The sequence below is a fragment of the Nicotiana tabacum genome, chromosome 8, assembly GCF_000715075.1.
Source record: "Nicotiana tabacum cultivar K326 chromosome 8, ASM71507v2, whole genome shotgun sequence".
NCBI classification, from domain to species: domain Eukaryota; kingdom Viridiplantae; phylum Streptophyta; class Magnoliopsida; order Solanales; family Solanaceae; genus Nicotiana; species Nicotiana tabacum.
This window is the reverse complement of record NC_134087.1, coordinates 208157578-208229666: the sequence shown is the minus strand read 5'-3', so window position 1 is coordinate 208229666 and position 72089 is coordinate 208157578. Positions and strand designations below refer to the sequence as shown.

The 72089-nt window shown below is 38.0% G+C and overlaps 2 protein-coding genes and 2 pseudogenes across 7 annotated transcripts; 2 read left to right on the top strand and 2 right to left on the bottom strand.

Moving 5' to 3' along the window:
- Nucleotides 1–1791, top strand: part of LOC107813332 (putative late blight resistance protein homolog R1A-3) — a 3731-nt pseudogene extending 1940 nt beyond the window's left edge.
- Nucleotides 1792–39171: 37380 nt separating this feature from the next.
- LOC107775535 (nuclear pore complex protein NUP205) lies at nt 39172–54768 on the top strand. 6 transcript variants are annotated; one of them, XM_075220117.1, is made up of 7 exons: nt 39172–39659; nt 41418–41487; nt 42583–42644; nt 47105–47182; nt 53910–54017; nt 54096–54195; nt 54490–54768. In XM_075220117.1, the coding sequence occupies exons 5-7, from the start codon at nt 53923–53925 to the stop codon at nt 54571–54573; spliced, it is 279 nt and encodes a 92-aa protein (XP_075076218.1). In that variant the 5' UTR covers nt 39172–39659; nt 41418–41487; nt 42583–42644; nt 47105–47182; nt 53910–53922; the 3' UTR covers nt 54574–54768. The 6 variants fall into 6 exon arrangements, with proteins under 6 accessions (XP_075076218.1, XP_075076219.1, XP_075076216.1 ...); XM_075220118.1 differs by lacking the exon at nt 41418–41487; XM_075220115.1 differs by lacking the exon at nt 47105–47182 and having other exon boundaries at nt 39173–39659.
- A 1489-nt stretch (nt 54769–56257) lies between these two features.
- Nucleotides 56258–59964, bottom strand: LOC107775536 (putative late blight resistance protein homolog R1A-3; annotated as a pseudogene).
- Nucleotides 59965–69050: 9086 nt separating this feature from the next.
- LOC107775537 (putative late blight resistance protein homolog R1A-10) lies at nt 69051–70734 on the bottom strand. The gene is made up of 2 exons (XM_075220815.1): nt 69756–70734; nt 69051–69577 (listed from the first exon to the last, which is right to left on the bottom strand). The coding sequence occupies exons 1-2, from the start codon at nt 70732–70734 to the stop codon at nt 69051–69053; spliced, it is 1506 nt and encodes a 501-aa protein (XP_075076916.1).
- Nucleotides 70735–72089: the final 1355 nt, after the last annotated feature.

Below are 72089 nucleotides of genomic sequence, written 5' to 3'. Positions count from 1 at the left end.
ATAGATATTCCTTCTTCCATATCTAGACTATGTTATTTGGAAACTTTTTTTCTTGGTCAGCCACATGACGAGGCCCCACGACATCCTCTAATAGTACCATCCGAAATTTTGACTATGCCACAACTGAGGCACCTCCGTTTGGGCTGGAATTACTTACATTATCATGAGCTTACAGAGAACAGCTTGGTTCTGAAAAATTTGAAACGTCTCTCACATTGGAATCCTTGGTATTGTACTGGATCTTTCTTCAGACTATTTCCCAATTTAAAGAAGTTGCAAATATGGGGTGTTGAAGAAGACTTTCGTAGTCGCAAGGACCTCTATGATTTTCGCTGCTTAGATCAACTCGAGGAATTGGAATTTTATATGTCTCATCTAAATTATCATTCCTGCTTTCTAGAAAGCATTACACCTTCAGGTGCTACTCCACAAGATCCTCTGAGGTTTCTGAAAATACCAGGTCCAACTCCTACACATGCTGTTCCACCTGCTCCAGATGCTGTTCCACCTTTGCTCCTACCTCCTCCGGATGCTTTTCCACAAAATCTGAAGACATTAACTCTTTATAAGACTTGTTTGTGGTGGAAGGACTTGAGCATTGTTGGTAAATTACCCAAACTCGAGGTACTTAAATTAATAGGTGATGCCTGTAAAGACAAAGAGTGGGAAGTAGCGGACCACGGTTTTCCTCGGTTGAAGTTCTTGTACCTTGAAGAAGTGGATTTTCAGTACTGGAGAGCTAGTTGTCATCACTTTCCCTGCCTTGAACGATTAGTTATTGGAGGTTGTTATTCATTGGATTCAATCCCTCGAGATTTTGCAGATATAACCACACTCGCTCATATTGTTGTATGGAGTTGTGCAGAATCTGTTGGGAATTCTGCCAAGCAAATTCAACAGGACATGCTAGACAACTATGGTAGTTCCTCCCTTGTGGTCCATATAGTAAGACATCTTCTTCCTTAAATTTAATTCTTATATCATTCATTTACTTTTAACCATTACTCCATTTAAATTACCATATATATATAGAAATCGTTGTAGAGATCAATTTTGTTTTCTGTCCAAATTAGGGTAGGAACCTCATTAACCAATCACTAGTTAGTTGGATCTCCTTAATAAGTGCATACTAGGGGAAACGTTTATATGTGACCTGACGTGCTTGATAAATTTCCCCAATCTTGAAATGCTCAAATTGAATATCAATTCATTATGATCACTCATTTTGATAGAGAAAAGTTTGGTTATGAAAAGGATCGAAATAATCAAGTGTCATCCGGAAGCTAGTTAAGCAAAATCTGAACGACGATAAATCAGACAACAAAAGAGAAATATACCAAAATAGACACAAATATTCAACATTTATGATAAATGTTTGATTCCTTCTAAAAGAATGAAAATTCAATTATGGTAAATATGTTGCTCTTTCCTTCAAGAGATAGAAAAATCAAATATGATAAGAAAATTAAGACAAAGATGTAATTCTTATAAGCAATCTAAAGAAGTTGCAAGTATGTGGTACTGAAGTAAGGGAAACATTCTTCATTATTTTCTTACTTAAATCAGCTCGAGATATTGAAATTTTTGATTAAAAAGTTCCTTATTTAACAGGGGTCCGTGTTCAAGCCTAACGAGCAAGAGGAAGAGGAAGACGATGAAGAAGAAGAAACATATTGATCAGATTGAGGAATTGAAATATCAAATGAAAATGTCATTGGTACAGTTGCTTTGATCTTTCCCTATTATGCAATCATTTTTTGTTTAAATGAAAAATACTTTTTGTAATCCAAACTACACATTTCATAAGTAAGTGTTAAGTTTTTTTAAAAAAAATTGTTTCCTCTAAATTATTACAACAGTAAAAATCTGCTACAACATGTAACTCTTTATAGCAAGCTGAATACAGTAACCTTGATAATAGAACAATAACCTTCTTTAATAAGTTAAATTGCATTAATATTGTAAAAATTCTTTATGCCGTCATTGTATCTATTCAAATCCGTCCAATAATGTGTAGGTTCATTTACCTACATGCTCTTTCTTGCAATAATTTTCTTTCGTTCCTTAATTTAGGGAATTCTATTTTTTTTTAAATTTTCTGCAAAAATAGGTGATGACCTTAAGGTGCTCCACTGATTAGCCAATTCTATGAAAGAAATGTCAATTCATAACTTAATTGTATATGATTTTGAGTATAGCCTTCTGTTAATGTTTTTTTAAATGCTCCAAATTTTATGTACATATTTATAAGATAAATAGCGTTTTTTGCCTCAGCGCAGACAAAGTTAGATCATCTAGTCGTCCAATAGAACTATACATGGCACTCCAGAACATCCATACTTTGCATCAACATATCATTATAAAAATAAAATAATAAATAAAAAACTAATTTCCCAAAAATTAAAACATATTTTTAAAACGTCTAGTCTAGAATACGATAACTATTTCAAATTATACAAAAAAGAATGAGTATAATATAATCGATTGTACATTTGTACTACATAGCTATAAAAAGTCGATATTCTGTATATCACTTCTCTAATCAAACTGAAAATACATTAACTAAGAGCAAGTGTGATTATATCTACAAAATCTTGGGGAATTGAATTCAAATACCAGCAACCTTTGAGAAATAGTTGACTCTTTCAATTACTCACTCTCTTAACTATTTTCTCCCTAACAAATTTTAGCCATTTTATTGTGACGGTGGTGTCTGGATCAACAAGTGCCACCTTGAGTATTTTATTGGATCCTCCAAACACTCTTGTATTTTATTCTTTGATCTCTTATATGTAAAAAAATAAAAATCTCTTAAAAGATTTGACATAAATAAAACTAAAAATAATGTGATAGAGTACAAAATCAATTGACTCACGCCAGTAACACAGGATTACCCATTTTTCCTCTAAGCTTCGTCAAATATTCACCAGACAACTACAAGCAGTAGCAGAGCTATGTATGGTTAATGGATTCAAGTGAGTTGGAAAATTATATTGCTTTAGTGTATTCTTAACAATGCCCTTTATATTAAGAAAACTTTTAGTGTATTGTTTCTCTAATCCCCTTATTCGAATTTCTGATTTCGCCACTACCTGCAACCTAGGAATCATTCACCATAATCATCATATCATATCATATTTTATACTAAAAGTGGGAAGCCCCCAAGTTAAAAGTTAAATTACTAAAATATCCACAAAAAATTATTGGACTTTAATACCCTTAGTAAATAAATAATAATTTCTTTTTATACTCTTTAGTAGTATAACTATTCTTCCAATATAAACATAAATGTATAAAAAGGTAAACAGACTCATAATAAATAGCCTAAATCATGATAAGGGCGTTTTGTCTCTTCAATTTCTTGTCCTTATTCTGCTCTTGAGAATCATCACCTATTTGAAACTACTACAATAAACAGATCGAGCACTCCCATAATGAATATTAATTGCTTGATAATATTGCTATGTCTTTTCCACTGCTCTTAATGCTCCTTTGGAATTCCAAACTAGATTCATTGAAATGTTTGCTTTATGGGAATGTTCCAGATGGAATAGTAACAATTATGTTTGATGCACATTGTTATATAAAAAGACAAAACCCACTAAACCATTAAAGGCAGATCGAGCTACAACACAAAAAGGGAGGTTGACATATGCCAGAGTTCTGGTTGAGGTTAAGCCTTATCACAAATATCCAGATACAATAATGTTTGAGGATGAGAAGGGCAGAATAGTGGAGCGGGAGGTTTTCTATGAATGGAAACCTACTCTATGTGGAAAGTGCAAGAACTTTGGGCATGAAATGAATGAATGCAGGAGGTTTATCAAAGAAGAGAAAGAGAAGAAAACAAACAAGTAGGAACTACAAGAGCCAAATACAGTACAGGAGAAGACTCAAGTGGAAAAGAAGGCTGTCAATGTGAAGAAGAAAGGGGAACAAGAACAAATATAGCAAGAGAGTGGGCCAATAAGCAAAGGTAATAAGGGGACTGAGGTAGTACCCATTGCAAATGAAGTGGCAACTACATCCAGAAAGTAGAAGACTGTAGTAAGAGGGAAAGCAGGGGAAAGAAAGCAACATGAAGGTATAAGAACTGGGAATTCTTTTGCAACATTAGGGGACCATCAACAGGAGAAAATAGAAGAGGAAAATGGGAAGGTGATGGAGAACAAGACAAAAAAGGGGAAAGGGAGTGAGATGGCCCTTGGAAATGGGCAGGATTGGGGCAACCCCTCATCCAATGGATAGAATAGGTTTCTGAAACACCAAGGGATTGAATAAGCTACATAAACAGAATGAAATGAATTTGTTTATGAACAATCAAAAAGTTAGTCTATTTGGTCTTCTGAAAACTAAGATTAAGAGAGTTAAAGCACAACAAGCTGCTCTTAATCTATGTAGGGGGTGGTCTTTTACTATAAACTTAGTAAAACATCCAGCAGGAAGGATTTGGATTGTATGGAAACCAGGAGTATATGATGTCAATATAACAAATATAACTGAACAACTTATTCACTATATGGTCGATCATAGAGGGACAGGGAACAAATTCAATGTTACAGTAGTGTATGGGTTTAACAACCAAAGTATGAGAAGGCAACTGTGGGAGGATATTAAAAGTATACACCTACAGAACAGAGGGCCTTGGGCAATAATGGGGGACTTCAACTGCATTTTGAGCACTGAAGAAAGAATGGGAATCAGGGTTACTATAGCAGAAATCAAAGATTTTAAAAAATGCATGGAGGAATGCTCTATGCAAGATATGAGATCTTCAAGAGCCTTTTATACTTGGAGCAACCAACAACCAGGTGGAGCAGAGTAATGAGCAGAATAGGTAGAGTCCTCATCAATTTTGAATGGATGACAAAGTTGCCAGCATCAGAAGTCCATTACATGCAACCAGGGCTCTTTGATCGCTCCCCAAGCATAATAAACTGGGAGAGAGGGGGGCAGTAGATAAAAAGGAGTTTCAAATACTTCAATATATGGAGCATGGCATGTGATTTTAAAGAAAGAATAAAAGAGAACTGGAAAACAGATAGAAGGGGCACACAGATATACCAACTGGTGGGAAAACTACACAGAATCAAGGGAACTTTGAAGAAGATTAACAAGGAGAGATTCAGTAACATTGAAAAAAGAGCAGAGGAAGCAATAAATAGTCTGTAGCTATGTCAAAGTAAGGTATAGCAGGGCCCCCGGAATGAAGCTTTGATCAATGAGGAAGTAAGATTAAATGAGGTATGTAGTAGGTGGGAAAAGGCAAGGAACATGTTCTTACAATAAAAGGCTAAGACACAATGGCTCAATCAGGGTGACCAGAATACTAAATACTTCCATGGCCTACTGAAAGCTAGGAGGAACTGCAACAAAATTTTCCACATCAAAAACATGAAAGGGGATGACATTGATGATCCAGCAAAGATTCCAGATGCATTCATAAAAATCTACACAGAAATGATGGGAAAGAGAATGGTGGAAAGAGATCATGTAAATAGCTAGATCATAAGACAAGGACCAATAGTGCAAAGGAGCAAAGGAATGAACTAGAAGCAGACTTCATAGACACAGAGGTGAATGAGGCTCTATGGGCAATTGCTGGGGATAAAGCACCAGGTCCGGATGGATTTGGAAGCCAATTCTATAAGGACTGCTGAGATGTTGTGGGTACAGATGTAAAGAAGGGAGTACTGGAGTTCTTTAGAGAAGGCAAGATGCTCAAAATTGTCAATAACACTGTGATAACCCTTATCCCCAAGGGCTTTCATGCTGAGGCAGTTGGTGATTATAGACCTATTGCCTGCTACAACACAATTTATAAAGTGATTTCGAAGATGCTTTGTAATAGGCTCAAAAAGGTATTACCAGGGGTAATATCTCCTAATCAAAGTGCTTTTGTGGAAGGCAGGAACATAGTGCATAATATTCTGATTTGCCAAGATGAGGCTGTACAAGAGGAAGAATACAACTAAAAGTTGTCTAATCAAAGAAGACCTAAGGAAGACATATGATACTGTGGAGTGGGGGTTTGTGGAAGAAATATTGCATTCTCTTAACTTTCCTCAAAAGTTCATAAAATGGGTGATGGCTTGCATCACATCTACCCAGTATACAATAGCAGTGAATGATGGAGTATATGGGAACATTATGGGCAAACGAGGACTAAGGCAAGGGGACCCAATATCACCTCTACTTTTTGTCATCTGCATGGAATATCTCTCAAGAATAATGAAATGGAATTCTGAACAAAAAAGGTTCCAATTTCATACTAAATGTAGAGGGCTCAAACTAAACCACTTATAATTTGCAGATGATGTATTATTCTTCTGCAAAGGGGGATGACAATCAGTGGAAATGATCCTAAGAGGGCTGGAAACATTCTCAAGAGCATCAGGCTTACATACCAATGCAGCTAAGTCAAACATTTACAGTGCAAACATGGAGGAACAATGCATCCAGGACATATGTGAGCTCACAGGATACCAAAGAGGAGCTTTACCATTTAGGTACTTGGGAGTACCAATATCTGCTAAGAAGCTCTCAACAACAGATTGTGAAATGCTAGTAGAGAAGATGGCTACCAAGTTCGAACTTGGAGTTCAAGGAATATTTCATATACTGGAAGGGTGATGTTAGTGAACTCAGTATTGATGCACATATACTCATATTGGGCCTCAATCTTTATAATCCCCAAAAAGGTCTTAAAAAGTATAATAGGTATTTGCAGAAGCTTCCTATGGGATGGAAAAGGAAACTCAACCAAAATGACGCTGGTAGCATGTGACACAGTGTATAAGCCTAAACAATAAGGTGGATTGGGGATAAAGGATTGTACAACATGGAATGAAGCAGCAATGGTGAAATATGTTTGGAATATAGCAAACAAAGAGGATAACCCTGGGGTGAAATGGGTTAATCATGTATATATAAAAGATCAGGATTGATGGCAGTATGAACGACCAATTGACAGTTGCTGGTATTGGAAGAAAATCTGTGCAAGCAGAGATAAATTTGCAGCTGATTTTGTGAATAATGGATGGCTAAAACAGGGAGGAAAGTACACTGTAAAGAGTGGATACCATTGGTAGAAAGGAGAGGAAGAGGAAAAATCATGGTATCAAGGGGTATGGGGTCGGATGAATGTACCAAAACATAGCTTTACTAGCTGGCTTGCCATGCATAGGAAGCTATTGACTAAGGATCGATTGCTAAAGTTGAAGATAAGTCAAGATAGTGATTGTATGATATGTGGAAGCCAAAGGGAAACAGTGGAGCACCTATTATTTGAGTGCAAACTTTCAGAGGAGTGCCTAAAAAGACTGTTGATATGGATGCAGAAAGGAATAATAAAATATGACCTAAAGGGTATATGGAGAAGAATACCTCGGGGAATACAGGGGAAGAAATGTAGAGAGTTTGCCACATCAGTGATTGCAGCACTAATATACAAGATATGGTGGGCTAGAAATGAAGTGTTATGGAATCAATGGGTACCTACACCAAGAAGTATATGTGCACAAATACAGCAAGAATGTAAGGCTAGAATAGTACCTATGTTAAACAAAAAATGTAGTAGAAAGGAGAGAGATTGGATAGATCAATTGTATAGGAAATGTTGAAAATACAGGGAAGGGAAGTATAGGAAAGATATAGAAAGATAGAGGAGGATACGGGAGAATGAGGGGAATATTGTAAAGAGTTGTTTATTTGTGAATAAAATCTTTCTGTTTCACAAAAAAAAACCCACTAAACCTGAAATATCTCAACAATGGCAGCGGATATGGGCATGGATGGAGACTTTTGATGCGTTTCTATAGTCCCATATAAATCTTGCTATATATATATATATATATATATATATATATATCAATTAATATTAATATATTTCTATGAAAGATGGATATGGAGTAGTAAAAAGTTACTTGAGCCCATAAAAAGAAGTGGCTTCTGTGCTAAGCTGATATGCCACTCAATGATTCAAACAATGATCAGATGGCAAGTCATGCAGTTGAAGAAATACATGTAATAGCAGAAGTAGTGAACCAACTCTATCACTATTGTGCTGGACTTGGTCTATGTTGAATGAGCATCATCAGATATAATAATTTGCAACATTTCAGATCAATAATCTGATTTTGCATTAATATATCGAATGAATTTGGTCTATATTGAGATATGCATTGCAATTCCTCAAATTCTCACATGACAGAAGTTTGGATTCGAGAATTACCACTTTCTCTCTTCTCTCTCCATTGCTCATAGGTAAAAAATTAGAGATGAAATTCCCATATATAGATGAAAAAAACAATAGTGTTGATGATTTTTTATGCCTTTTATCCAAACAAGTTAATTTCTATAAGGTATTAGCATGAAGAGTTGTAGAGGAATTAGGACAAATCTAATTAGGAAATTTTAATGGTGTGCAATATAATTTGAGCTTTTTTTTCATTTGTGTTGTCCAATGTGTATTTAGCTTTTGTCATACTACTACTATTATATTTTTTTTGGATGTCAATAAAGAGCATAAATGTAACCATAAATTTGTTACTATTGACAAAGAATGCATAAAACTATCAATTTGATGATTTTACTTTTGCAACATTATAGAGTAGACAAATCGAGTGGTTATATGCAAGAAGATAAAATCGGTTTTTATTTTTTAAACTTATTCTTTTATTTCCTATCCCTGTGAAATTTAATTTACACTTATGATTAGCGATACTATATTCTCTGGTTTTGATAAGGTAGTAGATTTTGAAATAAAAAATGAATTGAAATTGCTAAAAGTGTAGTTGTTCATGGTCTCATGTACAAAGGTTAACAGCGGAATTTTTTTTAATTGATAGGATAACGATTGAAAAATTTATCAGAGGTCGTATTAAGGATATGTAAAAAAAAGGCATCCCGACGCACTAAGCTTCCGCTATGCGCAAGGTTCGGGGAAAGGCAGAACCACAAAGGTCTATTGTATGTAGTGTTAGCCTGCATTTCTACAAGAGGTTGTTTCCACGGCTTGAACGCTTGTCACATGGCAGCAACTTTACCAGTATTAAGGATATGTATTAATGCTAATATTTGTTTAATTTAATTTCAAATTTATAGCTCAATCGAATTTTTAGAATATTTATACATAAATTTATTACTATAAATATACATTATGCGAATATTGATATGGGATACACGTGCATAGCCTTCTGTTAATGTTTTTTTAAATGCTCCAAATTTTATGTACATATTTATAAGATAAATAGCGTTTTTTGCCTCAGCGCAGACAAAGTTAGATCATCTAGTCGTCCAATAGAACTATACATGGCAGTCCAAAACATCCATACTTTGCATCAACATAGCATTATAAAAAATAAATAATAAATAAAAAACTAATTTTTCAAAAATTAAAACATATTTTTAAAACGTCTAGTCTGGAATACGACAACTATTTCAAATTACACAAAAAAGGAATGAGTATAATGTAATTGATTGCACATTTGTACTTGTAACGACCCGACCGGTCGTTTTGAGCTTTTGCACTTTGCTCGCCAGTTCTCGGGTATAACTTGCCCCGTGTGATGTATTATGACTTATGTAAATCATTGGTTTTTGTTTTCAGGGTAATCAGAATGAATGTGGAAGAACAGTTATCAGTTTGAAGCTTGAAATTTGAAAGGTTTGACCAATAGTTGACTTGTTTGTATATGATCTCGGATCGGATTTTTTATGATTTGGTTAGCTCCGTTGAGTGATTTGGGACTTAGGAGTGTGATCGGAATGCATTTTAGAAGTCCGTGGAAGGTTTAGGCTTGAATTGGCGAAATTGAGATTTCGGCATTTTCCGGTTGATAGGTGAGAATTTGATATAGAGGTCGGAATGGAATTCCAAAAGTTGCAGTAGTTCCGTTTTGTCATTTGGGAAATGTGTGAAAAATTTCAGGTCATTCAGACGTGGTTTGGTTGGGTGTTTTATCAAAAGAGGAAATTGGAAGATTTTGAAAAGTTTGGCTTGAATCCGATGTGCTTTCGGTGATTTGATGTTGTTTGAGGTGTTTTGATGATTGGAACAAGTTTGAATAAGGTATTAGGATATGTTTGTGCTTTTGGTTGAGGTCCAGGGGGCCTCGGGGTGATTTCGGATGGTTAACGGAGAAGTTGGATTTTTGTTGCAGCTATTGAAATTGATGCTTCTGATATTTTCGCACCTGCGGATATGGGACCGCAGGTGCGGCGCCGCATGTGCGGTTGACTAGTTGCAGAAGCGAAAAGGAGCCTGTTGGGCAGAGACTGCAGAAGTGGTTAGAGTGGTCGCATCTGCGATGTCGCAGATGCGAGGATGTGGTCGCAGGTGCGATTGTTGGCCAGTTAAGTGATTTCCGCAGAAGCGGAGGAAGGACTGCATCTGTGGTGCCACAGAAGCGGGTATGGCACCGCAGATGCGAAAAGGTCTGGACAGAAGGTATAAATTGTCTCCTTCACAAATTTAGCTTATTTTACCATTTTTGACTTTGGCTTGGGAGCTTTTTGGACGATTTGAGAGTGGGATTTAAAGAGAACGTCATTGAGGTGAGGAATTTGGACCTAAAACTCATTCCTATGCTATTATTTCATGGATTAGAGCTAGAAATTATGGAAATTAAGGGTGAAAATTGAGAAACTAGGGCTTGAAATTGGAGACCAAACATTTGGGATTTGAAGCGTCATTTGTGGATGGATTTTGATGTTTTTGATATGTATGAACTTGTGATGAGATAAGGAACCCATTGATGTGAAAATTTTCGAATTCCGAGACGTGGGACCGGGGGTCGGGTTTTGGCAATTTCGGGATTTGTGTCACATTTTGATTGTTTTCGCTTGGGCTTCATTTCCTTAGCATATTTTGACGTCCACATTCTGATTTTGGAGAGATTCGACGCGAGTGGAGGGTGATTCGAGGGGCAAAGGCTTCGCGAGCTAGAGATTTGATCGGTTCGAGGTGAGTAATAATTGTAAATGATGTTCTGAGGGTTGAAACCCTGGATTGCACATCGTAGTGCTATATTGAGGTGAGGCACACGCTTGATGACGAGCATGGGGTCGCACACTATTGGGGATTATGACTTGGTCCGTCCCGATTGATAATTTTACCGCGTATTTGACTGAAATCTATTTGCTATCATCATTATTTGGGTTGAATGCCATATTTGGGGCTTCATGCCAATTATTTGAACCCTTCGGGGATTTTTGTGGATATTTCCTTACTGTTTTGACTTTTTACTCGAACTCAGCCATGTTATTTTCCATTGTTTTCAAAACTCAGCCATGTTTACTTTGTTTTAACACTTGAAATGATATTTCAAATAATATTTTGGGCTGAGCATCATATTTTACTGTTGCCCGAGTGGCTTATGTGATTTTTGACTGAGTAAGACCGAGGGCCTGTGTTGTGAGGATACTTATGGGTTGGGTTTCACGCCGCAATGGTGATACACTCATTTTGATTATGAGGCCGAGGGCCTAAGATATGTACGCCACGAGGTGGCTTGTTGATATGAGGCCGAGAGCCACGAGATGATACCACGAGATGGCTTGATATTGCACTTGGGCCGTAAGGGGCCCCTCTAGGAGTCTGTACACCCCCAGTGAGCGCGGGTACCCATTGTGATGTGAGATATAGCCCGAAGGGCTGGTATTGTTGACTTTGTGCCCGAGGGGCAATCCTTTATGTGCTTATCTATCTGTATTTGCCTATCATTTACCTGTTTAATTGTGTGTTTGTGCCCGAGGGGCGAATTTTCTGTGCTTATCTGCACTAATTGCTTTGCATTCATTTGCATAACCGTTGAAAAGTCATTTTAAAGAAGTTTAAACTATGCTAAGATGTTTTAAGAGATTTCACTACTTCATTGCTTTCTTACTGGTTTTGTACTACTTCTATACAGAATGTTGATGCACTTTTCGTGATTTCTTATCCCTCAGTCTTTAGTTATGATTATTACTCACTGAGTCAGAGTACTCACTTTACTCCCTGCACCTTATGTGCAGATTCAGGTATTTTTGAATCCGGTAACGGGTATTGGTTGATCAGAGGTAGAGTCATCAGAGTTTAGCAAGGTAACTGTCGGCGTTCGCAGCACTGATTTTCTCCCTCTTTAGTTCATTGTCTGTATTCAGTACATTTTAGACTTTTCAGTTGTAGTTAAACCCTAGTAGATGCTTGTGACTTGTGACACCCCGATGTCGGGCTGTATTCTTTTTTGCACTTGATTTACTCCGCTAAATCTATACTTGTTGGGGATTTATCCTTATAAATTACTTAAATTGACTTATTTAACTGTTAAAAACTAAATTGGAAATTGTGTCGACTGGCCTTGGCTTCACGAGGGGCGCCATCATGACCGGGTCCGGTTTGGGGTCGTGACAAGTTGGTATCAGAGCCTAGGTTACATAGGTCTCACGAGTCATAAGCAGGTTTAATAGAGTCTCGCGGATCAGTACAGAGACGTCTGTATTTATCCTCGAGAGGCTGCAGAACCTTTAAGAAAAAATTACATTCTTGAAATCTTATCGTGCGTCCTTGATTCAACTTGAAATGTAACTCTTTGAATTCCTTCCACGCGTTCGTATGCGTGCATGAGCGCTCAGTATTAGATGTGTATCGAGGGCTTGTGATTCCTTGATCGAGGGGCGAGATGTGATCTCTGTGAGTTGATGTTGGGCCAGACTGGAGGACTTGAGGGCGAATTTTTTCCTATAGCTTAAGCACTGAGGTGCTGATTGTGTGAGCAAGTGTTTTTGAACTTATATGTTCGGTAGTGTCCCTATTAGTAGAAGTGACTGCTAGATGACTATGTGATGAGTATGTTAGTACTGCGAGGTGTATCTATATGATTTGGAAGCGACGAGAAGGGTCTGCTGGAGGATAGAAGAACTATTAGGTGCTTGAATTCCATCTTGATTCGAGGTATAGCCCCGAGTTATGGGCGTGTGAAGAATCTTTTCATGTTTCCTAGTTGGGAGTGAAGTAAATCTCATGTTGTGGTATGAGTTCAGACTCAGGGAGACTAAGTGACTGCGTAATGTTTATGACGGTGGAAGGTATACAGAAATGTTAGTTGGAGGAAAAGCAGGTGGGTTATCTCCTGCGAAGTGTTCTGAGGTTGTGTGACCCTTATGTGTCTTCTAGAAGATCTCATTTACAAGTGAAATATAAGTATTGAAATTTGAATTTGGGTCGCTTAAGAGAGTGGGCTTGACTGTTGTGAGGATGAATGGGAGATTTGCAGAAGATTCAAAGTACCAGATCCTCTATGTTACACGAGCTTATGAAAGATCCAGTTTAATCTCACTATGGTATTATGGCAGCAATAGAGTATATGCATAATAAGTTATTGAGTGTGTTTTGATCTATGGCTTCGAGCTAAGTGGGGGAGTCTACTATTGATTAGTTGGTTGCACGATTATGTGCTATATTGGTCCCAGTTCGAGGCGTTCCGGTGAATCAGTTATGGCCTACGGAGATTGAGACCGAGGATGGCTCGAGTAAAGGAAAATTCTTAACAAAGGATATAGTATGATTCATAGGTATGTGAGAATCACGGAATGTCTTGAGTTGTTGTTGGTAAAGGATGTTCGGTGCTTAGAACAGGAAATTGCTTGGTTGTACTGGAATGAGGTTACATTCTGCAGTGTTAGAGTGCTAATGAGGCACGAGTTGTTCGGTTTGTTTGATCAGGCTAATTGCGGTTTGAGTAAAGTGGATGACTCTCGAGAATGGTTCTAATGGGTTCAAGATTTTCTAGTACTAATTGGAGATTTTCAAGTGTATAATTTGGCTAGAAACTAAGGTTTGCATTAAAGGGTGCCAAGACTTGTGTCATTTCTATATCAATTATGGGATTCTATATATTAGTATTAGGAAGTTAATGGTTCCAGATTCGCAGGAAGTCCCTTCGGGGTAGGTATTTTGAACGTGGTGCTTTTGGAAACATTTAAGAGAGTACTCAGCAGCTTATGAGCCTTAGACAGTGTGGTTTTATGCTTGGGTCTCGTGTGATAAGTCTGGGTTGAGGAATTGTGGTGCTATATCAAGATGGCATATCAAGTTGAAGGTAAATCAGAAGGAAACTCAAATAGATGGGGTAGCTTGGTAGTGGGTCGGATCGGTATGGTAAGGATATGATTAGCTCTTTGGATGCTTATGAGGTAATGAGTTATACAGGCGTTTTGCGGCAATGCTCTTGGGTTTTAGTGGCCTGCGTAGCGTGGTTGAGTTAGAAGGATTCAGTCCTGACGGTTTAGTCTTATGCGAGTGGGATTTAGAGAGTTTTTGATGGTTTCTACCATGGCTAGAAATGCATATTTTCTACGAGTGTGAGAAACATCAGATGTTTAGTGATTTTCTTCTAAATGGGATCAATGAAAGTTCTTGGCTAGATGGGTTACAGTTCAGTTCTGAAAAGAAGGTCATAAAAACTCTTAGGCAGCGGGCAGTTTCAGACAATTAGAGAAATGAGCTTCAGATAATTAGAGAAAGGGTCTTCGGATGATTAAGGAAATGGTATTTCTAATTTGGGGTGATTTGACGAGGGTATATGTTTCAGAAAAGGCAATGTGATTAAGTTGATGGTGCTTTGGTAGTATTGCAGCACTTTCTTGTTAGATCGACTACTGATATTCGAGTTTGCTTGGTGGCACAATGGAATTTTAGAGTATCTCTCATGGAATGATTAGGTATTTGAGGTGTAGTATGCATTCAGACGGCGGAATTGGGATCAGGTATGTTGATTCGTGTGCTATATGGAGTTGGAGATTGGGAGTTCTCCTATTCAGGCTATGTTGTGGTTGTGGGTCACGTGTATCAGCACTATTTAGAGACTATCGGTGTTTCGAGACCTGAGGGGATCTTTTGTTGCTTGGTAGGTTAGATTTTGGATGTGATATTGGGTGCAAACTGGTTGTCTCCGTGTTGTGTTATTCTGGACTATTATGCTAAGGCGGCACTGTTGGTTATGCCGGAAATGCCACGGATTGAGTGGTGAGGTTCAACAGATTATGTCCTAGTAGGGTGGTTTTATATTTCGAATACCCAGCGGACGACTGGGAAGGATTGTCTTCTTAATTGGACTTTCGTGATAGATGTCAATGTAGAGGCTTCTACCATTGATTCAGTTCCGGTGGTGAGGGACTTTTCGGATGTGATTCTGGTGGTCGGGCATGTCGCCAGGCAAAGTTGTTGATTTCGGTATTGATTTGATGTCGGGCACCGTATCATATGACACCGGAAAAGTTATAGTAGTGGAAGGAGCAACTTTAGGTTTCCTTGATAAGGAGTTCATTAGCAGGCCAATGTGGATGCGTGTTCTAACTTGAGTCGGCTTGGTTGGCTCCAAATTGTATTGATTGAGGGATGTGTTGATTCGACTGTTATTGAGCTTATTAGTAATCTGGGGAGATCTATGAGTTACCTTTCCGTGTTGCGAGGCATTAGGACTTGTTGGTTATCGGCACATGTGGTGCGGTGTTATTGGGGCCTCGTAGTAGAATTCGAGCGGGAGGAGTATTGGATATTGCTTAGTAGGTGGCGCATCAGTTATGTCCTTTCGGGTTGTATGGTGTTATGTATTTGCTTTACCATAGTTATGATGATTTACTTTGGTTCTAGACAGCAATTGCGCGTGGTCGTTAATTTCGAGCAGAGTGACTTGAGGTGTTTCATGTGGAGCAGTGTTTGGATAGGATCGCGCTTTGCAGTGAAGTTATATGGAGGTATGACCTTGAGGGTTAGATTCGTGTGTTCTATTTCTATGATGTGAGATGGGTTCTCAGCCTTGTGTTGTGGTGGTACTGGTGAGCTTGAGGTACAACTCTTTCATTTGAGTTATTTTCATGATTTGAGCATGTTCGGATTGTTGCTTATTGGTGCGCTAATTGCACAAGTTGTGGTTTTAGTTTGTATTGATGTGTCATGTCATCAGAGTAGTTGTGTTGGATTAGATGGGATCGTTGGGGTCTTTAATGAATACAAACAGATTTGATTTCAGCATGTTGGAGGGATAATATCGAGTTTTGGCTCAAAAATTTGCTATGGTCATTGCCAAAGGAGAAGTGGCTTCATGAATGGTTGATCTGAGGAATGGTTATGGCTTACTGTGTGTTTTATTTATCATTGGCAGTATATGAAAATGTTGGAATAAGACTTTAGTTGATAAGAGGTTTCCTACCGGTATTCGGTTGTTGGGTGAAGCTGCTGTGATTTGAAGTTATCGCTACAACTGTTTGAGTTATGTAGTATATCATGTAATTGCACCTGAGGTTGCAAGTATGAGTTATTACAGCTGGTTCGGGCTTATTCTGAATATAGGTGTGAGATTCTGATCTTGTGGATGATTTCAGAAGTGGGAATGTGGTCTAAGGTTTATGGGCTAGGTTGGATTGTGAAATTTCAGTTACATTGTGTTATCTGGCCTATATGAGATAGGGTGACGTGGGATCACCCCCGGGTATATGCATGGTAAGGTTATTCAGCGATTGGTGGGCTTTTGGAACAACTCTGGGCATGTTCGAGGACGAACGTATGTTTACATGAGGGAGGATGTAATGACCCGACCGGTTGTTTTGAGCTTTTGCACTTTGCTCGCTAGTTCTCGGGCATGACTTGCCCCGTGTGATGTATTATGACCTATGTAAATCGTTGGTTTTGGTTTTCAAGGTAATCAGAATGAATGTGGAAGAACAGTTCTCAATTGGAAGCTTAAAATTTGAAAGGTTTGACCAAGAGTTGACTTGTTTGTATATGATCTCGGATCGGAATTTTTATGATTTTGTTAGCTCTGTTGAATTATTTGGGACTTAGGAGCGTGATCGGAATGCATTTTGGAAGTCCGTGGAAAGTTTAGGCTTGAATTGGCGAAACTGAGATTTCGGCATTTTCTGGTTGATAGGTGAGATTTTGATATAGAGGTCGGAATGGAATTTCGGAAGATGCAGTAGTTCCGTTGTGTCATTTGGAACGTGTGTGCAAAATTTCAGGTCATTCGGATGTGGTTTGGTTGGGTTTTTGATCAAAAGCCAGAATTCAGAAGATTTTAGAAAGTTTGGCTTGAATCCGATGTGTTTTGGGTGATTTGATGTTGTTTGAGGTGTTTTGATGATTGGAACAAGTTTGAATAAGGTATTAGGATATGTTTGTGCTTTTGGTTGAGGTCCCGGGGGCCTCGAGATGATTTCGGATGGTTAACGGTGAAGTTGGATTTTTGTTGCAGCTGCTGAAATTGCTGCTTCTGGGTTTTTCGCACCTGCGTATAGGGGACCGCAGGTGCGGCACCGCATGTGCGGTTGACTAGTCGTAGAAGCGAAAAGGAGCCTGCTGGGCAGATACCGCAGAAGCGGTTAGAGTGGCCGCGTCTGCGATGTCGCAGATGCGGGGATGTGGTCGCAGATGCGATTGTTGGCCAGTTGAGTGATTTCCGTAGAAGCGAAGGAAGGGCCGCATATGCGGTACCGCAGAAGCGGGCATGGCACCGCAAATGCGAAAAGGTCTAGACAGAAGGTATAAATTGTATCTTTCGCGAATTTAGCTTATTTCACCATTTTTGACTTCGGCTTGGGAGTTTTTTGGACGATTTGAGAGTGGGATTTCAAAAGAACGTCATTGAGATAAGGAATTTGGACCTAAAACTCGTTCCTATGCTATTATTTCATGGATTAGAGCTAGAAATTATGGAAATTAAGGGTGAAAACTGAGATACTAGGGCTTGAAATTGGAGACCAAAAATTTGGGATTTGATGGGTCATTTGTGGATGGATTGTGATGTTTTTGATATGTATGAACTCGTGATGAGATATGGAACCCGAGGATGTGAAAATTTTCGAATTCCGAGATGTGGGCCTGGGGGTCGGATTTTGGTAATTTCGGGATTTGTGTCACATTTTGATTGTTTTCGCTTGGGCTTCGTTCCCTTAGCATATTTTCACGTCCTCGTTCTGATTTTGGATAGATTCGACGCGAGTGGAGGCCGATTCGAGGGGCAAAGGCGTCGCGAGCTAGTGATTTGACCGGTTCGAGGTGAGTAATGATTGTAAATGATGTTCTAAGGGTTCGAAACCCTGGATTGCACATCGTAATGCTATATTGAGGTGAGGCACACGCTTGATGACGCGCGTGGGGTTGTGCACTATTGAGGATTGTGACTTGGTCCGTCCCGATTGATGATTTTACCATGTATTTGACTGAAATCTATTTGCTATCATCATTATTTGGGCTGAATGCCATATTTGGGGCTTCGTGCCAATTATTTGAACCCCTCGGGGATTTTTGTGGATATTTTTTCACTGTTTTGACTTTATACTCAAACTTAGCCATGTTATTTTCCACTGTTTTCAAAACTCAGTCATGTTTACATTGCTTTAACAATTGAAATGATATTTCAAATAATATTTTGGGCTGAACATCATGTTTTATTGTTGCCCGAGTGGCTTATGTAATTTTTGACTGAGTAAGGCCGATGACCTATGTTGTGAGGATACTTATGGGTTGGGCTGCACGCCGCGGCGGTGATACACTGATTTTGATTATGAGGCCGAGGGCCTGAGATATGTACGCCACGAGGTGGCTTGTTGATATGAGGTCGAGAGCCTAGAGATGATGCCATGAGATGTCTTGATATTGCGCTTGGGCCGTAAAGGGCTCTTCCGGGAGTCTGTACACCCCCAGTGAGTGCGGGTACCCATTGTGATGTGAGATATAGCCTGAGGGGTTGGTATTGTTCTATGTGATTGCCCAAGGGGTTGGTATTGTTCTGAGATATTGCCCGAAGGGCGGATTTGTTGACATTGTGCCCGATGGGCAAACCTTATGTATTTATCTTTCTTATTTGCCTGCCATTTACCTGTTTAATTGTGTATTTGTGCCCGAGGGGAGGATTTTCTGTGCTTATCTGCACTAATTGCTTTGCATTCATTTGCATAACTGTTGAAAAGTCATTTTTAAGAATTTTAAACTGAGCTAAGATGCTTTAAGAGATTTCACAGCTTCATTGCTTTTTTACTGGTTTTGTACTACTTCTATACAACATGTTGATGCACTTGTCATGATTTCTTATCACTCAATCTTTAGTTATGATTATTACTCACTGACTCGAGCACTCACTTTACTCCCTGCACATTGTGTACAGATTCAGGTATTTTTGAACCCGGTAGCGAGTATTGGTTGATGAGAGGCAGAGTCATCGGAGTTTAGCAAGGTAGCTACCGGTGTTCGCATCACTGCTTTTCTCCCTCTTTATTTCGTTGTCTGTATTCAGTACATTTCAGACTTTTTAGTTCTAGTTAGACTCTAGTAGATGCTCGCGACTTGGGACACCCCGATGTCGGGCTATATTCTTTTCCGCACTTGTTTTACTCCGCTAAATCTGTACTTGTTGGGGATTTATCCTTATAATTTACTTAAATTGACTTATTTAACTATTAAAAACTAAATTGGAAATTGTATCGGCCGGCCTTGTCTTCACAAGAGGCGCCATCACTACCGGATCCGATTTGGGATCGTGATAGTACTAAATAGTTGTAAAAAGTCGATATTCTGTATAACAGTAGTCTAATCAAACTGAAAATACATTAACTAAGAGAAAGTGTGATTATATCTACAAAATCTTGGGGAATTGAATTCAAATACCAGCAACCTTTGAGAAATAGTTGACTCTTTCAATTACTCACTCTCTTAATTATTTTCTCCCCAACAAAGACCAGCTCCGCCCACCAAATTTTAGCATTTTTATTGGAAGAAATTAAAAAATATCTATATTTATGAGTGGTCATTCAAAAATAGTCATAGTTTTAAAAGTAATTGAAATTTAGTCATTTTTCATGTAAAGATAAATATGAAAGCACCGTTCAAAATTCGAAAAATACTCCAGCATAATATACTGGAGTTCCAGCATAAGTATACTGCAACTCCAGCATATTATAATGGAGTTCCAACATAAATATACTGGAACTCCAACATAATTTACTGGAGTTCCAGTATAATAAATCAGTCCAGTATAATATGCTGTAAGTTCATACACAGGTGCTCCAATCTCCAGTATATTATGTTGGAACTTTCCGCGTGTTGGAGTTCCAGCATAATATGCTGGAAGTTCATACACAGGTGCACCGATCTCCACTATATTATGCTGAACCGGTCCTTGTTACAGCAAAATAATAGATATTTTTAATGACTTTACAAACGCTGACTATTTTTGAATGACCAATCCAAAAACTAGCCAGCCCCTGCTAATTTTACATTTTTATTATGACGGTGGTGTCTGGATCAACAAGTACCCACAATTTTATTGGATCCTCCAAACACTCTTGTATTTTATTCTTTGATCTCTTATATGTAAAAATAAATATCTCTTGAAAGATTTGACATAAAACTAAAATAATGTAATAGACTACAAAATCAATTGACTCACGCTATTAACACATGATCCTCTTAGCTTCATCAAATATTCACCAGACAACTACATTCAGTGGCAGAGCTATGTACGGGAACGGGTTCAAGTGGGTTGGAAAATTATGTTGCATCTTTAGAGAAAAATATTTTAAATATACATAAAACTTTATAAAATTCCCTTATATTAAGAAACTTTTAGTGTATTGTTTCTCTAATACCCTTACTCGAATTTCTGATTTCACCACTATCTGCAACCTAGGAATCATTCACCACAATCACTAGAAAACTCGCATCACCACCGCCCAACTCCAATAAAATTACTATGTCGTCAATAATAAATTTCATACGGCATTTGAAAAATATATCATAATAATCCAATTCTAATGTACAAACATTTAGAACAAAAAAAAACAAAACTCCATTGAAATGGGAATTACTAAATTGCCCATTACAGCAAGTTGTATGATATACAATATGTACAACTGATTGGAGGATTAAAAAAAATTACAAGACCGACACGGGATAAAAGACAATATACAATTACATTTAAACAACATCCAAACTCATCCTTCCTATGCCAAAAATTAGAAAAGAAAAAGAATGATCAAGATATTTCTTTCAGAGAACTAGCTAATCTTCGAAACACCTTAAGGTCATGACCCGTTTTATCCTACAGACAAATGAAGGATAAAAAATGAAATGCTAAATTCTCACAATTAAGGAACAAGAGACAATTATAACAAGCATTAGCATGCAGGTTACAATGGCTGAACAAGAGAATTATCACAAGCATTTTATTCTTTTTTGATAACCTAGAAATCCTCAGGGGCTAAATGGCACACGGTTCATAATGGGGTCACCCCTCTACTCTTCTCTACTTAAATATCATGTTTCGCAGCAGGGTTTAGAACCCGTGACACGCACATAATCCACATCATGCATTGCGCTCTTACCATTAAACCAAAGCCTTGCGGGTGAGAATTATTACAAGCATTGGCATGTAAGTACAAGTTTGCTGAACATAGCTGCTCATTGAAGTATGACAACATGCTAAGAATCACATACATTTAATACTTAAGAGGATTGTTAACCTTAGAAGCTAATTTAATTTAGCACTGTATCATAATAGAATGCAAAATAGTAATATAAATATCCAAAGCATATCATATTAAGATTCCTATCTATAAGTCTTCTGAAGCTTGATCTTGAGTCTTGAATGGTTCTTCATACAGACTTTAGATTTGAACCTTGACACTTGTTAGCTGCAGGTGCTAGCTCGTTCTTCTACAGCTTCTGGGTCAGGACCGGACATGTAGTGCTTGTGACCTCGGCCATGTCTTGAGCAACTCACATCCTTCATCAACTTCTGAATTGCCTTCTGAATTGAATTCCCTTTTTTCCAGGTGGGCGCCTGATTGCTGAACCTGAACTGTCCTCCCTTGTTACTTGACACTATTTTCCCTTACACTTTGAACCATTTTCCTGTAAACTCGAACTGTCTTCCTTCGAAACTGTTTTCCCTAGAAACTTGAGTTGTTTTCCCTTGTCCTCCAGGTGGGCGCCTGACTGCTGAACTTGAAATTGAATGTATTCCTCTGTTATCCAGGCAGGCTCCTGACTCTGTCATACATGCGGGCTCCTGATTTCCGAAACTTGAATTGTATGTCTCTATTCTCCAGGCGGACTCCTGACCTCTGAAATTTGAAATGTATTCCTCTATTATCCAGGCGGGCTCCTGATTTCCGAAACTTGAATTGTATACCTCTGTTCTTCAGGCGGGTTCTTGACTTCAAAAAGACAAAGAAATCAATTGAGAACTAAAAATTTGAATTGTATCACCTCTGTTCTTCAGGCGGGCTCCTGATTGCTGAAACTTGAATTGTATGTCTCTATTCTCCAGGCGGACTCCTGACTTCCGAAACTTGAAATTGAATGTATCACCTCTGTTATTCAGGCGGGCTCCTGACTACTGAACTTGAACTGAATGTATTCCTCTGTTATCCAGGCGGGCTCCTGACTTCATAAAAATAAACGAACCAAGAAAACTTTCTGCCCTAGTTTGGAAACTGGGTACATGTTACTTGATATTAATAAAAATTTGATTAAAACTTGACTTGAAATACCTCTGTTATACAGGCGGGCTCCTGACTTCCGAAACTTGAATTGTATGCCTCTGTTCTTCAGGCGGGCTCCTGACTTCAAATAGACAAAATAATCTATTGAAAACTAAAATTTGAATTATATCACCTTTGTTCTTCAGGTGGGCTCCTGATTGCTGAATTTGAAATCGAATGTATTCCTCTATTATCCAGGCGGGTTCCTGACTTCACAAAAATAGAAAAAACAAAGAAAATTTTCTGCTCCAATTTGGAAACTGGGTGTTTGTTACCACATACTAATAAGAACTAAAACTTGAATTGTGATAAGACTGAAATGCAACTTTTAAAAATTTAAAGACTGCAATGTATCTTAAAATTTAAACTTTATCTTAGGTGAAAAATTCATCAGACTAAGATTCTCATCTTAGGTGAAAGATTCGACAGACTAAGATTTATCTTTATCTTAGGTGAAAAATTCATCAGACTAAGATTTTCATCTTAGGAGAAAGATTCAACAGACTAAGATTTTTGTCTTTATCTTAGGTGAAAAATTCATCAGACTAAGATTTTCATCTTAGGAGAAAGATTCAACAGACTAAGATTTTTATCCTTTATCTTAGGTGAAAAATTCATCAGACTAAGATTTTCATCTTAGGAGAAAGATTCAACAAACTAAGATTTTTATCCTTGCCTTAGGTGAAAAATTCATCAGACTAAGATTTTCATCTTAGGAGAAAGATTCAACAGACTAAGATTGTGACTCTAGGAGATAATTCATCAGACTAGGTCCATTTTTGCGTGATCCCAATTTTCTTAATTTTCCAAAGTCCAACTTCCTTTCTTTTCAAATTCCGCGTTCCTTTTTTGTTCTCAAATTATGCCTTCCTTTCTCTCCTTTTTTCGACTTCTGCCCTCCCCTTTTTTAAATTATACCTCCCTTCTTTTCCAACTTCTACCTTTATTTTCCCCAAATTATGCCTTCCTTTCGTTTTTCCAACTTTTGCATTTATCTTAGGTGAAAGATTCATCAGACTAAGATTTTTATCTTAGGTGAAAAATTCAACAGACTAAGATTTCTTTATCTTAGGTGAAAGATTCAACGGACTAAGATTTCTTTATCTTAGGTGAAAAATTCATCAGACTAAGATTTCTTTTAACCATTTTCCTTCAAAATTTGTTTTATCTACCCACTAACTTGAATTATCTTCTTTCAGAACTACTTCCCTAAAACTGGTGTTGTCCTCCTTAAAAAAAAACCACTTCCCTAAAAACTAGTGTTTCATTCCTCCAAAAATTACTTTTCTTAGAACTGGTGTTTCTTTTCTGAAAACTACCTCCCTCTCTCTCTTTTTTTTTAAAACACGTGTAATGACCTTCATGTTCTTCAGATGGGTACCCGAAAAAAAAATTTCAACATGACAGAAAATTTTCTGCCCCAGTTTGATAATCCTCCTGTAGCATATCTTTTTGCCATCAATATCATTTCCATGCCCCTGTTTCAAATCAAAGAAAATTTTGTCAGTTTAAAAGTGCAGTGGTTGGTTGTGGTACTCCCGCTGGGATGGCTTTCCTTTTCTCCTTTCCATGCTTTGCGTTGTCCGACCATCTTTGAAACTTGGCTGATAACTTCTGCCCTTCTTGACAACTATCTCTCAATTATTACTTCTAGTCTTCTTATCTGACCCCATATGTTTTCTGTGACAACTGATTCTTCTTGAAGGTCTTGCATGTTTACTGATTAACCACTTTCCCCGTCATCTGTGTCACTGAAATACCCTTTTTCCCCGTTCAATCCCAATACCCTCTATCTATTGCATTATTCCTGAACCGACATCTACCAAACTTTGTGTTTCATAAGGATCCCAAAGTATGTTGATTATTACCAGCTCAGTGCTCTTGTTATTTTCCTGACTTGTGACCCCATTTTGTGCAATTGGAAAGCTGGTGGAAAATTTTGAAGTCATTCCTCACTTGTTACGACCAAAAGACTCAAAAAGGGGAAATAAACAAAACAAAAGGAATAGAGTAAAGGACAATAGAAAGATATGATTCCTAACAAGAAAACTACACAGTAGAAACCTATCGGATGTGGATACCGACTCTAATGACCTTGACATGCACCTGCGACCTATTCTGCTAAGTAAATCTGATGTTCATCTCTTGTTCCTTTTTGCCGTGAAACTGGGCTTCATTGCTCCGCTTATCCAGTTTAATTCGCATTCCTTATTCGGCTTGTAGTGCCCCAGAAGGTTTTCACCATCAAACCTCTCTCATTTCGTTCTTTATCTCAACTTATTGTCGCCTCAAGGTGCCCGTGAAAGTTTTCACCAATAAGACTCTCTCATTTTTTATTTCTCTCAGCTTTCATCACCTTGCGATACCCATGAGGACTCTCATTTTCATTTTCCTTGTTTGGACCGGAGTGTTGCCCCTGACATGAATTACCTTACCTACTTGACTTGGCATTTCTCAAAGACTAATCAGAAGGTCTTTCTTTGGACCGTAATGTAGGCTTTTGGATGGGTTATAAAGAAAGGGTATAAAAGGCTCAAAACAATTTCAAAATGGGTAAAAATTACAACTTTCGGAATCCAACTTTTCACAACAACCACAATTTCTGCCTCAGTTTCTTGCTTGGGGACTTTTGGATTTTTATTTTGGTATGACTGAACCTCAGAGAGGCTGCCTACGTACCCTTTCGGGATCAAGTCAAACGTAGTTCACGACATAGAAATTACTCTTTTTGTGATTTTTCTTTCTCTTCTTTTCTTTTCTGTTCTTCTTTTCTTTCATTTTCCTTTCTTTTCTTTCTTTTCTTTTCTTTTCTTTATTTTCTTTTCTTTTTCTTTTCTTTTTCTCTTTACTTCCCCTTTTTTTCATTTGCTTATTTGCGACACTTGCGTTTCTTAATTGTGTCGTTGATTCCGAAAGAGGGGTACGAAAGAAAATAAACACGGCTCGAAAGGGGTGACAATGGAAAAAAGTGTTTGGATAGGAGAACAAAATGCCTTCGTCATTTCAAACTTCAAAATATGCCCAATACAAACAAGTACAATCAGAATAAAGAAACCATGCACGTCATCTCTTGACCGCATCGGAATTGACGACCATTTCCACACATTTTCTTTCTACATCTGTCTAATATAACGTGTCATTGGGCAACACTCTTACTCTTATTACCACGACCGGCCCTCTGTCAATTTGGCTGACTTGTTCTTTTTGACCCAGTTTCACATGGTTCGGGCGTCAAACAATTCTCAAACGTCCAAATATGTTCTTATTTCCTCAAGTACCCCCATAGTTTTCAAAAATGGTTTCATTGCTTCCCGACTAACATAGCTTTTAAAGATCCGACTGAGAATTATGCGTGCATGTCATGTCACTAGAACTAGCATTGGACAAAAGACCAAACAAAAGGATAGAAAAGAACTAAACAAAGAAAAATGATTGGAAGTAACAAAAGACCGGAATTTGCATTAGACAGCGATGAAATAACTCGAATAATAAAACAAGCAAACAAACTGGAGTACGACCCTAGAATGAACCTGAAACACCCATGGTCAACACTAAATGAACCACTACGACTAAACAAGCTAGACAAAAATGAAAGGATAAGAGGGTTTGATCACAAGACAATATCCGGATTACAACCCTGCAAATAATCCGGACAATAGAAATGACAGCAAAATGGACCACCAAAGCTCCTCCCCAGCTGACTTAGGAATGGAGCGTCTTTCCAGTTACCAAGCATGGCATTTTAGCCACTAAGCTTCGCATCCATAATGCCATGACCACTATCTGCGTCAGTAATTTCAACTTCGGTCAACAAGTTCCCAAGAGGATTCTCATACCCCATGTCACCGGGCATGTTCTGGGTGGCACTGTCTTGAATTAAATTTTCCTGGATCATCCTTTCTATTTCTCTCTTCAAATCCCGACAATTTTCCACATTGTGCCCCAGAGCATTGGAGTGGTATTCACACCTTTTAGATGAGTCAAAGCTTCTCGCACGTCGGTCCACCTGATTTGGAGGAATGGGTGCAATCATGTCATGTTGTTTTAACTTCTCAAATAAGCTTGCATAGGACTCTCCTATTGGTGTAAATCTATCTTTCAACTTTTTTTCCCTTCTATACCCCTGGCTTGGATGTGGGTTACAAGGTAATTGAAAATTTTGCGGAGGCTGGTGGAGATTTTGTGATACTCGTGCTCGCTTTCTTGGGTGATTTGGTGGCGAGTATGAGGGGTTCGGAGGTGGATATTAATGCTTAGGGGGGTCATGGAAAACCTGATGAGGCTGCACATACCTTCGCGATGTTCTCCTAGGACCTCTTCTCGACCCTGATATCACCATGATTTCTTCATCCCTCTCATTCGTGTTACCATATTCAATTTGGAAAGCTTGAGCTGTAGCTTTGAGAGCTGTTTGACTTATAATTCTGCCTATCTTAAGACCGTTCTCCACTATTTCTCCTATTTTGATTGCTTCCGGGAAGGATTTACCCACTGCGGACGTCATGTATTGAAAATAATCTGGCTCTTGAGCCTGTAGAAAGACAGTGATTAACTCGTGGTCATCCATTGGTGGCTTAGCTCTAGCTGCCTGCTCTCTCCATTTGATGGCAAATTCCCTGAAACTTTCAGTTGGTTTCTTTTTTAGGTTAGAAAGGGAAATGCGGTCTGGGGCGATGTCGATGTTGTATTGAAACTGTTTGACAAAGGCTCGTGCCATGTCATCCCAGACGTACCAGCAAGATGTGTCCTGATCCAAAAACCATTCAGATGCTACTCCCGTGAGGCTTTCCCCAAAATAAGCTATAAGCAATTCCTCATTTCTTCCCACACCTCTCAATTGGTTGCAATGCCTTTTCAGGTGGGCTATGGGGTCTCCATGTCCATTGTACTTTTCAAATTTGGGAACCTTGAAACCAGGCGGCAAGTGGACATCGGGGAACATGCATAGATCTCTGAAGGCAACGCTCTTTTGACCTGCCATTGCTTGCGTGTTTTTCAACGTTGTTCTAATCTTTTCACTCTTTGGGTTATTTCTTCATGTACTCTCTTTCGGGCAGGCTTCTCGATGTTTACAGGAAGCTCAAACGAGTACGAGTGGTACTCGGGATAGTGGTACTGTTCTTGCTGTGTAGCAAATTGTGACTCGTGACAAGGCTGTCCTTGGCCATTGGCCCAGGCTTGACGCATTTTGGTCATTTGTTGTTTCAGTGTTCTATTTTCCTCAACCACAGTAGACCCTTGTTGAACCCTCTGACCCTGAGTCTCTTGAGCACTCGTAACAGCTTCGATGTCAGTTATCATTTTCCTTGGATCTTGTGTTTCCAGCTTACCACAACCGACCACCTCAACTTTCTTCACAATTCAAAACGAAACATGTTAGAATGGATTGGGTCGATCCTCATTATTCACAACATCTTTTCCCATTTTTTTTTCAATTCTTCTTTTCCATTTTTCATTTTTCATTTTTTTGGTTGCGGTCGAATCTTATGGAGATTGCTTACGTATCATGACCCCGCATGAATCAGACCGTGCGTAGTTCTTGCAAATAAAAGGTAAACGACAATAAAACATTTTTTGGAATTTTCCATTTTCATAATAACAACAAAACTAACCAACTTAATGATGAAATACAGGCTCGAAAATCAAACGATCCATATACTCTAATCAAAAGAAATACAAACCCCAAAAATGACAGATTCCTTCCCCTATATGCCAACTCCGACCCAAAAATCCGAACGGTATTCACTTGACCACTGACTCTTTTCTTGTTTTCTCAAAATTTAAAATAAATGACCCGGTATTGCAAATACGGCCTTCCTGCGCCTCGGGGCGAAGATTTTAAGGCTGTGAGGGTCAAAAATCAAAATACGACCAAAGGTGGTTGTTTATGCAAAGTCATCCTTCCGGCGCCCCGTTTGGGAACATTTGGCTATTTTTGACAAAAACGGCATCACCTGGTTTATTTATGACAAAAATTAAATTTTTGATATTTTTTGGTTATTTTTGCAAAATGGAGGTTGGACCCGATGAGGGTTGCCTACGTATCTCACGCCCTGTGAGAATCAAACCATGCGTAGTTCGAGCAACTTAACCGAACTATTTTAAAACATGACTCTTTTTTCCATTTTTATTTTTGGCATTTCATAAGCAAATAAAACTATTTTTAGAAACAAGACTTTTTTTCTTTGCAACAAATAATAAAACAACCTATTTTCCAAACTAAAAATAAAAGACTCTTCTTTTCTTTCCTTTTTCAACAAATAATGAAACAACTTATGTTTCTCAAACTAAAACAACAACTTTTCTTATCTTTTTCTTTATCAACAAACAACTTTCAAAAATAAAAGACTCTTTATTTTCTTTTTCTTTGCTTTTTTTTAGTAAAACAAAATAAAACATTTTCCCTTTTTTCTCAAAATTTTGGCAGAGTTTCGCCAGTAATTGGTCATTGATTTTTTATTTCTAAAATAATCAATTAACTCCCTAACTGATATTTCTTTTGTTTCCTCTTTTCTTTTTCTTTTTTCAATTTTCCAACATTCCTGAGATTCAGAAACCGGTCGACATGCAGGTTCAAAACAAATATATGTACAGAGCAAGTAGGATGCATCAGGATGGTCTTTTCATTTCAGGTTGCTAGTCCTAGACGGACCCAACCCCTGTGTTGAGTCCCCTAAGTCAAATGCAATATGATGCAAATAACCGTTCCTACTAGGGATCTGACATGAAGTCATGTTATTCTATGTTCAAATCCTGAGTCGGTGTTCTAGACTGTGTACCCGAGCGGACAACTCAAGTCGAGGAGGGGGCAACTTACCAGGAACCAAAAGGCCATCCGGCTTCGTAACTTGTCCGGCCTCTTTCTTACTTCAAGGTATGACACTAACAGAATAAGGAGTCTCAACCAGTAAGCACATCCCCGGAGGTGAATAGAGAAAGGTGTTGGCACAGTTTATATACAGTTCAGATAATATCAAAGCAGTAACATTTAACACATTCAACATAAAACATGTAGGAAAATCAGATACAATTAAATACAACAATTTTTCTAAGATCGAATTCTGAACCCTGAACCAGAGATTCAGGGTTCGTTCCCCAGCAGAGTCGCCAGAGCTGTCACACCTCCTTTTTCACCTACACCCCCGGAAGTGCGTAAATGAGTTTTTCCATTTAAAGGACAATCGGAACGGGATTTAATTATTAATTATTCAGAGTCGCCACTTGAGAGATTAATGGTATCCCAAGTCACCGATTGAATCCCGAACCAAGGAAAAATATGACTATGTTAACAGTCCGCGAACCAGAAATCCGGGTAAGGAATTCTGTTAACCCGGAAGAATGTGTTAGGCATTCCCGGGTTCCGTGGTTCTAGCACGGTCGCTTAACTGTTGTATTTGATTTTATCTAATTTCAATACATGCTAGCTTATGTGTCTTCTATTCGTAAACCGCTTTTTATCATTATTTATTTTAAAAGAATTGCAACGTCGTGAAAACACGTTTCAAACCACGTCACAATCAATGCACCCATGGCCGTCAACACATTTCGACTTCGTCGAGATTTGAATTTGGGTCGCATCAATGCGCACCCGAGTTTAAGGAAGTAATTTAATTAAATCACGCCTAAAGGTTCTCACGTAATATTATTCTGGGGAAGACCGCAGAGTTCGCTAAATGGACATCCCAAATTCTAATTATTTTTAATAACCATTTATTGAGGGCCCCACATTTATTTATTTCTGTTCGGTGAGGCTTGTCTCATTTTATGAACCTATTTTTTCGATCATTATTTATTTTATAAGAATTACGACGTCGTGAAAACGCGTTTCGAACCACGTCGCAAACAATGCTCCCGTGATTGTCAACACATTTTGACTTCGTCGAGATTTGGATTTGGGTCACATAAATGCGAACCCGAGTTTAGGAAGGTAAATTATTAAAATAATGCGCCTAAAGCAACTACGCGTTAAGAATTATTTTTCCAAAACTAGTTTTCCACGACCCTCGACCAATGACTCTACTTCGATTCAACCCCGTCATCACATAATCCATTGACAAAACTTCTTATAGCATATTAGACTTATACTCACGCCTTTTTGTTCCATATTTTCAAGTTCATAAGACAAACCCATCTGAAATAAGTTTATACAAATCACTAAAGCAAAATAACAAAATACTAACAGAGATAGGAACCATTTGGATCTACCTATATGTGACACAAAGGAGGAAAAGTAATTTATGGCTATTGACAGTTGATAATGACATATGTTAACTTTGCATTCTATCCTTCACAGAACAAACAAAGCAATGTTCACCAAACACAACTAATAGAAAATCAACAAAACTAATAAGATATCATGCTTTCAAACGCAAGAGAGAACAAAATAACGCCCATAAATGAAATCAACAAAATAATAGTAACGAAAGAGAGAGAGACTAAAAGACCTTTATTGCTAAAATTTCCAGCAGCTACAGTGAAGAAGAAGCTTGCAAATAGCAAAAATTCAAGACCAGCACCTAACCGGAACCTCAACGACGGAACTCTAACGCGACTTCACTTCGGCGTTGACTTTTGACGGTATTTTTGGGGCTGATTTTAGGTGCTTTGAAGCTGGATCTTCGGGTATTTTTGAGTGAGATTATGGCTGGGTTTGGGGTGGATTCATCATAGAATTTGGGGTTGTTTTTAAGGGGAAAGATTGCTGGAATTTTGGCTTGGTTTTGCTGCGTTTTTGAAGGGAAAAGAAACTGATTTTTGGCTGATTTCGTGGCTATTTCGAGGGTGCGAACTGGCAGCATTCCTTTGGTTGTTTTGGGGGATGTTATGGCCGCAATTTTGCTGCTCCTTTGGACTAGTTTTCACTGGGTTTTGCTTCTCCTTTTTGACTGAAGTTTGCTGCATTTTTGGGCTCATTTTTGGTCATTGTTTTTGTATCATTTTCAGTTGAGTTTCATGCCATTTGGGGAAGAAGAAAGAGGATATCTTGGTGGTTGTTTGGGGCTGCAATTGAAGTGGTGTCCAGGGGTGTACTTTGGAGGTTTTGGTCGAAGAGGGAAGCTAGCAGAAGAAGAGACTCCAAAAAGAAATTCATTCCCCTGTATCTATCCCCTCCCCCAATTGTGAAGAGATCGATCCCCCCCGTAAAAGAATAGAATAGGATATATATATAAAGAAAAGGAAAGGTCCTTCCCCCTCTCCAAAACGTTATCCGATGAGAGAGGAAAAGGGGATTCTTGTGCATGTGAGGATGGGTCCCATAACCAAAGTGCATGTGATTTTTGAATTGCCCAAAACCAAAATCTGTTATGCCATGTGCTAGTTTGTTAAGTAAGATAGAGAGGAATCTTTGCCAAATGACAATTTTTGATTGTTCTTTCTTTCTTCTTTTTTTTTGTAGTATTTTGTTTATAACAAATAAACAAAAATAAAATTTACTCCTACTAAATTAAAAATAGCAAGATAAAATGACTATACACTCAATCTTCATTTATTGAAAGTGTCTAGATTTTTTTTAAAAAAAAAGTTGCACTAAACTAATAAAACTAATTTTTGACACTTTTTTTCTTCTTTTTTTTTCAAAACAAAAATAAAACTAATACTCTAGAAATATGTAACTCTTTTTTTTTTGTAATTTTTCATTTTTATGACGAAAATAAAGTAAAGAGTTAAAAATAGTTGAAATAACTATATTAGGCCTAAATTAAATATTTATATGCAAAAATAAGAAAAATCTTGGGGAGGGTCAAAAATCACATATCTACAGAAATGATGGAAACTGGGACACCATGTAAACGAACAATCTCCCGACTATAGATCGCTGCCAACCGTTCTGAAGAATAAGTAGTACACAGAGGAATGAAGTGCGCGGACTTGGTCAGCCGATCCACAATAACCCAAATAGCATTGAATTTCTTCACAGTTCGTGGGAGTCCAATTACAAAGTCCATAGTGATCCTCTCCCACTTCCACTCTAGAATATCCATCTACTGAAGCAAGCCACACGGTTCCTGATGCTCATATTTCACTTGCTGACAATGGAGACACCGAGCTACAAATCCCACAATGTCTTTCTTCATTCTCCTCCACCAATAATGCTGCCTCAAATCCTGATACATCTTCGCGGCACCCGGGCAAATGGAATACCACGAGCTATGGGTATCCTCCAGAATCAACTCCCAAAGTCCATCTACTTTGGGTACACAAATCCAGCCCTGCATCCTTAACACCACATCTTCACCAATGGTCACATCTATAGCATCATCATGTTGAACTCTGTCCTTAAGGACAAGCAAATGCGGATCATCATACTGGCGCTCACTGATATGATCATATAAGGAAGACCGAGAAATCATACAAGCCAATACCCGATTGGGCTCCGAAATATCTAACCTCACGAACCGATTGGCCAGGGCCTGAACATCAACTGCAAGAGGTCTCTCCCCAACTGGAATATATGCCAAACTCCCCATACTCACCGCCTTTCGTCTCAAGGCATCGGCCACCACATTGGCCTTTCCCAGACTATACAATATAGTGATATCATAATCCTTTAGCAACTCTAGTCATCTTCGCTACATCAAAGTCAGATCCTTCTGATTGAACAAGTGGTGGAGACTACGATGATCAGTAAACACCTCACAAGACACACCATACAAGTAATGCCTCCAAATCTTCAATGCGTGAACTATGGCAGCCAACTCCAAATCATGAACGGGGTAGTTCTTCTCATGGGGCTTCAACTGACAAGAAGCATAAGCAATAACTCTACCCTCTTGAATCAATACACAACCAATACCAACTCTCGAAGCATCCCAATACACGATATATGAACCTGAAGCTAATGGAAAAACTAACACTAGAGCTGTGGTCAAAGCTGTCTTGAGCTTTTGAAAGCTCTCCTCACACTCGTCCAACCATACAAATGAAACACCCTTCTGAGTCAACTTGGTCAAGGGCGATGCGATAGATGAGAATCCCAAAACAAACCCGGGAATAATAGCCTGCCAAGCAAGAAAGCTGCGAATCTCTGTGGCTGAGGACGGTCTGAGCCAATTCTGAACCGTCTCTATCTTCTTCGGATCAAGCTGAATACCCTCCATGGACACCACATGCCCCAAGAAAGCCACTGAACTGAGCCAAAACTTACACTTGGAGAATTTTGCATAAAGTTTCTTCTCCCTCAATCTATGCAACACAACTCTCAAATGCTCCGCGTGCTCCTCCTGACTATGCGAATACACCAGAATATTATCAATGAAGACTATGACAAACGAGTCAAGATAAGGCCGGAACACGCTGTTCATCAAATGCATGAACGCTGCTGGGGCATTCGTCAGCCCAAAAAACATCACCAAGAACTCATAATGACCATATCACGTTCTGAAAACCGTCTTAAGAATATCTGAGTCCCTGATCTTCAAATGGTGATAACCTGAACGGAGAACAATCTTGGAGAACACTCTCGCTCCCTGAAGTTGGTCGAATAAATTATCAATGCGAGGCAAAAGATACTTGTTCTTAACTGTTACTTTGTTCAATTGTCTTTAATCAATGCACATCCTCATAGTGCTATCCTTCTTCTTCACAAATAAAACCGGCGCACCCCAAGGCGACACACTAGGCCGAATGAACCCCTTATCAAGGAGTTCCTGAAGCTGCTCCTTTAACTCCTTCAACTCCGCTGGTTCCATACGATACGGCGGAATAGAAATGGGATGAGTGCCTGGCACCAGGTCAATACCAAAATCAATATCTCTGTCCGGTGGCATGCCCGGCAGGTCTGCAGGAAACACATCGGAAAAATTCCTCACAACTGAAACAAAATCAATACCGGGAGTCTCAGCACCGACATCCCTCACAAAGTATAGATACGAAAGACAACCCTCCCAACTGATGTTTGGCTATAATTATATATTTTTAGTACATTATTTATCTTACATTTTGGTGCTTTAATGCTAAATTACTATATTTGTGCTTAGTTGAGTTGATTTTATGTGTAGGTACTTTGGAGATGAAAGTGTGAGTAAAGTAGAAATTTTATACACTACAATAATGGGCTCATGATTCTCTAATGATTAGTGATGATTGAAGACATAATGATTGGTTGATGATTAAAATAAGAAAAGGAATTAAAAAGTGAAAAGGAAGAATATATGAAACAAAAATAAGGAAAGAAAGGTGAAGGCATTACCTGGAGAAGATGAAAAAACAACAATTTGAAAGAATTAAAGGAAAGCAAAAGTTAGGCACACCAGCACTACAAAGAATGAAGCAGCAAAACATTTACAAAGAAGCGGCAGGCAACGAATTGAATTTGGAAAGCGCAGAATTCAAGGCAAAAACTTACTGGATTTAGCGTCAGGGCCAGCGCTAGGCGCTGCCCAGGATGCTTGAATCGGGATTTTTCCTATTCCGCCCGGGACAGGTTTATTTCGGTCCTACACGGTCTCAACTTGTATAAAAAGAATCTTAAACCTATTTTGGAGGGCGTGGAACGTTTGTGAAAGGAAATTTTGACGAAGGGAGAGCACAGAGCTGTCGTGGAGGCCGGGTTTCATCTTTCTTTCACCAAACTTTGTAATTTTTATGTTTCTTTGTATGATTTGTTGTTTTGCTACCATGCCTATGTGGAGCTAAACTTCACGTTTTAGGATTGTGGTTCTTTCATGACTATTGTTATTCGAATATTGATTCGCATTCTTGATTTATCATATTGGTTTATTTATTCAATCTTGCGCTTAATTATTTGATTGTTTGGTCACCCATTGAATAATATCTATGAATCTAGAGTTGAACTCAAAAGTGAAAATTTAGATTTCTTATAGGATTGAGTGGAGCAAGTTCTTGAACTTGGGCATCGGGGAATGGATTCGCGGTTAGGATAGACATATACCTAATTGTCTTGCTTGGTTGATTTACAGGAATTATAAATGCGTTCTTGTTGATTCTAACTCCATAGACATATAGGCGTTAGGTTAGCTTGAATAGGCGAGTAAGAACTCGACAGATTCTTATGAGCAATATTAGCCCTGTCAACCAATAAACTAGATAAATTAGTTAGTCAATTCAATTGAAGAATACAATAGGAATGTTAGATAGCCCATAACCCTAGATCGTTTTCATTACATTGATATCATAAAAATTTGTTCTTCCTCTGTTCAAAGTTCATTATTTATATTTCTTTATTTAATTAGTTTAGAATCGAATATTTCTAGGTTTAATTCTTGTTTAGATAATTAGGATAGTCTAATTTAGTTAATAATTAATCACAATTCCTCATGGGTTCAACATCCGACTTTTAGTCACTTTATTACTTGACGACGCGTATACTTGCGTGTGCGTTTGACCGCAACAAGTTTTTGGCGTCGTTACCGGGGACTTAGAATTAGCTATTTTCTAGATTAGACTTTTACTTTTATTTTTACAGATTTTGTTTTTTTTTTCTTTTTGCAAATATTTTTATTTTTATAACAATTTAATTTTTCTCTTAGTGTGTTCCTAGTTCTCTCAACATGACATCTGGAGATGAAATATCCGGAGGTAAGGTTATTGATGAAGACGCTTGGTTGATGGAAGACTTTTATGGCCTGTCTTTTTGGGCTTGTCATAACCTGAATTTTGGGAGGTCTGAATTTGAATATGGCAGTAAGGGTTGGTATAAGGATGGATATTCTCGATTAGGCGAATATACGGAACGACGTTGTCTTCTAACAACGTTGGTGAATGATTGATCTAAGGAGAGAGATGAACTTGCACATAAAATTGATAATTTTGGCTTGGTTGTACATAACTTAGATGCATATTTGAGTGCAAAGGTTGATGCGTGTAACGCCCAATAATTTAATAATGAGTTGTGTGAAGCTGAAAAAAATCTTCTAGACCAAATTGAGGAGCTAAAACGAGAATACCAATCATTAGACCATGTTTTTCTCGAGGGTGCCAATATTGAAAAAAGTGTTCTAAAGTCATGCGAGGAAGTAAATAACATTACTTTGGGAGACTTGAGTGTATGTAAATACGGGGATGCAAATAGTAGTAAATTCATGAGTCAGGGTGCATTAGACCTCATTCCAATCATTTTTTCACATTGTGTTTAGATAGTAAAATAGTAATCGAGCCATCTGAGCCTATGATGGAATCAAATGGTGGGTATGAGAGTGTCTATATTCTTGAATTTATTGTGCGAAAAAGCAAAAATTACATTCCTCATCTAAAGGTCGAGAAGTGCAGAGTGAAAAATTTATTACTTGGCCTGGTTATCTTTGTAGCCCCACCAAAGGAGCATAGCCACATACTGGATGCCCTGTTAGGGGTACAATTCATAAGTTCAAGGTGGAGACAAAAAGTAGTTCAAGTCATGCCGCGACTTTAAATTAGGCGCTTATTGGGAGGCAACCCAGCTTTACTGCTTTCTTTTAATTTTGTTTAATTTTTTTTTTGTTATTTTTCTATATTTTTGTAGTTTTATTTTATTTTGTAGGATTATGAGCTTAGGAAGAAAGCCATTGGAAGTGTGCAAAAGCGAGCTAGTCGGTTGGAACTAGTGTGAGGTACCCGCACAAAGGACTATCATTTGGAGAAGTCTGAGTATCTCGTGAGATGCTATTTCCCCAACATTTAGCCTTTCAGGGAGTTTCTTGTTCACCGTTGTTATTTTTATTTTATTTGTGCATTGGGGACACTACACTCTTTTAAGTGTGGGGTAGAAGATTCTTTGTAGTTTGTATAGTATTATATTAGTATACTATTAGTTTCTTATCTTTTAATTGTTATCTAGCCTCTTGATTTTATTTTCATAGTTAGTAGAATTAAGGGTATAGTATAGTAATTGTAGTTTTGGCAGCTTAATTAAAAAATAAAAATAAAAATCAGAAAAATCAAACAAAAAAAATAGACTTTTTCCGACGATGAATTTCCTAGACAGTTTTCTTGAGGGATTAAAGTCTAACCAAAAAACAATTTTGAAAACTATAAAAATCTAAAAATATGTCTTTTAGCTTTCTTTAGGTAGTAATAATCCCGCATGGTTTTGCTTTGTGCCTCGGTTCTTTTCCATGGGATGTAGTTTGAACCGGGTAATATTTTTTTCTTTTCTTTTACCTTTTCTTAGAGTAGGACTTTGTGATGACCCGGTCGGTCGTCTGAAGAATTAACGCCCCGATCCCCTATTAACTGCTTTCCCCAAGTTTACTTCTTCTAATGTGATTTGCCGGGATGTTCGATTTTGTGTTTCGGGGAGTTTTGGAATACTTAGTCCTTAAATGAGAGCTTAAGTGCTGGAAAAGTGACCATAGTCGGAACAATGTGCAGACGGCCTCAGAATGGAAATTCGGTGGTTCCGTTAGCTCTGTTGGGTGATTTTGGGGTTAGGAGCGTGTTCAGATTTTGTTTTGGAGGTCCGTAGCTAATTTAGGCTTGAAATGCCGAAAGTTGAATTTTGAAAGTTTCCGGTTCGATAGTGAGATTTTGATCCAAGGGTCGGAAGTTGCTGTAGTTTCGTTATGTCATTTGGGATGTGTGTGCAAATTTTCAGGTCATTCGGACGTGTTTTGGTTGAGTTTTTGATAAAAACGGAATTCGAAAGATTTTTGAAACTTAGGCATGAATCCGATGTGTTTTGGTTTCTTTGATGTTGTTTGAAGTATTTTGAAGATTTGTACAAGTTTGAATAAGGTTTTATGATATGTTGATGCCTTTGGTTGAGGTCCCGGGGGCCTCGGGATGAATCCAGATGGTTAACGGAGAAAATTTTGGAGTTGAAGTTGGGCAGCAGCTGGCCTTCTAGTATTTTCGCATCTGCGGTTTGGGGACCGCAGAAGCGAAAATTGGCCATCTCTCCAGGAACCACAGATGCGGGATATTTTCCACAGAAGCGGTACCGCACGTGCGGGTAAAGGGCCGCAGATACGGAATCTGGCCTTAAGTGGAGAAGTCGCAGATGCGACATTTGTTCCACAGAAGCGGGACCGCAGATGCGGTCCAAGGACTGCAGATGCGGAAACTACTGGGCATTATTTTAAAAGAGGTTCCACGACTTGGGAGTTTATTTCCACCATTTCTAATCGTTTTTGAAGCCTTTGAGAGAGATTCTTGAGGAAAACAAAGGGAAATCGCTTGGAGGTAATATCCTTGACTTCATAACTAATTTTTATATGATTAAAGACCCAATTGGTGGTGAGAAATTTGAGAAAAATGGTTAATTAGAGCTTGAGTTTAAGAGGCCTTTAAATGAGGATTTGAGGGTGTAGACATGTGATTTTTGACCCTCCCCAAGATTTTTCATATTTTAGCACGTAAATATTTATTTTAGGCCTAATATAATTATTTCAACTCATTTTTACTTTTTTACTTTATTTTATTATAAGAAAAATCAAAATTACAAAAATTGTTCCACTAATATTTTGTAGTCATTTTTAATTTTGAAAATACCAAAAAAAAAATAGTTTATTTTAACGGTCACTCTTATTTTAACATTTATTTTATTTAAGTAAGATTAATTAATAAATGAGATCGTCTTTTAATCTCGTTCGCGAGGAAAGAATAAAACTTGTGCTCGAGCAACCCATCTTTAGGCCTAATTTTTGGACCTAATCCATAATTACCAAGCTCCCATGCCCCAACCTAATCCCTACCACCCTTGTATAACAGTACCTAATCCCTACATAAAAAGAGAGACCTAGCGAGTTCCCCGCCGTTCAACGCACAGAGGGAACGGACGCCGAAAAGAAAAGAAGCAATAGCCGCGAGAGATAAAAATGGACGAGAAGGCAGATTGTGTTTTTGTTCTGAAATTTCACCCAAAAGCGGCCGAATTTCTCCTGTTCTCCGTTCAAATTGTTCATTGCTTAATTACATGGAGAAAAGTGGAATGATAAATGTTTGGCTCTAAGCTATCCAACGACCGTCACCATTTGGCAATTGTAGCCAATGCTTTTGATTCTCATTCACTCCTCTTCTTTAGTCTTCACCGGAAAAACTTAACCTCTTATCTTTCGATCTCAAAAGCTTTCAGTATTTCGCCGGTGAAATGACCTCTCTTCTCCCAAATCTCTTTCTGGTGCCGATTCGAGTTTCCGTCCGCGATTCGTCATATTTTTGAGTTCAAAGCAGTGAAACGATCAAATTTCAGCTATATTGAGGTCCAATTTCTCTTCCTTCCAGTAATTTATTTTATATATATTTATCTGTCTTTCTTAAATTTGCTGCTTGTTGAACTACTTCACGAAATGCTGTCATGGTTGATATTATCTTTTGTGTATTAATTTATTCTCAATTGCGCAATTGCTATGTTTGAATCACTGCCTTTTCAATTTGGAACATGAAAAATGAACTGGTTTTGAGTTGCTGGGATATAATATTATTCTTAAATCTCATGCTAAATTTTCGATGTATGCCTATCATTGTTTATTCTGAACTAACATGCTAAATGGTTGTTTTAAATTATACTTTTTCATCTCTTGTGTTTCGATGGTTCACTGCGAGAAATTTTGTAATGAATGTGTTTGGTCTTTTGTCTTTTCGTTATTAGTTTAGTATATTGGAATAGTGAGAGTGATTAATAAATTAATGAAAGGTTGGCTTGGTTGAATTGGTCGATTTACTTGGTTGTTGAATCCGTACATGTTAGGTAGGAAAATTGGATTATAATTTTGTGGTGAGAATTAATTTCTTATAGGCCCATATAGTAATTTTTCAGAATGGAAATAAATAATTTGGGCCATGAGGCTGCACGAAGCTGAAACGCAGGCCTCTCGTGTTGGGCCTGTCCATTTCGACCTTTGGTTTTATTGTTGGATATGACACGAGCCATTTTTCTTTAAATAGCCAAATATGTTTTCTTTCTTCAATACAACTTTGCTTTTTGTTAAATTAGCGTAAACGTTGGATTTAAAAGCAAGAGGGTGAAATCCCTATTCATCTATTGTTATTAATTAGATTTTGTTAATAGTTGAGTTGAGCCCTAGTAGATAGCAAGACATAGTTTATGGCTCTCAAAAGCTTAGTTTTACATTCTCTTTAAAAATTGGAATCGAGGTGTGCCGTGCCGAACAAAATATCAAAATGCACGGCCCTCACTTAAATAATTTTAATCCTTAGAAATCGAGGTGCGCCATTTAGTTGAATTTTCCATGGCCCTCGTAAAGATTGAAGGTGCGTAGTTGCCTCAGGCGCGCTATTTTAAAAATAACCTTTCTAAACTCGGGTGTGCATTTATGTGACCCAAATTCAAATCCCAACAATGTTAAATAAAATGTGTCGTGGACCGCAGGTGCATTTATGTGACGTGGTTCAAGGCGTGTTTTAGATGACGTTGAATCTTTCTAAAAATAATAAATAAAAGCGGTTTTTAAAGTTAAAATTGCACCATAGGCTAAAACATGTATTAAAATCAAGTAAATAGGCCAAATATAACAGTTGAGCGACCGTGCTAGAACCACGGAATTTGGGAATGTCTAACACCTTCTCCCGGGTTAACAGAATTCCTTACCTGGATTTCTGTGTTCGCGGACTGAATAACAGAGTCAATCTTTCCTCGATTCGGGATTTTAAATCGGTGACTTGGGACACCATAAATTATCCCAAGTGGCGACTCTGAATTTAATATAAATAATCTCATTTCGATTGTCACTTAAATTGGAAAAACTCCCTTATACCCCATTTCGGGTGTGAAAAAGGAGGTGTGACAGAGGGGTCATTTGGACTCCGATTTCAGTGTTCTTGTTATGTATGGACTTGTGAGAGTACGAGGTTTCTGAAAATGTAAATTTCACCTGATTTTGAGATGTGGGCCTGAGGGGCTTTTTGGTCATTTTACATAATTTTGCATATTAGCTTAGAATTTAATTGTAGAATCAGTTGCTTAAGTGTTATTTACATTGTGAAATTGAATTGAATAGATTTGGGCCATTTGGAGTCGAGTACTCATGGCAAGAGCGTGATTTCAAGTTAATTTTGAACCGGTTAGAGGTAAGTGGCTTGTCTAACCTTGTGTGGGGGATCTTCCCCTTAGGACTGGTATATTTGGTAATTGAAATGCCTTGTACATGAGGTGACGAGGGCGTACTTGTGCTAATTATTGGAAATCCAATTTTCTTAAGTAATTGCTAGTATGTTTCCTTTCCTGTTTCTATTTCTTGCACTATTAAGCCTGTTGTTGGCTTAGGAAAGCATATCTAAGTGACTTAATTTGCTTTATTTGATTTAACCTGCCTTACTTAATTTTGTGCAGCATGCTAGGCTAGAATCTCTTGTTGCCTTAATATGAAATCTTGCCATTTCTGTATATCTTCCTACTATTGTTGTGTAATTATTTTGGGACTACGGATGTGGGATTCCGGTAGCTCCCCCCTTGTCTGTTTACTTTGGGACTACGGGTTAGATTCCCGGTAGATCCTCTGCACACTTACTTTGGGACTACGGGTTAGATTCCCGGTAGATCCCCCTGCACGCTTACTTTGGGACTACGGGTTAGATTCCCGGTAGATCCCCTGCATATTTACTTTGGGACTACAGGTTAGATTACCGGTAGGTCCCTCTGCACAGTTATATGGAACTACGGGAATGCACCCGGTAGATTTTCCCCAGTACTGGGTATTTACATTTGGGACTACGGAACGGGATTTCGGTAGATCCTCGCGCACTATGAGTTGGACTACGGGACAGTATCCCGGGAGATCCTTCGGACATATATATATATATATATATATATATATATATGATGGACTACGGGACGGTATCCCGGAAGATTCACTGGATATGTAAAGATGGGACTATAGGACGGTATCCTGGGAGACCCACGATTGTTATTGTCGGTGCTGAGCTATATTTCCTTTCCATGTTTACCTTGTCCTGTATAGTTGTTGTTGTTCTGTTCATCCTGTGTTATTGTACTACTATACTTATTTATACTGTTCAGTCCTATATTGTTAATCCTTATATTTTATTTAACCTTAGTAGGGGCCTGACCTTCCTCGTCACTACCCAACCGAGGTTAGGCTTGGCATTTACTGAGTATCGTTGTGGTGTACTCATGCCCTTTCTGTGCATGTTTTTCATGTGCAGATCCAGGTACCGCTGATCAGGCCTACTATCGTTGAGGGAGGCGACTGCTTAGAGACTCCGAGGTACATCTGCTCCGTCCGCAGACCAAGGAGTCTCTTTCTATTCATGCCTTTAGTATTTAGCCCTTCTGTACTTTTCTGTTCTTTATTAGAAATTCCGGAGTTAGAGCTATGTAGTATTTCTTTTCTTAGCTTGTGATTCATGGGTTTCCGGGTCTTGGATTTATGTTTGGTATTGAGAGTTAAACATGGTGTATGCCGAGCGACACATTTCAATACTATGATTACTTTATTTCCTTTTTAAATTGTTTATCACCGCAAATTTTGGTTTTTCTTCCGCAAATTAGGCTTACCTAGTCGTAGAAACTTGGTGCCGTCACGATGGTTCACGGAGGACGAACCGGGGTCGTGACAGACTTAGTAAAAATGGAGGAAGAAAGATGAGTCTCCTAGACGCCCTTGACTTGTTTAATAATAGCATATTTAGGCTTTGGCATGCGTAGTATCTTCCCCATATGCTAAAAATTATTGATGATGCTTTGCTTAGTTGGATAGCATGTTTTGTGACGCCTATGTCTCATTTACTTGACTTATGCCACTTTATGCTCAATACTTAGTATCTCGTGGATTTGTGAATACTTAAATTTGTTGAGAGTCGGAATGGGATTGTCCCTAGTGAGTCATGTGCCATGTACGGTGAGGTTTTTATGTAGTCCATATTTTTGTACTTGTGTCTAGAACTTGCCCGGTATGTGAGTTGAAGCGAAATTTTAGGTAATGCTCTGTTTGAAAAATGATTTTAAGCTTTCTTTGACATGTTTTTTTAAGCTTAATTTCTTATCACAAATAAAATCTATCCCTAATTAACCTTTTTGAGCCTATAGACTTTTATTTGGCACCCACATTACAAGCCTATACCCTTTTTGTTCTTAATTAATATTATTTTGATCTTTTTGCCTCTTAAAGCACTTTAATTGTAAAATGAGTGCTAAAAGAGGTAAGAAGGGACTAAGTGTGGAATGACTTTTGAGTGGAACCAATGAAAGGAAGAAATGTGCACTTGTTTTGTAAAAGAATATGCCACTAGTGGAAATTGCAAAAAAAAAAAGGAGAAAAAGAAAAAAATGCAGATGAATAAATGTCTTGTTCTTGCTGGTGGGATATAAATTAAAGTAGTGCTTAATGAAAGAGGAACATTATTGGGGTGATTGTAGTTGTGAAATTAAAGTGGACTGAGGAATTTGCGCTTAAGTTATCATGTGATGTGTTAAAGTGCTTAGGAGGTTGAGTCACTGTTCCTAAAATATATCCTACCCATCCCTTAGCCCACATTACAACCATGAAAATGTCCTAATTGATTTTAGATGGACTGAGCCTATATTAGTAGAGATTTACATTAAGTGTGGTACGAATTGCATGCATGTGACTTCTTTGTGAGAGTGAGCGATTTTCTTTGATATACATGAGTCATTAAAATATATTTGATCATGAGATTCGACTGTGTGGATTGAACTCGCTCTCTTGTTCTTGTTGTGAGGACACATGGTCTCACGAGGGATAGGTAACGTTATTAGACTTCTCTATGACGTTGGGTGTTCAAGCCAAGCGTGCATTGTGACATTGAGTCGGTTTTTGAGGCTAAGATTGTTGTGATGATGTTGTCTTTGTTGTAAATAATTTTTAAGAATAGTATGCGTTTGTGACGACCCAAAGGGTCATCACCGTAATTCTTCCTTGTTCTGTGCTTCCGAGGCCTTGAAAACCTCGCTTTTAATTGCCTCGATTTGCGTGCGCAGTCTAGGCGCGTAACCGGAAAGCTTTTATGTTGAAATATGCGAATTATGTGAGAAATTTGATGAATTTTGATATTAATATGCATAATATTGACTTCGGTCAACATTTTGGGTAAACGGACCCGGACCTGTGATTCGACAGTCCCGGAGGGTCCGTTGAAAAATATGGGACTTGGGCGTGTGCCCGGAATCAAATTCCGAGGTACCCAAGCCCGAGAAATGAATTTTTGTGTGAAATTGTTTCCTGAAATGTATTAAGGAAAATGAAGAAGAAAATTGATCAGAATACTATGGTATCGGGCTCGTATTTTGGTTCCGACGCCCGGTACGAGTCTTAAATATGTTTTAAGCACTATCTGTAAAGTTTGGCTAAAAATGGACGTCATATGACGTGTTTCGGACTTAAATGGGGAATTTGAATTTTATGAATGTTGAAAGAAAATAATGAGTTTTGAGGCTTGATTCTATGTATATGATGTTATTTTGGCGATTTGATCGCACGAGTAAGTCTGTAACGTGTCTTCGAGATAATATGAATGTTTGGTTTGGAGCCTCGAGGGCTCGGGTAAGTTTTGAGTGGGGCCCGGGAGGTCTTAGACTTAAAAATGCAGGTTCAGATGTTGCAGGCCCCAATGCGGCCACGGTCATTTCCGCGCGGTCCGCGCTGGCAGCCACGCGGCCGCGGTGCTTTTCTGTACGGTTCGCGTGGTGGGGTTCAGAGGGTCGACCAGCGCGGCCGCACACCAAATCAGTGCGGTCCGCGCTGGGTGGGTTCAGAGAAAGCCCACTTCTTCCCTCCCTCGGCGCGGTCGCAGTACATTTCTGCGCGGTCCGCGCCAGCCCCCAGCAAAAGTATATATATTCGGGATTTTCAGTCATTTTTCCACTTTTCAAAAACCCAAAACATAAGAGGCGATTTTCCAAACAACTTTTCTTCTCCAAAACCATTGGTAAGTGATTTCTAACTTAATTTCTTCACTTCTTAACATCTTTTAACATGATTTCAACTTCAAATCAAAGATTTTCATGGGGAAATTGGGTGTTTTAGGTAGAACCTAGGTTTTCTACAAATTGAGAAGTTGGACCTCAATTTGGGGTCCATTTTTAAAACAAAACATATATTTGGATTCGTGGGAGAATGGGTAACCGGATTTTGGTCCGAACCTCGAGTTTCGACCACGTGGGTCCGAGGGTATTTTTGACCTTTTTGGGAAAAACCTTGTAAAAACTATTTTTATGCATTGGGGTTAGGTCCAATAGTAATTATTAATGCATTCAAGTAATTTGTGACTAGATTTGAGCGGTTGGGTGGTGAATTCGAGAGGTAAAGCTATAATCGAGACTTGAGTTGGAGCATTCGAGGTAAGTGTTCGGTCTAACCTTAGCTTGAGGGATTAGGAGTTGAGTCATAGTTGCTACTTGCTTCTTGTTGAGTACGACGTATAGGCAAGGTGACGAGTATCTATACGTTGGTGTCAAACATGACTGTGAGTCTTATATTGTGATTTCCATGATTTTGTTGTATTATTCATGCCTTGATGAAGATTTCTATTTTTGTTGTGTAAAGTTGTGGAAAGAATTGTGACCTATGAACATTGAGGAGCGTTGACTCCAGTTGTGTAATGAATTGTGAAAGTATAAGTGATAATTGAAACTCTAGAGTATTGGCTCGAGCGGTGAAGGGGGTTGTGAAGTAAAAGTGAGAAAGGGAAGAGATTATCACGTTGCACCCTTGCCGGGCTATTGTTGAGTTGTGGTTCCCTTGCATTGTGTTCTTATTTGATATTACGGATGCTTAGGTTGATGATTCTTTGTGTTAGGTGTTGTAATAAGTTTAGTTATAGCTGAAGTAGTTAGATGTTGTAACGAGTTTGGTTATAGCTGAGGTAGTTAGGTGTTGTAACAAGTTTAGATATAGCTGAGGTAGTTAGGTGTTGTAACAAGTCTAGATGTAGCTGAGGTAGTTAGGTGGTAACAAGTTTGGTTATAGCTGTTTCTCCCTTGCCGGGAAGTTAGTATATTCCTTATGTTCCCTATTTGGATTTGTTCGTGATTGTTTTCATTGACGATATTGATGAACTAAAATGGGAGCGGGTGGTACGCCTACCACAAGATAATGAAATGGGAGCGGGTGGTACGCCTACCACAAGATAATGAAATGGGAGTGGGTGGTACGCCTACCACAAGATAATGAAAATGGGAGCGGGTGGTACGCCTACCAAAAGATATGATGAAATGGGAGCGGGTGGTAGGCCTACCACAAGATAATGAATTGGATCGGGTTGCACGCCGCAACTGCTATATATATATTGGATCGATATATATATCGGATCGGGTTGCACGCCACAACAGATATTATATTGGATCGGGTTGCGCGCCGCAACAGCTATATATATGTGGATCGGGTTGCACGACGCAACAATGTTAAATGATAAGGGATCGGGTTGCGCGCCACAACAATATTGTTATTGTATCGTTGTAGATATTGAGCTGTCCTTTCATATTTTAATAAGTTTCTTTTGTTGGTCTTGATATGTTTCCCCGAAGCATGTACCCCTTCCATTTTAAACTGCTTATTCATGTTTATTTTCCGCAATATATTATATATCTGCACAGGTTTATCTGGAGTCTGGTCCTAGCCTCGTCACTACCTCGCTGGGGTTAGGCCATGCACTTACCAGCACATGGGGTCGGTTGTGCTGATGTTGCACTTCTGTGCTTTTTGCACAGATTACGGTACCGGAGCAGCTTTAGGACCGCAACAGTAGCGTATTGATCGAGAGCTGACTTCAGTCCAAAGACTTCAAGGTAGCCTAGTTGACGTTCGCAGGCCGAAGTCCTTCTCCATGTTTAGTTTGTCTTTATTGTACCGAGACAGATATTTTGTATTTCCATTCAGACTTGTTTGTAGCACTCTTTAGCAGTTCGTGAGTTAGTGACACCAGATTTTAGGTAGAGATTTGTCTTAAACTTCCGGATTTGAATTTCAGTTTTATAAACTTAAAGTCTTTCGTTTTTTTTATTTAATTGCTTTCGTATATGGTTATTGTTGAGAAGTTATCAGAGAATGTTTAAAGTTTGGCTGCCCTAGCTCCATTAGTAGGCGCCATCACGACTCTCGATGGTGGGGAAATCCGGGTCGTGACAAGTTGGTATCAGAGCTCTAGGTTGCGTAGGTCTCACAACTCGCGGACAAACTCAGTAGAGTCTGAGGGATCGATACGGAGACGTCTGTATTTATCCCCAGAGGCTACAGAGTTAGGAAAAAATTTCACCTTGTTCTTTCTTGTCGTGCGATTCTGTTTCTCAATACTGATTGCCGTTCTACTCTGTTCTTTCGCAGATGGCGAGAACACGTGCTTCACCTTCTACTGCGCAGCAGCCCGAGTACTTTGGTCTCATAATAAATAGTATTTGTATTTGTGATAAACGATGGAAGCCAACACTAGTAGAATAGTTACTTTAAATGGCACAAATTATGTCATTTGGAAGGGCAAAATGGAAAATTACTCTATGTCAAGAATTTTCATCAACTTGTTTTCGCCATTATAAAGCCTGATAATAAATCAGATGAAGAGTGGAATTTGTTACACAGGTAGGTTTGCGGCTTTATTAGACAGTGGGTTGACGATATTGTTTTGAACCATATTTCTGGGGAGACACATGCTCGGACCCTATGAGAGCACCTTGAAAGTTTGTATGCTCGGAAAACTGGAAACAACAAGATGTTTCTGATAAAGTAGATGTTGGGTTTAAAATACCATGATGGTTCCACGATGACAGATCATTTGAATAATTTTCAGGGGATCATGAACCAGTTATCTGCTATGAGCATTAAATTTGATGAAGAAATTCAAGGCCTGTTTCTACTTGGTTCCCTACCAGATTCTTGGAAAATTCTTAAAACTTCATTATCAAATTCTGCTCTGGATGGTGTGATATCAATGGATCTTGCCAAGAGCAGCCTTTTAAATGAAGAGATGAGAAGAAAATCTCAGGGTTCCTCCTCATCAGATGTCTTGGTGACTGACTCTAGAGGGAGAAGCAAGAATTGGAGTTCTCAAAATAGAGAACAAAATAGAAGCAAATCCAGAAGCAGACTTAAAGATATTAAGTGCTATCATTGCGGGAAGAAAGGGCACACAAAGAAGTTCTGCCGGATTTTGAAAAAAGAGAATAGAGACAAGGAAGACAAGAAAGAAGATGACAATCATGTGGCCACCGTCACTACAGAAGATCTTGTTATAGTGCTTGATGCAGATCTGATAAATATTGCTTGTGATGAGTCAAGCTGGGTTGTGGACAGTGGTGCCGCATCTCATGTGACATCAAGGAAGGAGTTTTTTTCATCCTATACTCAGGGTGACTTTGGAACTTTGAGTATGGGTAATGAGACTGTATCTAGGGTGGCTGGTGTTGGAACGATTTGTTTGGAAACTAGCATTGGAACTAAACTAGTTTTAAACAATGTAAATCATGCACCTGATGTTCATTTGCACTTGATCTCTTTTGGTGTTTTGGATGATGAGGGATATGTCAGTACCAATGGTGCTGGAAAGTGGAAGCAAACTAAGGGCTCCATAATTGTGGCTCGTGGGGAAAAGCGTCGTGGTCTATACTAGACTACGGCTTCTACCTATGTTGATACGGTGAATGCCGTTGAGAGCCATAACTCTTCAACGTTATGGCATAAGAGGCTTAGCCACATTAGCGAGAAAGGACTAAATGTTCTGGCCAAGAAGAAATTGTTGTCAAATTTTGAAAGTGCAAAATTAGAAAAATGTGAGCACTGCTTGGCTGGAAAACAAAAAAGAGTTTCTTTCCAGTCTCATCCTCCTTCAAGAAAGACAGAATTGCTTGAGTTGGTGCATTCAGATTTATGTGGTCCAATGAAGACAAGAACTTTGGGTGGTGCACTTTATTTTGCTACCTTTATTGATGATTGTTTAAGGAAACTTTGGGTCTACATCTTGAAGACTAAAGACCAAGTGTTGGGTGTCTTTAAGCATTTTCAGGCTTCAGTTGAAAGAGAAACTGGAAAGAAGCTGAAGTGTATTCGTACTGATAACGGTGGTGAATATTGTGGACCGTTTGACGAATATTGCAAACAACAGGGTATCAAACACCAGAAGACTCCTCCTAGGACTCCTCAACTTAATGGTTTAGCAGAAAGGATGAATAGGACCTTGATGGAAAGAGTCAGATGTTTGCTTTCTGAAGCAAAGTTGCCGAATTCCTTTTGGGGTGAGGCTTTGTTGACCGCCGCACATGTTATTAATCTATCCACTGCGGTTGCTTTGCAAAGTGATGTTCCAAACAGAGTTTTGTATGACAAGGATGTTTCCTATGACCACTTGAAAATGTTTGGTTGCAAAGCTTTTGTACATGTGCCTAAAGATGAGAGGTCAAAATTAACTGCCAAGAGAAGGCAGTGCATCTTCATTGGTTATGGCCTTGATGAGTTTGGTTATAGGCTATATGATCCAATTGAGAAGAAGGTCGTGAGAAGCCGTGATGTTATCTTTAGGGAGGATCAAACCATTGAAGATATTAACAAAGCGGAGAAGCTAAAATATCTAAGTTCTGAAGGTTTAGTTAATCTTGATCAAGTTCTTCATACAAATGCGGATGATGTTGGTGGGCTCAATGATAATGGTGATGCCCAGAATCATATTCCATATCAGCATATTGATGGTGATAGTGATAACAATGCTAATGTTGATGAGGTAGATGCTCCTACTCAAGAAGCTGTGGACGAGTTAGATATTCCACTCAGGAGGTCTTCTAGACCTCGTACTCCTTCCTCCCGTTATTCACCCAATGAGTATGTATTACTCACTGATCGGGGAGAACTTGAATGTTATGCGGAGGCCATAGAAGATGAGCACAAGGATCAATGGATTGAAGCCATGCAAGATGAGATGAAATCTTTGCATGAGAACCATACTTATGAGTTGGTGAAATTGCCTAAGGGCATGAGAGCTTTAAAGAACAAGTGGGTGTTCAAAGTTAAAGCTGAAGAACATATTTTGAAGCGCAAATACAAAGCTAGATTGGTTGTCAAGGGATTTGGTCAAAGGAAATGTATTGACTTTGACGCAATATTTTCTCCTGTCGTGAAAATGTCCTCCATTCGGACAGTTCTTGGTTTGACTGTCAGTCTTGATTTGGAGATTGAGTAGATGGATGTGAAGACTGCTTTTCTTCACAGTGACTTAGAAGAGGAGATTTATATGGAACAACCTGAAGGCTTCAAGGCAAAAGGTAAAAAAAATCTTGTATGCAAACTTAAGAAGAGTCTATATGGATTGAAGCAAGCTCCGAGACAGTGGTACAAGAAATTTGAGTCTGTTATGGGGGAGCAAGGCTACAAGAAGACTTCTTCAGATCACTGTGTGTTTGTACAAAGATTTTCTGATGACGATTTTATCATCCTCTTGCTATATGTGGATGATATGTTGATTGTGGGTAGGAATGCTTCTAAGATTGACGAGTTGAAGAAACAGTTGTATAAGTCTTTTGCAATGAAAGACTTGGGTCATGCTAAGCAGATTTTGGGCATGAGAATTACTCGTTCGAGAAACGAAAGGAAGCTTTACTTGTCACAGGAGAAGTACATAGAATGTGTACTGGAGCGCTTCAAAATGAAAAGTGCTAAGTTGGTTCGCACATCCCTTCCTGGTCATTTGAAGTTGAGCAAGAAGATGTGTCCAACAACAACGGAAGAAAAAGAGAGAATGGCCAAGATTCCTTATTCCTCTGCCATCGGAAGTTTGATGTATGCAATGGTATGCACTCGACCAGATATTGCTCATGCAGTCGGTGTTGTTAGCAGATTTCTCGAAAATCCAGGAAAAGAGCATTGGGATGCTGTAAAGTGGATACTCAGGTATCTAAGAGGAAGCTCACATGAATGCTTATGTTTTGGAGGATCAAATCCAATTTTGAAGGGCTATACAGATTCTGATATGACAGGTGACCTTGATAACAGAAAATCCACTACTGGATATTTGTTTACTTTTTCAGGGGGAGCTATATCATGGCAGTCAAAGTTGCAGAAGTGTGTCGCACTATCTACAACTAAAGTGGAGTATATTGCGGCTACTGAAGCTGGCAAAGAGATGATATGGCTCAAGAGATTTCTTCAAGAACTTGGATTGTGATAGATGGAGTATGTTGTCTATTATGACAGTCAGAGTGCAATAGACCTGAGCAAAAACTCCATGTACCATGCGAGAACAAAACACATTGACGTCAGATATCATTGGATTCTTGAGCAAGTGGAGAACAAATCACTTCAAGTCAAAAAGATTCACACGAATGAAAATCCTGCAGATATGTTGACCAAGGTGGTACCAAGAGACAAGTTCGAGCTATGCAAAGAACTTATCGGCATGCACTCAAACTAGAAGATAGTGCTACCTCCTCTAGATGAATGAGACTGGAGGGGGAGATTGATATCGAATCTCATTCAAATGTTGGTAGCCAATTTTGTTGACTTGGTTTGGTTTGGTAGTCAACCTTGTTGAATTAGTATAATTTGGTAGCAAATTTTATTGACTTGATTTGGTTTGGTAGCCAACCTTGTTGAAATTGTAAAAAGGGTGTGTACATTGTCAAATATTGTAGGCTTTAGAGAGTGATGTTTTGGCTATAAAAGGAGAGCCTTAACTCTCATTTCTACACACCAACAAAGATAGAAAAGAGAGAGCAAGGTATTCCATAAACTATAAGAAAATAGTTTGTAAAGAAAAATAGAATGTGAGAGATATTGTAGTGAGGTGGAAAAAACAAAAGAGTGTTTATATCTTTTGAGGGTGTAGTGGTCTTAGGAGTATTTTTACTTGTTACTACACAGTGTAAAATTCCTCTCTATAGTGATTTCAGTTGCTCTTCTTGGCCGTGTTTTTTTCCCTTATTCAGAAGAGTTTTACGTAAAATCTTGGTGTCATTATTGCTGTATTTCTATTCTTGCTGATTTAACCATAACTTAGTGTTCTGCGTTTATCACTAATACCGTGAATACTATTTTTACGGGGTTTATTCCCAACACTTAACTTATTAAAGAAGGTTATTTTTCTATTATCAAAGTTACTGTATTCAGCTTGCTATAAAGAGTTATATGTTGTAGCAGATTTTTACTGTTGGAACGATTTCACAGGAAACAATTTTTTTAAAAAATACTTAACACTTTACTTTGGAAATGTATAGTTTGGATTACAAAAAGTATTTGTATTTATACAAAAAAAATGATTACATAATAGGGAAATGTATAGGTACTATCTGCAGGCTTTTATACTTAAACTTTCCTGGAACTCTAAACTTCCTTTCATATTATCACTAGAAAGTTTGGCGATTCTGCAATTAAGGGTCCTCTGTTTGGACTGGAATTACTTACGTTATCATGAGCCTACAGAAAAAAGTTTGGTTTTGAAAAATTTGCAACGTCTGTCCGGATGGAATCCTTGGTATTGTATTGGGTCTCTCTTTAGACTATTTCCCAATTTAAAGAAGTTGCAAATACATGGCACCCGCGAAGACTTTCATGGTCACAAAGACCTCTATGATTTTCGCTACTTAGATCAGCTCGAGGAATTCGAATTTTATCAGTCTTATCCAGACACATTTGCTTGTGATTAGCATACTGCTCCAATCCTTTGGATACCATCTATTTACACCAATCATTAACATGTGTATTCCCAAGGGCTGTATTTCGTCATCTGAAAACATTCAGAAGAGGTACATGTAGCTTCATGTAATACTATTTCAGGAGAGATACATGTCCAGTTGTAATATGATCTCTGATCTAGATTATTGAACTTTCAATACTAGCTGGAGGGTGGTCGGTACTGACTGGGAGAGCATGGATAAGATTTTGTTTTCTCATCCTTCTGCTGTAATGTGTGAGAGATTCAGAGGCTTACTTGGTATTAGTGATTCGTTGATGCAGCGTATGCATATTTCGGAATGTCATCTATAGTTCTATTGGAGGACTAGATGAGTTAACGCTGTCTGTGCTTGGGCAAAATATGCTATTTATCTTGTAATTCCCGTATATATCATTCAATGTCAATAGGCTTCCTTCTGATTCATGTTTAAGTTTCTCATTGAGTGTCAATGAACTTCCTATTAGTACAACTCCATCGGTCCAACTCTATGTGTTTTGGTCTATCTTACTTTCGGTTGCTGATAGAAAAGGCAGATCTTTCGCACCAGCCCTGATGCACTGATGATAGTACATAATATCTCCTTGGAAATTTCCTTAATTCCAGGACACAAAATAGATCCTGTGGGTGGTCAAATCTTAGGAATTGCAGTTAGTTTTTATTCCATTAAACGCTGATACAAAAAATAAATTCTCTTTGCCGTCAAATATTGGATATACAGTCGTATGCTTAGTCTTACCTGCAATTCTTGTGCTAACTGGATCTACATTGCTCAGAGGTGAATAATTATCATGCATAAAATCTCTGTAGTAAGCTAATTAGAGTAATATTTTGATTGGTCCCTCTGCTCACATCATTTTATATTCCAGGAGGTATATCGCAATGGTGAAGATGTGCCAGATTATTAGAGATAGGAATAAACTGATGACACTATTACTTTTACTGATGAATATTATCCTTGTCCATTTTCAGGACAGGTATTGTTGCTAATACATTTTTTCTTTCTTTCATGGTTATGCAAATTCTGCTTGCTTACCTTCAATTGGGCGTTGCAGTTCTTTTGAATGTGGCACCAAACCATACGCAAAAGACGACTTGTATTTGCTTTGTGGAAAGTTAATCTCAGCTTTGGAGAGGCTTGAACTTCTAAGCGAGGTATGCTAACTAAAACTCCTCTCCTTCCCTGCACCCTAAACAATATAAAATTCTGATATTTAAGTGGAGAAGGGTAGAAGGGCGGACCCATTATTCATTGAGTTTCGAACCGCGCGCCATTGGCCCTTGAGGATTCTCAAAAAAGACTAAAATGCTTGTGCAAATTCTCTTGTTCAGCCATGTTTAGCAATATTTAAACTTTGTAACCTGCATGCTAATGCTTGTTATAATTGTCTCTTTGTCCTTAATTATGGGAATTTAGCATTTCATTTTTGATCCTTCATTTGTCTGCAGGATAAAACGGGTCATGACCTTAAGGTGTTCCGAAGATTTGCTAGTTCTGTGAAAGAAATATCGATTCAGAAGTCACCTGTTTGAGTAGAGATCTTGTTCATTCTTTTTCTTTTCTAAATTTTAGCATAGTTAGGATGAGTTTGGATGTCGTTTAAATGTAATTGTATATCGTCTTTTATCCAGTATCGGTCTTGTAATTTTTTTAATCCTCCAATCAGTTGTACATATTGTATATCATACAACTTGCTGTAATGTGCAATTTAGTATTTTCCATTTCAATGGAGTTTTATTTTGTTTGTTCTAAATTTTTTCACATTAAAATTGAATTATTATGATGTATTTTCCAAATGCTGTATGAAATTTATTATTGACGACATAGTAATTTTATTGGAGTTGGGCGGTGGTGTTGCGAGTTTTCTAGTGATTATGGTGAATGATTCCTAGGTTGCAGGTAGTGGCGAAATCAGAAATTCGAATAAGGAGATTAGAGAAACAATACACTAAAAGTTTTCTTAATATAAAGGGAATTTTATAAGGTTTATGTATATTTAAAATTATTTTTCTCTAAAAATGCAATATAATTTTCCGGTGAAAAGGATTCAATTGAACCCATTCACCGTACATAGCTCTGCCACTGAATGTAGTTGTCTGGTGAATATTTGATGAAGCTTAGAGGAAAAATGGGTACTCCTGTATTAATGGCGTGACTCAATTGATTTTGTACTCTATTATATTATTTTTAGTTTTATGTCAAATCTTTCAAGAGATTTTTGTTTTTACATGTAAGAGATCAAAGAATAAAATACAAGAGTGTTTGGAGGATCCAATAAAATACTTAAGGTGGTACCGTCATAATAAAATGGTTAAAATTTGGTGGGTGGAGGTAGTGTTTGTTAGGGAGAAAATGGTTACGAGAGTGAGTAATCGAAAAAGTCAACTATTTCTCAAAGATTGCTGGTATTTGAATTCAATTCCCCCAGATTTTGCAGATATAATCACACTTGCTCTTAGTTAATATATTTTCAGTTTGATTAGACAACTGTTATACACAATATCGACTTTTTACAGCTATGTAGTACAAATGTACAATCGATTGTATTATAGGGATTTTTACACAAATAGCCGGTCATATCCATTGTTTATTTTTTACAGTCATATACATGGATTATACAATAATTATACATATATAATACACAAATTATGTATATATTATAGGCAAAATGACATCTTGGTCACTTAAACTTGCACCCAATTGCCAACCGATAAATAAAATTATAATATTCTCATTTGAACACTTCTACTTGATCTAAACCCATATTTTAAACACCTCCATCAGAGCGTGAACCTCAACTGCACTGACAAGGATTACACGTCATATGACAAGGTGTAATTTGTGGGTCCCACATCAATCGAGAAAAGGAAAGAAAAGAAGAGAACTTAAGGAGGAATTGGGGGAGGTGAAGGGATCGGGAATAATGGGGGTGGGAATACCAAAAAGGGGAAAGAAAGAGGGAGGGGTCAAATGAAGGGGGAATGGGGAGGGGTTAAAAGGTAGGGGAATTACAGTTTTTTTTCATTTTCCTTTTTTGTTTTTTTAAGTTTGTGTTTTTGTCTATTTCAAATGAAGGGGGAATGGGGAATAAGTTTGTGTTTGTGTTTGTGTTAAAGTCAGATTCTTATTTGTGATCACATATTTTCCCAAGACATTATATCTTCTTGAGTAGTTCTTAATCTTTAAAGCACAAAAGAGATAATGTTGATGGCCAAATTTATGAAGTATAATCGTGATTAATTTTATTTTTATTGATCTTGAGAAAGATCAAAGCAACTGTACCAATGACATTTTCATTTGATATTTCAATTCCTCAAGCTGATCAATATGTTTCTTCTTCTTCATCGTCTTCCTCTTCCTCTTCTTCGTCTTCTTCCTCTTCCTCTTCTTCATCGTCTTCCTCTTCCTCTTCCTCTTCTTTGTCGTCTTCCTCTTCCTCTTCCTCTATAGGCTTGAACTCGAGCTCCTGTTATATAAGGAACTTTTTAATCAAAAATTCAAAATCCCCCTCACTTCATTACCACATACTTGCAACTTCTTTAGATCGCAAAGCAGTCTAAAGAAAGATATAAGAATTACATATTTGTCTTGGTTTTCTTACCATGTTTGATTTTCCTATCTCTTGAAAAACATGACAACATATTTACAATAATTGGGTTTTTCGTCTTTTAGAAGGAATTAAACCACGTTAAATATTTGTGTTTCTTTTGGTATATTTCTCTTTTATTGTCTCATTTATGGTCTTTAGGATTTGTTGAACTAACTTCCACTTGACACATAATAATTTCAAATCCTAACAGAAAAACTTTCATAACCAAACTTTTCACTGTCAAAATGAGTGATCATAATAAATGGATCACTCTTGACCTAAAAAACCCATGGATATTCAATTTGAGCATTTCAAGATTGGGAAAATTTATCAAGCACGTCATGTCACATGTAAACTAACTAGTGATTGGTTAATGAGGTTTCTATCCTAATTTGGACAGAAAACAAAACTGATCTCTACAGAGATTTCTATATATGGTAATTTAAATGGAGTAATGGTTAAAAGTAAATGAATGATATAAGAATTAAATTTAAGGAAGAAGATGTCTTACTATATGGACCACAAGGGAGGAACTACCATAGTTGTCTAGCATGTCCTGTTGAATTTGCTTGGCAGAATTCCCAACAGATTCTGCACAACTCCATACAACAATATGAGCAAGTGTGGTTATATCTGCAAAATCTCGAGGGATTGAATCCAAAGAATAACAACCTCCAATAACTAATCGTTCAAGGCATGGAAAGTGATGACAACTAGCTCTCCAGTACTGAAAATCCACTTCTTCAAGGTACAAGAACTTCAACCGAGGAAAACCGTGGTCCGCTACTTCCCACTCTTTGCCTTTACAGGCATTAACTATTAGTTTAAGAACCTCGAGTTTGGGCAATTTACCAACAATGCTCAAATTCTTCCAGCACAAACAAGTGTTAAAAAGAGTTAATGTCTTCAGATTTTGTGGAAAAGCATCCGGAGGAGGTAGGAGCCAAGGTGGAACAACATCTGGAGGAGTTGGACCTCGCATTTTCAGAAACCTCAGAGGATCTTGTGGAGTAGCACCTGAAGGTGTAATGCTTTCTAGAAAGCAAGCATGATAATCTGCATGAGACATACAAAATCCCAATTCTTCGAGTTGATCTAAGCAACGAAAATCATAGAGGTCCTTGCGACTACGGAAGTCTTCTTCAACACCCCATATTTGCAACACCTTTAAATTGGGAAATAGTCTGAAGAAAGATCCAGTACAATACCAAGGATTCCACATTGAGAGATATCGCAAATTTTTCAGAACCAAACTGTTATCTGTAAGCTCATGATAATACAAGTAATTCCAGCCCAAACAGAGGTGCCTCAGTTGTGGCATAGTCAAAATTTCCGATGGTAATATCAAAGGATGTCGTGGAGCCTCGTAACATGGCTGACCAAGAATAAATGTTTCTAAATAACATAGTCTAGATATGGAAGAAGGAATGTCTATTGACGAGGGAGTCTCTTTTCCTAGATAGTAATGCAGGAAAGACGCAAAGCTAGGTATCTCAAGTGAATTAGATCTAGTATCCCACTAGGAAAAACAATAAAGTTCATTAAAGCAAGATCTAGTACTCTTAATAGCTTAAAAGGCAACAACTCTGACATGAACCCCGACTTACTATTGAAAAAGAAAACAGAACGAGCCTCATTATTAGGACATCTAGCCAATTTTTTCACAATAATACGGTAGTTCAATTGGGTACTGGTCCGACCTCGACTATTTGAGGAAAAATGAATGGATAGTGCACATGGATTTTGATCATTCTTTTCTCCAATAAAATTCACAATATTCATGTTTCGAGCTTCCTTCAGGCAGAGTTCACGGATCACGTTATGTATTCTACAAAACTTCGTCCCTTCATAAAATTTCTCATCATGGATGGAAAGTAAACTTCTATCTATTAAATCTTGTAGACATTTTTCTGCCACTTCTTCTATACTTTTCATCTCTTCTACCTTCAAAAATCCCTCTGCTGCCCATAATGTCAAGAGTTTATTGACATAAATCTTTCATCCTCTGGGAAGATTGCAAAATACAGAAAACATGCTTTTAGGTAATGTGGCAAGTGATGGTAACTCAAAGCAAGCACTCTCATGCATTGGACGTCAACATCAGTGCTTACCATTGAACTTACTTTCTCGGAAACACTTTGCCACTCATCCAATGCTTTACCAATTTTGGAGAGAAGTCCAGCAATCACAGTAATTGCAAGAGGTAATCCTCCGCATTTTAATGCAATTCCTTTTCCAATTTTTTCAAATTCAGAAGAGAAACAATCTTTCTCGAAGACCTTTTTGTACAGTAAATCCCAACTTTCATTAAAATCTAAAAGACGCATTTGACAAGGAGGATTACCTGAGCTAGCATATTTAGCTACTTCCACATTCCGAGTGGTTAAGAGTATTCGGCTTCCATTGGTGTAGTCCGGGAAACATAACTTTATATTATCCCAAGCTTCTGAAGTCCATATGTCATCAATGAGGATCAAGTATCTCCTGCCTTTTAGAAGCTTTTGCAGTTGGTCTGCTAGTTGGCCATCATCTTGCTCGAAATATTCATTAGTCCTTCCACTTATAGAAGAAAGAAGTCCTAGTAGTACATTTCTCGCGCAATACTCTTGTGAAACAATAATTTTTGCACGAATGTCAAAGTGAGACATAATGAATGGATCAGTGTAAAGCTTGTTAGCTAAAGTTGTCTTACCGATGCCGCCCATCCCTACAATCGAGACAACTTCTAGTTCACTTGATCCTCTTGCAAGTCGATCCTGCATCATCTCGAACTCACTTTCATGGCCAACCATAATATTCTCGGGCTCTACAGCACGTTCAGGTATACTGGCTAGAGAAAACTTTTGTGCTTTCAAACCTTTGATGTTAGTGTACCAGTCCCGTATCGCCATCCACTGCTTCATGATGGAATCAATGCGTTCTACTGCTTGTTCCAAGCAACAACAGAGTTTCCAGAAAGCGTTGCTCCGTAAAGTTGGTGTTTTTGAATCAAGAACTTTTATTGATCTCGAGTCAATCTTATCTTCTGCATTGAATACTACCTCTTTGATTTCAGCTTCCAAGCTTGTCAGCGCTTCAATATCCTCTGTTATATTACAGGGTTTCTCCATAATAGATCTCAAGGATTCAAGTTTCTCATAGAATGACAGCAAATTACATCCAGTAAGTTGCATTGATTGATTTATGGTGCTCATAAAAGAAGTAATAGCAGCATAAGCCATAATTATGTGTGATAAAAATAGGAATGTTTCTGCAGAGAGAAGAAGTAGAATATCTCGCAGTGTGTATGTGATGCAATTGGGAGTTTGTGCATAAAGAAAAAGGCAGAACCTCTTTGTGTTGTGTAATTTCTACAAGTTGGTAATTTCTCAATTTTAAAAACAGAAAGTGGAAAGGTCTTTCTTTTGTTTATTGAAATCACAAGAAAAAGGCAGAACCTCTTTTGTTTAAAAACATTGCTTTATATTCCAGCTGGAAAGCTCCACTCTCCACCATAGGCATTATTGGAGTAAAATTGACGGAAGACTTCCATTATGCCAAAAGCTACAATATTTTACTATCCAATTTCCTGCTCAGCTCCAAGAAATCAGCACAAAAGCCAGTAATTGAGGATGGTATGTGTCACGCCCCGATCTCGGGGAGCGGGACCGGCGATCAACCAAAATACCCGACCGAGCAAGCCTGTTAGATTTCCTTCGACCCGACTCGCCCAAAAATAAAGAGAAGATACATTTCATTGATTAAACACCAAAACGATTCCATAAACAACCCCAAATCCATTACCATTGGTTACTCTAAGTCTCAAAATACAAATACCTTCATAGTTTGAAGTGGAACATGTAATACACATACAACATTAGTAACTTGACTTTTCCGACACCAATACACAACCCACACTATGTTTACGGAGCCTCTAATAGATACAAAAAAGTATAATGATAGTGCCGGCAACAAGGCTCCAGCTATACCTCAAAACATAATACACACGGAACAAAAGATGCATGACCAAGAAATGAAGTAGAGCTCACCAAGTCAGGTGGGAAGAGGGTGTACCGCTATCACTGATATGTGACTACCCGGCCGGTCATCTTAAGAATTAATGACCCGATCCCCTATTGACTGCTTTCTCCATGTTTATTTCTGCTATTTTGATTTGCAGGGATGTTCGGTTTTGAGTTTCGGAGAGTTTTGGGGCACTTAGTCCCTAAATGAGAGCTTAAGTATTGGAAATTTGACCGTAGTCGGAACAGTGTAAAGACGGACTTCGAATACAATTTCGATGGTTCCGTTAGCTCCGTTGGGTAATTTCGGGCTTAGGGGCATGTTCGGATTGTGTATTGGATATCCGTAGCTAATTTAGCTTGAGATGCCGAAAAGTCGAATTTTGAAGTTTTCGATTCGATAGTGAAATTTTGATCCGAGGATTGGATTGGAATTCCGGAAGTTGGAGTAGCTTCGTAGTGTTGAATGTGACGTGTGTGCAAAATTTCAGGTTATTCGGACGAGATTTGATAGACTTTTTGATTGAAAGCGTAAATTTAGAGTTTCTGGAGTTCTTAGGCTTGAATCCGTGGTTGATTCGTCATTTCAATGTTGTTTTAGGTTTTCTAAGGATTGATATAAATTTGGATAGTGACATATGACTTGTTCGTGCGTTTGGTTGAGGTCTCGGGGGCCTCAGGATAATTTCGGGTGATTAATTGTATGATAGTTGGTGGTGGTTGTGGGTGCCGACTAGGGTGGTTGTTAGTGGTGGTGTTGGTTATGGATAGTCGCTAGTAGTGATGGTGGCTAGCAATAACAGTTAATAATGACGATTGGTGGTGGCCGCTAACAATTGTAGTGGATGATAGTAATAGCTAATGGTGGTTGTGGTTGATAGCTATGGTTGGCGATATATAATAATGGTTGATGTGCTGACTGTCGTTGTGACTATAGTTATGTAATAACGGTGGTTGGTAATAATAAATTGTGACAAGTGGCTAGTGGTGATGATTGTTGACTGCGATGATTCGACGGTGGTGGTTGTGATTGAGGATGGTATGTGATTGTGAGTGATGGGTAGTGATAGTTGATAATGATGGATGGTGGCCACCGTTGGTAGTGAAAGTCAATGATCAGTGGCAGAGCCACATTGAACCAAGAGGTGTCGCTTCGCTTGAAAATTACCTATATTGCTAGATAATTTTTTTTTATTTTATGTATATTTACTATACATTAACTCCTCTTGACTTTTTGATGTAACTAATTATATTTTGACATCCTTTGATGAAAATTTTGGCTCCACACTGTTAATGATAACATCTTAATGATTATATATATTACTAAGATTTTGTTATAGATTTTGATCAATGGCGGAGCCTGTTGTGTGTTTTATAATATGTACAACAAATTGGAAGATAAAAAATTATATAGGACAGAGACAGACACTACATAAAAGATAACATACAATTGAATTACAGGCCATCAAAATTCATCCGACCCGCTATGCTAAAATTTAGAAAGGAAAAAAAATTAGGAAGGAGATGGCCACTCAAATATGTGACTTTTGAATCGATATTTCTTTCAAAGAACTAGCTAATCTTCGAAACACCTTTAGGTCATGGCCTATTTTATCCTGCAAACAAATAAAGAATAAAAATGTAATTATGTCCCCAAAATAAAATAACAATTGAAAATTATAACAAGCAGTGCCATACAGGTATAAAAAGTTTAGATATCTATGAATTAGAGCTATATATTAATATTCGATGTTGCTTGTGTTTTTTTTTTTTTTTTACCATCTTGTTATTGCTAATGTTTTCCTGACTTCCACATTACTACATTTTCTTTCTATATATTGTTGTGATTATGCATGTACCGAAAGACGGACCAAATAAGACAATTTTTTATCCTTCATTTGTTAGGATAAAACAGGCCAGGACCTTAAGGTGTACCGAAGGTTAGCTAGTTCTCTGAAAGAAATATCGATTCAGAAGTTACCTGTTTGAGTGGACATCTTGTGAATTCTTTTTCTTTTCTAAATTTTGGCATAGGTAGGATGGGTTTGTTTTTTGGATGTCGTTTTAATGTAATTGTATATCATCTTTTATATAGTTTGTCCTGTAATTTTTTAATCCTCCATGTTGTTTTACATATTGTATATCACACAACTGGCTCTAATGTGCAATTTAGTAATTCCCATTTCAATGGAGTTCTGTTTTGTTCTTTCTAAATGTTTGTAAGTTAGAATTAGATTTTTGTGATGTCTTTCTAAATTTAATTATTTACAAGCTAAGGGAGTATTTTTATTGGAATTGGGCGGTGGTGTTACGAGTTTTCTAGTGATTATGATGAAATTTGAAGAAGGGGATTAGAGAAACGTTACACTAAAAGTTTTCTTAATATAAACGGAATTTTATAAGTTTTATGTATATTTAAAAATGTTTTTCTCTAAAGATGTTGTATAATTTTCGGCAAAGAGGACTCAATTGAACTCATTCTCCATACATAGCTCTGCCACTGAATGTAGTTGTCTGGTGAGTATTTGATGAAGCTTATAGGAAAAATGGGTACTCCTGTGAGTCAATTGATTTTGTAGTCTAAAATATTTGCACCATTTATTTTCTCCGAGCCATGTTAATTTACTATTGTTAAATGATTAAATGTGGTAGAATATGCATAAATTAACCATGATCATGTGAAAGAAGCTTATATATAAACCACATTTAATTTTGGTATACATATATTAAATTAACCACGGTCATGTAATTATACGGTGAATTAATGAGTGAGTCCCATGATTTTCGACTAATAAAAATGTTACCTGACAATGGTTTTGGTTCTCTTGTTCATTCTTGGCTTGCAATGACTTCCTAATACTAATGAAATCTTTTTACTCTGTTTGTATTAAGCATTGGAAGCACATGAAAAACGCACTTTGGACTTTGGACATAGCATACATCTATCTTGAGACAATTTTAAGGTTCCTTCCGACCTGTTTCTGCTAATCCTCATCCCAAACATTTGCTTAGCTTGTCCTAAGTCTTTCATTTCAAACTCCTTTGCCAGTTATTGCTTAACCAAATTGATCTCATTTATGCTAGATCCTGCAATTAGCATATCATCAACGTGCAACAGTAAAATAATATAGGATTCATCAAGATTTTTGATATAACAACAATGGTCCATCTCACATCGTGTGAAACCATTTTTATGCATGAATCCATCAAATTTCTTGTACCATTGTCGGGGAGCTTGTTTCAAACCATACAAACTCTTCTTCAACTTACACACAAGGTTTTCTTTACCAGAAACTTGAAAACCTTCAGGTTGCTTCATGTAGATGTCTTCTTCAAGGTCACCATGCAAGAAAGCAGTTTTAACATCTAGCTGCTCCAAATGCAAATTTTCTGCAGCTATGATACTTAGCACCAACCTGATAGTAGTTAATTTGACTACAGGAGAGAAGATCTCGGTGTAGTCAATTCCTTCCTTCTGCTGAAAGCCTTTTACTACTAATCGTGCTTTGTATCTCTTCTTACCATCATGCTCTTCCTTGACTCTGTACACCCACTTGTTCTGCAATGCCTTCTTTCCTTTTGGTAACTCCGTAAGTATCCATGTTTTATTCTTTTGAAGAGAATTCATCTCTTCTTTCATGGCTAGCTTCCACTTATCAGAGTCTATCACCTGCATTGCTTCAACAAAATGCTCTGGTTCTCCAGCATCAGTAAGAAGTAAATAGTGAAGAGAGAGAGAGTTAACCTATCTGGAGCATCCGTGACTTTTTTAGATCTCCTCAATGTAGGTTCATGAGTAACAGAATCCGAATTTGATTCAGGTCCTGATTCCAGATTTGGTTCTGCATTTAATTCTATCTCTAGTTCCGGTTCTGGTTCTGATCCAGGTTCGGCTTCTAGTTCTTCTTCAAATTCGGCTTCTGGTTCTTCATCTTCAATTTCAGAATCAGTTGTAATCCCTCTAGCCACTTCATTTTCTGAGATTTCTTCTAACTCAACTATCTCAGACATTGTCTGTTTGCTGGTGTTGGTTGGTTCTATTTCAAGCTTGTCCTTGTACATCACATTTTCATTAAATGTGACATTCATGTGTCTTAGGATCTTTCTATTCTGATCATCCCAAAACTGATAACCAAAATTATCATCACCATATCCAATAAAGAAACATTTTTTGGCTTTAGGATCAAGCTTATCTCTATTATTAGAGTTTACATGCACATAAGCAACACAACCAAAAAATTTCAGATGTGAGAGAGTTACCTTCTTTCCTGTCCATACCTTCTCAGAAATATCAAAATTCAGCGGTACAGAGGATCCCCTATTTATGAGGTAATCTGCCGTGTTAATAGCCTCAGCCCAAAAATACTTCGGCAATCCAGAATGTATTCTCATACTTCTGGCTCGTTCATTCAGGGTTCTGTTCATCCTCTCGCAACACCATTTTGTTCTGGTGTTCTAGGAACTGTCTTGATCATTCTGATCCCATTCTCCAAGCAAAATGCTTTGAACTCTTGGCTATCATATTCTCCTCCATTGTCAGACTTCAAACATTTTAACTTAAGACTTGTCTGATTTTCAACTTCAGCTTTCCATCTTTTAAAGGTAACAAACACATCAGATTTATTTTTCAGAAATAAACCCATACCTTTCTTGTAGAATCATCAATGAAGGTGACATAATAGCGTGAGCCTCCTAGAGAAGTTACAGGAGCTGGTCCCCACACATCTGTATGCACTAGTTCCAGCTTCTCTTTCTTTGGCGTCCTTCCCACATTTGAGAAACTAACTCTCTTTTGTTTCCCGTAAATGCAATCTTCGCACAAACCTAATTCAACATGTTTTAGGTTTGGCAACTTCTCTTTGGATGCCAAAAGCTTCATTCCCTTCTCACTCATATGCCCGAGCCTCCGATGCCACAATGTTGTATCATGACCATGATCAACTGTTGCTATAGTATCTCTTTCTATTGCAGTTGCATACAGTGTTCCCCTTTTGAAGCCTCGTGCCACAACCAAATTCCCTTTGGTTATCTTCCACAATCCGTTGCCGAATGTTGTTGTATATCCTTCATCGTCAATCTGATCCATAGATATCATATTTTTCTTGAGGCCAGGAACATGTCGTACATTTTGCAATTTCCATAGCGTGCCTTGTGAAGTCTTTATATGAACTTCACCTTTTCCGGCAATGTCGAGAGATTTGCCGTCTGCTAGATAAACTTTCCCAAATTTTCCAGCAATATAATTATGCAATAATTCTTTGCATGATGTAGAGTGAAAGGATACACCTGAGTCCAGAATCCAAGATTCGACTGGACTGTCTGCACAACAAATTAGTGCATCACCGACTTGTTCAACAATTATATTTGCTGAATTTTCTTCCTTCTTCTTCTTTGGTTCTCTACACTGGCTACTGTAGTGACCCTTTTTATCGCAATTCCAACAAGTAATGTCCTTGCGATTTTTTGGATTGTCCTCTTCTCCTTGACTTTGATCTGCCACGACCATAACTCTGTCCTCTTTGGTTGATTCTCCCCCTGCTTTCGGTACTAAAAGCAGATCCTGGGGAATCACTTGATTCTCTTCGGTGAATATCTTCACTTAGAACCAAGTCTCTAATATCATTCAATTTGAGTTTGGTACTTCTTGATGAACTGCTAACTGCAGTTACTGTTGCAGACCAACTCTCCGGTAGAGATGATAGTAGAATCAACGCCCTGATTTTGTCATCAATTGTTATATTAACAGAACTCAACTGAGTTAATATTGTATTAAACTCATTGATATGTTCTGTGACTGATCCACCTTCAATCATCTTTAAGTTGAACAATCGACGCATCAAATAGACTTTATTTGAAGCAGATGGCTTCTCGTACATATTTGATAACGCCTTCATCAGGCCTGCAGTGGTCTTCTCGTTAATGATGTTAAACGCCACATTTCGTGTTAGCGTCAAACGAATCACACCAAGAGCTTGGCGATCTAATAGATCCCAATCCGCTTTGGACATAGTCTCCGGTTTCACCTCGGTCAGAGGTAAGTGTAATTTTTTCTGGTACAAATAGTCCTATATTTGCATTTTCCAGAATCCAAAATCTTTGTCATTGAACTTGTCAATCTTAACCTTCCTTTCTTCCGATGCCATTTTTCACAAAAAATAATTTATGTGAATAGTGCTTGTGAATAGTGTCGCACTATTCTTGTGAATAGTACCTGCACCAATACTATACTTTTCTATCAGAAATACACTGTCTGTGCTCTGATACCAGTTGTTGGGAAGCATGTCAAGCTAATAGAAGGAAAATAATATTTAAGAGAGAAAAGCAATAAATTGCACAAGACAAGACAAGACAAGATTTACGTGGTTCGACAATTTTTGCATACTCCACGACCACACAAAGAATAGCTCTTTATTAATTGAAGAGAGAAAGAAGAAGTTTTGGGATGATCTACAAATGAAAACGTAGATCCCTATTTATAGGCATTTGAATGCCCTGCCGAGGTAAGCGCTTACATCATAAAAATGCCGATATAAGCGCTTACATCATAAGAATGTCGAGGTAAGCGCTTATATCACAAGAATGTCGAGGTAAGCGCTTATATCACAAGAATGTCGATGTAAGCGCTTACATCATATTTTCATCTCTTTTTGATTTTTCTTTCTTTTGTTTTGTCTACTTTCACATACAACAATAGGTTTGGTCCTATCACATACATACAACATATCGTTATCGTGGGACTTATTTGCAGTGCAAGGATTTGAACAAGAGTGTTTGGAGGATCCAATAAAATACTCAAGGTGGCACTTGTTGATCCAGACACCACCGTCACAATAAAATGGCTAAAATTTGTTAGGGAGAAAATAGTTAAGAGAGTGAGTAATTGAAAGAGTCAACTATTTCTCAAAGGTTGCTGGTATTTGAATTCAATTCCCCAAGATTTTGTAGATATAATCACACTTGCTCTTAGTTAATGTATTTTCAGTTAAAAAGCTATCGGGATTTCAGCCGAGCAGATTCAACAGGACATGCAAGACAAGTATGGAACATCTGTTGCTTGTATTTCTGCTTCAAAATTATATATGCCAAGGCTAAAGCTTGTTTGATCAGAATATTTAATTTAGTTAATGTATTTTCAGTTTGATTAGAGAACTGTTATACAGAATATCGATTTTTAGAGCTATTCGTTGAGGCAAAATATGATGTTTATCTTGTAATATATAGTATATACTTTTGATTGATGATAAAAAGACAGAACCAAATGAAAAACTACTACCAATGTTTTGCTCAAGTAATTAATTGCATCAGGACATAATATCTCCTTTGTTACTTTCATATGGTTCACTTGTGATCAGCATACTGCTCCAATCCTTTGGATACCATCTATTTACACCAATCTGCTCTATTTCCTTATAAGGACAATGTTTGTTGGCGCCGATACTTGTTATAATTTTCTCATGTTCAGTGATGCAACAATAACTATAAACTTAGTATGCAGCCTTACCCCTACCTTATGCAGGTAGAGAGGCAGTTTCCGATAGACCATCGGCCCAAGACAAACATGCATAATCATAACAATATATAGAAAGAAAATGCAGTAATGTGAAAGTCAGGGAAGCTATCATCAACTTTCACGACTAACTGTTGCCACCATCGCAAAAGAAATTTGCAGATCACTGAATGAGAAGTTTTGATTTCCTTGTTTATACAGGTCTATTTTTATTATAATCCACCAACATCTAGAAAAGACTAAACAAAACTCCAATTTTGACCTACCAAAATTTAGAACATATAAATCAAAAATCCACCAAAACTGGAATTGCTAAATATGTACATAAAATTTGGAGCATTTAAAAAAACACTGACAGACGGCTATACTCAAAATCATATACAATTAAGTTATGAATTGACATTTCTTTCATAGAATTGGCTAATCAGTGACGCACCTAATAGGTCATCACCTTTTTCTGCAGAAAACAAAAAAATATTTAGATTTTCCAAAATTAAGGAACGAGGGAAAATTATAGCAAGACAGAGCATGTAGGTAAAAGAACTTGCACAACATTATTGGACGGATTTGAATATAATATTAATGCAGTTTAACTTATTAAAGAAGATTATTGTTCTATTATCAAGGTTATTGTATTCAGCTTGCTATAAAGAATTATATGTTGTAGCAGATTTTTACTGTTGAAACAATTTCACAGGAAACAATTTTTTTTTAAAAACTTACACTTACTTTGGAAATGTGTAGTTTGGATTACAAAAACTATTTTTTATTTAAACAAAAAATGATTGTATAATAGGGAAAAGGTATAATTTAACTCAGTGGCTTAAATAAAGATCAGATTCTTATTTGTGATCATATGGTAATTTAAATGGAGAAATGGTTAAAAGTAAATGAATGATATAATAATTAAATTTAAGGAAGAAGATGTCTTACTATATTGACCACAAGGGAGGAATTACCATAGTTGTCTAGCATGTCCTGTTGAATTTGCTTGGCAGAATTCCCAAAAGATTCTGGACACCCAGTTAAACTAATACGAGCAAGCGTGGTTATATCTGCAAAATCTTGAGGGATTGAATCCAAATAAGGACAATATAAAATAGCTAGTCGTTCAAGGAAGGGAAAGTGATGACAACCAGCTCTCCAGTATTGAAAATCCACGTCTCGCAGGTACAAGAACTTCAAGCGAGGAAAACCATGGTCCGCTGCTTCCCACTCTTTGCCTTTACAGGCATCACCTATTAGTTTAAGAACTTCGAGTTTGGGCAATTTACCAACAATGCTCAAATCCTTCCACCACAAACAAGTCATACAAAGAGTTAATGCCTTCAGATTTTGTGGAAAAGCATCCGCAGGAGGTAGGAGCAAAGGTGGAACAGCATGTGTAGGACTTGGACCTCGCATTTTCAGAAACCTCAAAGGATCTAGTGGAGCAGCACCTGAAGGTGTAATGCTTTCTAGAAAGATCATGATAATGATAATGCAAGTAAGTCCAGCCCAAAAGGAGGAGCCTCAGTTGTGGCATAGTCAAAATTTCCGACGGTAATATCAAAGGATATAGAGGTGCCGTAAGTTCCTCGTAAGGTGGCGGACAAATAATAAAAGTTTCCAAATAACATAGTCTAGATATGGAAGGAGGAATATCTATTGATGAGGGAGTCTCTTTTCCTAGATAGTAATGCACGCTAGGAGAAAGACGCAAAGCTAGGTATCTCAAGTGAATTAGATCAAGTAACCCACTGGGAAAAACAATAAAGTTCATTAATGCAAGATCTAGTACTCTTACTAGCCTGAAAGGCAACAACTCTGACATGAACCCTGACTTACTATTCAAAAAGAAAATAGAACGAGCCTCATTATTAGGACACGATCTAGCCAATTTTTTCCCAATAATACGGTAGTTCAATTGGGTACTGGTCCGACCTCGACTATTTGAGGAAAAATGAATGGATAGTGCACTTGGATTTTGACCATTGTTTTCTCCAATAAAATTCTCTATATTCATGTTTCGAGCTTCCTTCAAGCAGATTTCACGGATCACGTCATGTATTCTACAATACTTCGTCTCTCCAAAAAATATCTCATAATCGATGGAAAGTGAACTTCTATCTATTAAATCTTGTAGACATTTTTCTGCCACTTCTTCTATGCTTTTCGTCTCTTCTACCTTCAAAAATCCCTCCGCTGCCAATAATTCCACAAGTTTATCGACATAAATCTCTTCATCCTCTGGGAAGATTGCAAAATACAGAAAACATGTTTTTAGGTGATGTGGCAACTGATGGTAACTCAAAGCAAGCACTCTCATGCATTGGACGTCAACATCAGTGCTTACCATTGACCTTACTTTCTCAGCAACACTTTGCCACTCATTCAATGTTTTACCAATTTTGGAGAGAAATCCAGCAATCACAGTAATTGCTAGAGGTAATCCTCCGCATTTTAATGTAATTTCTTTTCCAATCTTTTCAAATTCAGGAGAGAAACAATCTTTCTCAAAGACTTTTTTGTGCTGTAAACCCCAACTTTCATTAAAACTTAAAAGGCGCATTTGATAAGAAGTGTTACCTGAGCTAGCATATTCAGCCACTTCCATGTTTCGAGTGGTCAGGAGTGTGAGCACGTGATTTTTGCTTCACGGAAATTACTCCAAAAGAAATCGAAAATAAAACAAGTTACCTTCGAGTACAATTTTAAGAATTTGCGTGACATTTTTGGTAATTATTTTTGTCCGTAAATGTTTACTTTGTTGTAGTTAATCATAAAATATAAGAAATACATGTTGCATGCATATTTAGGATTTAATTGTGCATTTAGGAATTAATCAAATCATAGTTTGGTTCTAAAAGGAAAATCGCAAAAAATACTTATTTTTTCTTTTATGTGTCGTCATTGTGTGATTTTATTTTAATCAAATATTTTTATTTATGTGTTGATTATTGTAAGTGTTAATTAATATTTGTGTAGTTTATTTTGATTTTACAATTTAATTAGAAATTGTGTTTTTTTAATTAGAAAGTAAAGAAGGAAAAGAAAATAGTGCAAAAAATTGAGAAAAAATTCGGACCTGGGCTCATTTTAAACCCAAGGAAAATCAGGCCCAAAACACATTGATCTAGTTCGTCCCTCAGACACAAGAAACGACGCCGTCTTGGCACCTTCCATCTGGACCGTTGGTCAAACAGATCTAACGGTCCAGTTCAGCTCTCTCATTAATCCGAACGACGCCGTTTAGGCATGACCGATCAGAGTTGTTCATCCCATCCAATCCAACGGCTCCAAGCTTTCCCCAGATACCCGACCCACTGGTACCCGGATTGACCCATTCCCAACACTAAACCAAACGACGTCATCCCTTTAAGTGAAAAGATCAAGGCCGTTGATCATCAATGATCCAACGGCCGAAATTCAACTCCCCCGTCCCGTATATAAACCCTCCTCTCTTACCCCCACTCCCCTAAGCCAGACCCCCTCCCTCATCCTCGTCTCTCTCAGAGACTGAATCGAAACCGTCAAGAACTCTAGCGCCGCCCTTCCATCCCCCCACCTGAAACCCGGTGACAAAGACCACCAAATTAACACCCCTAGTGCACCTCGACCCTCTGGACACGGATCTGCAAACCGTTTGGTTCGAATCAACTTACATCGTCTCGAATCTTCATCTGAAGATTCGAGCCAAACCTCAACTTATACCAACCGATCCCAAATGCACACCAGTTACTCCCCTGACCTCCCTCGTGACCAAACCAAGCCTGGTTTGGTTCGAAGCTAACCAGAAAAGCTCAAACCCCTAATCTGAGCCCCAAGAACCCTAGAAATCCAAAACCTGGGGGTTTGTCCAATTAAACGAAGGGTTGGGGTCTAATAGACCTTAATCGAGGTGTTCTCAGTTGAGAACACTTCGATTAAAGTCCGTTCAACCCCAAAAGAGGTCCGAGTCAGAATCCAAGA

Excerpts from the sequence above, each read along its gene's own strand:
- LOC107775535 (XM_075220118.1), top strand. The coding sequence starts at position 53,923 with ATGGTGAAGATGTGCCAGATTATTAGAGATAGGAATAAACTGATGACA. Across the intron at positions 54,018-54,095 it reads CTTGTCCATTTTCAGGACAG|TTCTTTTGAATGTGGCACCA; the intron begins GTATTGTTGCTA and ends TGGGCGTTGCAG. Across the intron at positions 54,196-54,489 it reads GGCTTGAACTTCTAAGCGAG|GATAAAACGGGTCATGACCT; the intron begins GTATGCTAACTA and ends ATTTGTCTGCAG.
- LOC107775537 (XM_075220815.1), bottom strand. The coding sequence starts at position 70,734 with ATGGAAGTGGCTGAATATGCTAGCTCAGGTAACACTTCTTATCAAATG. Across the intron at positions 69,578-69,755 it reads TCCTTCCATATCTAGACTAT|GTGCTGCTCCACTAGATCCT; the intron begins GTTATTTGGAAA and ends TTACACCTTCAG.